General features: G+C 31.9%; 4 protein-coding genes and 1 non-coding gene across 7 annotated transcripts in view; 3 read left to right on the top strand and 2 right to left on the bottom strand.

Moving 5' to 3' along the window:
- Positions 1 to 8,319, bottom strand: part of LOC133681912 (bidirectional sugar transporter SWEET17) — a 9,070-nt gene extending 751 nt beyond the window's left edge. The window contains exons 1-5 of the mRNA XM_062105106.1: positions 8,102 to 8,319; positions 7,955 to 7,991; positions 7,651 to 7,861; positions 7,370 to 7,531; positions 1,039 to 1,158 (exon numbers count right to left, since the gene is read on the bottom strand). Of these exons, the coding sequence (XP_061961090.1) occupies positions 1,039 to 1,158; positions 7,370 to 7,531; positions 7,651 to 7,861; positions 7,955 to 7,991; positions 8,102 to 8,135 (564 nt within the window). The 5' untranslated portion in view covers positions 8,136 to 8,319. The remainder of the gene's footprint in view (positions 1 to 1,038; positions 1,159 to 7,369; positions 7,532 to 7,650; positions 7,862 to 7,954; positions 7,992 to 8,101) is intronic.
- A 16,558-nt stretch (positions 8,320 to 24,877) lies between these two features.
- LOC133682850 (glyoxysomal fatty acid beta-oxidation multifunctional protein MFP-a-like) lies at positions 24,878 to 31,734 on the bottom strand. Of its 2 annotated transcripts, XM_062106389.1 has the most exons (18): positions 31,366 to 31,733; positions 30,511 to 30,582; positions 30,330 to 30,395; positions 30,194 to 30,250; positions 30,024 to 30,091; positions 29,865 to 29,946; positions 28,784 to 28,839; positions 28,378 to 28,680; positions 28,213 to 28,299; positions 27,559 to 27,733; positions 27,311 to 27,432; positions 27,043 to 27,206; positions 26,707 to 26,961; positions 26,442 to 26,563; positions 26,152 to 26,273; positions 25,843 to 25,991; positions 25,625 to 25,763; positions 24,878 to 25,070 (listed from the first exon to the last, which is right to left on the bottom strand). In XM_062106389.1, exons 1-18 carry the CDS (start codon positions 31,469 to 31,471, stop codon positions 25,035 to 25,037), a joined length of 2,181 nt encoding a protein of 726 aa, XP_061962373.1. In that variant the 5' UTR covers positions 31,472 to 31,733; the 3' UTR covers positions 24,878 to 25,034. The 2 variants fall into 2 exon arrangements, with proteins under 2 accessions (XP_061962373.1, XP_061962374.1); XM_062106390.1 differs by lacking the exon at positions 30,024 to 30,091 and having other exon boundaries at positions 29,865 to 29,972; positions 31,366 to 31,734.
- Positions 31,735 to 37,799: 6,065 nt separating this feature from the next.
- Positions 37,800 to 44,673, top strand: LOC133681464 (TMV resistance protein N-like). Of its 2 annotated transcripts, XM_062104517.1 has the most exons (6): positions 37,800 to 38,306; positions 40,834 to 41,196; positions 41,355 to 42,462; positions 42,559 to 42,837; positions 42,925 to 43,827; positions 43,940 to 44,673. In XM_062104517.1, exons 2-6 carry the CDS (start codon positions 41,000 to 41,002, stop codon positions 44,531 to 44,533), a joined length of 3,081 nt encoding a protein of 1,026 aa, XP_061960501.1. In that variant the 5' UTR covers positions 37,800 to 38,306; positions 40,834 to 40,999; the 3' UTR covers positions 44,534 to 44,673. The 2 variants fall into 2 exon arrangements, with proteins under 2 accessions (XP_061960501.1, XP_061960500.1); XM_062104516.1 differs by lacking the exon at positions 37,800 to 38,306 and having other exon boundaries at positions 40,567 to 41,196.
- Positions 44,674 to 50,920: 6,247 nt separating this feature from the next.
- On the top strand, positions 50,921 to 52,752 carry LOC133682098 (heavy metal-associated isoprenylated plant protein 39-like). The gene is made up of 4 exons (XM_062105363.1): positions 50,921 to 51,120; positions 51,239 to 51,288; positions 51,910 to 51,967; positions 52,242 to 52,752. The coding sequence occupies exons 2-4, from the start codon at positions 51,283 to 51,285 to the stop codon at positions 52,547 to 52,549; spliced, it is 372 nt and encodes a 123-aa protein (XP_061961347.1). The 5' UTR covers positions 50,921 to 51,120; positions 51,239 to 51,282; the 3' UTR covers positions 52,550 to 52,752.
- Positions 52,753 to 66,264: 13,512 nt separating this feature from the next.
- On the top strand, positions 66,265 to 66,371 carry LOC133684362 (small nucleolar RNA R71). Its single transcript, XR_009837871.1, has one exon. It is a non-coding gene; the product is annotated as a small nucleolar RNA R71 (small nucleolar RNA).
- Positions 66,372 to 72,089: the final 5,718 nt, after the last annotated feature.

The raw sequence follows: 72,089 nt of genomic DNA, 5'->3' as shown, positions 1-72,089 counted from the left end.
TTAAAAAACAACAAGAGTGATCGACTTTCTTGATATTGATTATAATATTGATTAAATTGAAAAATAAAAAACATTTTACATCAAATGATTTGAAATGCAAATCCGAGCTCTAGTTCCCCTCCCATGTTAGAATAAAAGATGGTGGGATTATTAAGCATCTACACAAAGCATGTATGTGCTAGAAAAATATTCTTTTTATTAGCATTTAACCCATTTCGAGTCTTTGAAAATTTTAGTTGCAAGTTAATCTCAAGTTTAAATTCTAGAAACAAATTAGAAGATTATGAAATTGCAATGCTCTTTTCTTTGAAAATATTGGTGTCCAGAAATGGAAGTGGGGCGCTTGCTAATTAAACAACTGCCCTATGATTCTTCAAATGTTGAAATGCATCTTTAAGTGTATATCAGGGTAATTTTATTGGGTCACAAGCTAGAAATTGAGCCAACTAGCTATTTATTCACATCGAGGAGTATTTGGTCATGGTTTCTTGTATCTATTAATCATGGTTTTAAAAACCTAACTGGCTCGGTAGATCGACCATGAACAGGTTAGGTTAAGGAAAAATAGAAAAAATAATTTAATTGATCCAATTAAAAACTTGGGTTTATCCAATCAAAACATGATCATCAATTCATTATTTTAAAAAAAATTGGCTAAAAAATATTCTTTGATTTTTTAAAACCTATTAAGGAGTTACGTATGTGTTAGATTTAGGTACTACTGACCTAGGTTTGATCTAAAAAAATCAAAGAATATTTTTTAGCCAATTTTTAAGATCAAACTATTAAGGAGTTACGTATGTGTTAGATTTAGGTACTACTGACCTAAAAAAAGTAATTCACCGTTTGATTTTTTTGCACTTGACAATGTGTTGGAATGTTATAAATTAAGCATGGATGGAATCTCGTATATCCTAGATCATGCATGCTTCCTATCGACATGGGTTCAAGAAATTAAAGGTTTTTAATGCAGAAGATGGTGGGATTAATAATTATCATGATTATTTATGTTGATTTATAAGAGATGAGAGAACTTACCCCAAGAAAGTAATCTCGTGTAAGTATGGCATAGAAAGTCCAGATCCCTCCATTCAAAAAGAAGAAAAATGAGAGGAAGAATGGCATGTACTTCACACTCTTTGTTGTCACCACTGTTTTCTGAAATGTGGCAAAAAAAAAACTATGTTAATAGGAAAGAAATATGGTCATACAATATGTAGTAATATTATACAAACAAACAAATTATAAAAAAAAATTAGATCCACACTTCATTAGTTATCACATTCTGCACATTTGTTTGCATGAAGTTTTGATATAATTGTTTTTACAATGGATACGGTGGTTTTACTGCTAGTGTAGAGATGATAAAAGATATCCATGAATTAGGTTTTAGTACTATTTCTACTCATATTTAAATCCAAATTAATATTTATATGCTATCAATTATTCAATTATATGAATTTTGGATACACTACTAGAAATTGAAAAAAAAAAACAAAAATGTCGATAACTTTTTTTCATTGTTGTTTACCAACAAAAATTATGACAGAACATTTTTGTTAGAAATTTTCAATGAAAAAGGTGACTAAATGAAAACTAAAAAATAAAAAATTTTCATTGCCAATTTTATCTACCTTGCTAACATGTCAAATTGCTGAAAAAATGATTGATGAAAATTCTATTGAGAATTTTAAAATGAATTAAGACCTGACATTTCCTCTCCTCTCCCACTTCTTCTTCTTCTTCTTCTTCTATCATCTTCTTCATTTAACAAAACATAGCAACATTGCTCCCTCCTCACAAATCCGGCAACCAACCTCCTCTATTCATAAATCCAGCGTTGAAAGTACGTCTCCTTTATCCATCCTGGGTTTGATTTCTTATTCTTTTTAATTTAATAAACTTAGGGTTTGACATTGTTAAATCCTGAGTTAGGGTTAGGGTTTTTACCTAATTTAGAAGTGATTTTGTTAGGCCAAATTATATTCATATTGCTACATTTCTCAACTAAAAACTTGCACATGCTTTCATGCTAGTCTTTCTAAAGATGATTTACTAACTTGGATGATTCATAGTAATGATATTGTGAAGTTTTTGTTTAATGTATATTCATGATACCTCCTTGTTGTAATAATACCAATCAATGTGTTGTTATTATATTAATAGTTAAAATTCTATATAATTAATAATGTCACATTTATAAATCCAATAGATTGAAAAGTCTTGTTTGAAACTGGATTTTATATGTTGATTTCGGTTTGTTTGTAATGGTGGTATGTGTGAATCCTTTTAGCAAAATCTTTTTATGGTCATCGTCAAATTTCGGTTCATAATCCATGACTTCATTTAATATCTCTCAAATCATAGTTAAGACCATGTTCATATTGGTGGTAGAATTTATAGGTTCATTTTGGCGGTAGAATTTATAGGTCCATGATTTCATCCAATATCTTCTTAGTTATCATTAAATTCTTATTTGATTTCTAGGATTTACAAATCCTTAAAGTTCTTCTAATTATAGTCTTTGTTGTTGCAAATTTCTAGTAATGATTTGAAATTGTTTTTTGATTTGAGTCCTATTTAGTAACCTTAAAATATTGATTCATGTTATCTATAAAATTATAAAGTTCCTAACATCATTCAAATGTCAAATTCTGGTTTCTTTTAGCTATGGGGTCTGTAAATTTAGAAAGTTCATTCACTTATTTTTATTTATCCAATTAAAAAAGAAAAGTTACAACACAACTAAGAATGCGACAATGTGCCTTGACATGATATGAAGTGATCATATGATTAAGTAGTGGCAATACAACCTGAAAAACTACCTTAGTCAATTTTGTTCTAGGAAAGCTATCTTAGCAGTTGGAATTTCTTTCAAACTATGTGTATGGAAATATAAATTTTACCTTGATTCTTAGTTACTTGATTTTGATTCAATGAATGTCTAGAACTATCTGTCTTCTTCTATCTTATTGTTATTGTGTTAATTACTTCCTTTTAGGTAACATGTATTCAAGAAGAAACAAATTCAAGTCCAACAAAAGCATTATTACTTCATTAAGTAGTAGTGTTGGTGATTGTGTCTGAATTTAGGTGATGATTATGAAAAGACACATAATGTAAAAAATATCGTCTAATGTTTAACCAATGAGGACAATAGAGTAGGCATCCCTTATTTGATAGAGCCTATTTCAGGTAAAATTATAATAGAATGGAAGGGTAACCTATCTATGTAATTAACTTTTTTTTTTCACAGTTTTATTTATTTTTATTAAATTATTTTAAGTTTTACAATTACATGAAAACTCTTGCTTAAATTGATTTTCAGATTTACCAATATTAAAGTTGCATGTTCAATCACTTCTACAATAAAGTGATCGTTTGAAGAACCATTGCTTTAGTGGGTCGATTTCATGTTTATTCTGAATGAATGTATATGGTAGATGCTCAATGGAAAAAATTTAAGGTTAGATAAATAATTTCTTGTTTGAGTTACTAGGTTTTTTAAATTCAAAAAACTAATTAATGTATGAAATCAATCGAGAAAAAGCTTTGGTAGGACAAAGGCAATGAGACTTTGGTCAGGAGGGTGTGGAAAAACCGTGCAACTAGGTAAATTTAAATCAATTAATGTTATATTGTAAACTTGTATTCTTTTATTTCCTTACTTAATTTTTATTTAATTAATTTTTATATCAGGTTGTATGATTTTTGATATGATGCCTACAAACAAGCAATTAGGAAGGCCGGCTTGGATGACGTAAAGAAGTGGAAAGGCTATAAACTAAGGCATATCATAAAGTGTAATTGTTGTATAAAATATTTATGGCTTCAAAAAATTTTACAAAGCGCTCACGATTCGGTACACAAAATAGAAATTATTAAAAAAATGCATAGCTTGGTGAGCAAGCACATCGGAGGAGCGATTATATTTATCAATCATGCAAAATGCATAGTAAAAGCTCATAGTTATATGTTATGATTATTCTTGAAGTTATAAGAACGTGTTTATTTGTGAGACTTTTAACAAACTATTTAATGTACAGGAAAAATAGCTTGGATGAGAACCGACTCTGATGGAGTTATTGAGGAGCTCATATGAAGAAAGAGAGGTTTATGGTTTGCCTATGACATCGGCCCGAGAACTGACGATGAGTTGCATTGTTTCAACTATAGACACATCGTATTCTAGCCCAGGTTATACATCACAGGACATTGATGTGATTCTTTAAAAAAGAGTTTAGGAACAATTGTCTATTGAGATGCAAAATATGAGAGGAAAAAAAAAGTAGAACTCCTGACAAGAAAATAGAATGTATTGGGCTCAAATAATTGTAGCTATGAATATATATTTTCCTCCCCCTCATGGACCTTTTGGTTCATGATCTTTTCATCCCCTCCACCTCCATCATTTTAGTAATTTTAAAGTGTTGTTCATATTTATATTTGTTTACAAAATATTTTTGTATAATGTTCTTTTTATCTCATCATTATGAACTATTTAAATAAATTATAAAATTTATATAAGTAAATTTTTAGAGATGCATTTTTATTGTCGTTATGGTTTATTATGAACTATTGTTAAGGATTATAAATGAAAAAACAATCACAATCTTTAGTGAAATTGCCTTTCAGTTAACAATTTCATCGATATTTCAATTGAAAATATACAAAATGAGTAGCATTGTATCGATAAATAATCAATGAAAAATTCTATCGAGAGAATAAAGAGTGATGATATTATCAATAGAATAGAAAGCTCGATAAGATACTTTTTGACGATGATGTTCTATCATTTATTCAGTCAGTAGTTTTTAATTTCAATGTAATCTTCATTATATACTAATGAAATATTTCGTTGGTATTTTTTAATTTTTTGATAATAATACCTAACCAATCTAATTAAGTTTTGAATATTCATTTAAGTATTTAATACCCAAACACGAAGGTGTATATATCGTTTTAAAGAAGTACATGAAAGGATGTAAAACCACTACGTAGATGTACAATACCAATATGGAAATTTGTTTACAAGTTCTGAAGCACCATTATGCAAAACCACTACGTAGATGCAAAACAAAGCCAACAAGGTACAATTTCATAGATCATTATTCTTTTTACTTACAGAAGTGGAGAAGATTATGATGCTTTACAGTTTATATAAATAGTAACGCATCTCAATATTTTTTTGAATTTTTTTAAACTCTACTTTTTAATTATTTTTTTATAATTTCATCATTTGATATTTTACTAATTTTAAATTGCTCATCATAATTTTTTTATATGAGGTTATCGCAATCTTAAATAAATATATCAGTATTTTGTTGATACACACTTAAATTTTGCAAAAATTTATTTTTTATTATCATATTATTAAATAAAAAATAATTTTATTTTTTAAATTTAGTTGAAGGATTCAGGTTGTGGGTTTTACAAGTTAAGTTGCAAAGCTTAGATCGATTTAACATGTTACAATCTCAAAATTTAAAAAAATATTATCTTGAAGTTTTTTTAAACTAAATTATATTTTTATCAATTTTTCATGTTGTATTTAAATCCATTAAATCAGCCATATTACATCAAGGAAACTCAAACATAGGAACTCCCAGATGATTCATGTTTTTAAATAAATTTCAGGTGGGGGTATCAGTCAGATTTTGGATCAAGTAATGCAATATTTATTACCCAAACAACAACTATTCATAAAAATATTCAATTCATTTTAATCGGTTTGGGAGGGGGTATCTGTCGAGTTGCGGGTTTTGCAAGTTAAGCTGCAAAGCTCAGATTGATTTAATATCTCACAATCTCAAATTTTTTTTAAAAAATATCATTTTTAAGTTATTTTAAAAACTAAATCATAATTTTATCGATCATCCAAGTTATATTTAAATCCATTAAATCAATTATATTACATCATAGCAACTCAAACATATACATCAAAGCAACTCAAACATAGAAACTCCTGGATGATTCATGCTTTTTAAATAAATTTCAGGCGGGGGTATCAGTCGGGTTTTAGATCAAGTATGCAATATTTATTACCCAAACAACAACTATTCATAAAAATATTCAATTCATTTTAATCGGTTTGGGAGGGGGTATCTGTCGAGTTTACTATCCCTAAATGTAAGCATGTAATCTAACAATTTTAACATCCAAGAACATAGCTGTTGAACCAGTTTGGCTCGATGAATTTATCAAGAAAATTTAATATTTGTGGATTTGATTTGGATTGAGTTTTAAATAGGGTTGTATAATGAATTGGCCTGGTTAAACCTCTTTAATCTAACTAAACTAGTTAAAAACAGACGTGTCAAATATTGTCATCCAAAAAGAAAAAGAAAAAGAAAACTGTTTAGAGTATGATTTGAACCTTAAGAGTTTTCTTCTTCTTAATTAAAGATTTTCCCATCTCACCAAAATTAATATATTTAAAATTATTTCCTTATATATATATATATATAATTGTTGATAAGACAAATTAACCCATTTGTTCTGATCAGATCAAGTTTCATGCAAGATCTGACAACCATGAATAAAGTCTGCCTCCTGTCCTGAGTGTCATGAATTGCATATTTATATGGGAGGACATAAAGGGAAGGACCACCAAACCGAAGAAGAAAGTAGATTGTCGTTTTAATGCTGGTTAAAAAGAAATTTCCTTATATGTACATACATTATGCGTCACTTTGTGGCTATATATATATATATATATATATATATATATATATATATATATACTTACTTCCCGAATTGTCAATTGATATTTTAGTGCGTATAATTAAAAATTAAGAATTTGCTTGCAAATCATTTTCTTTCAAATATGAAAAATAATATAATTCATCATGATTCAATTAAAAATATATATCACAAATAATTCACTAATATAATTAGTGGATGCTTGACAACATGCAGAGTTTTTTTTTATTAATAAAAAAGATTTTGAGGTTTCTGTATCGTAATCAGTGAAAAATATCCTTCGTAAAATTTAAAAAATAGGTTTCAAAACCAATTAAAAGCTATAAAATAAAGTTTACGAGGATGTTATAATGAGAAATATTTTAACATCACATAGACATTTACAAAAAAAAAAAAAAAACTAACTACACCAAACGAATTTTTAGTTTTTTTAATTAATATGTAATACCATATACAGAATAACTTTAATAAAATAATACTTTTACTCGATTTCAACTTGAATTTAAAGCTTAAATAATATCGCAATTAATTAATAATTTTTTATAGCTCCAAATATATCAATTTATAAGGGTTTAATTTCACTTCAATTGAAAAGATAGTATATAATGGGATTTGGGATGTGAGATAAAAAAAAAAAACTTTTAAAACAGAAAAGAAACATACTTACCATGGCAGCTAGAGGTGAACCATACATAATAATGTTGAGGCCAGCACAGATGAACCCTATGGCATCGATCCGTACTTCTCCATGCAGTGCCAGCCGAGAAGCTAGAATTGCTGCCGCTAGAAACCCCACATCCAAGATCCCAGCAAGAATGGCAGTCTTATTCTGCACGAGCAGTAAAACTGACACTTAGCAATTAATTGATCAGTATTTAAGCACTGTAAGTGCTCATGCTAAGCACAAATTAATGGCATGCTTGATTCTGGTTTGAATTAATTAGCTACCCTCATCTTTACTGGTGCGTAAATAAGGAATAGAGATACATAGATGATTTCTACTACGATCCCAAAGCCATTGACAGTGGCAACAAGGTATGCTCCAGGCTTTATGATTCCATAGTAAGTCCACAAAGATGAGTTCAGCAACGTGCAAACGTAGGGAAGGCTCTCAAAGTCCTCAGTCGATCTGTGCTTTATGATTGTCCAGAAAGTCCCTCTGCAACATATATAGATATATAGCCGTCGTCAGTCGTGATCACCTGAATTAGCTTTAAAGAGGAAGAAAAGGCTTGAAATACAGCGTGCTTACACAGGGGACAGGAACATGAGCACAGAGATTACATTGCCTGAAACAAACAAGAGTAGAGAAAGAAAAAACATGAATAAGTAGTCTTCGAATCTTTTCAATATCGATCATACGCGCTTGGACCATATATCTGCATATACATTTCCTCACCTACGACTCCAATGTAGAAAATCAAGCTTTCCATGTTTTAGAGGGCTAGGGAGAGGGAGAGGTAGAGGGAGAGAGGGAGAGAGGTACTTGCTAAGGCTAGGAGCTTCGACTACCATACAATTGGAGAGAAACATCCAACATCATCATTGTAGAGAGCCCCTTGTTATTATTGTCCTTGGAGGTATTCATTGATAGTTTTGCCCAAAGTAGTGGACAGCGTATTGTTCCAAGAAAGTCTATGTTGTTTGGTAAATATCCCTTAAAGTCAAAGGATTTAACTTCAGGCCCGAGATTAATTGAGATAGGTTTGGATATTAATGTTAATAAAAAAAATCAAATTAAATCTATTTGAAACCTTCAGTATCTCCCAAATAATCTTCTATAACCTCTGCTATTCTGTTAGATTTTTTACATTTTAAAAATGTTTTTTTAATTATTTTTATTTTTATTTTTTTATTTGCTTCAAATTAATTATTTTAGTGTTTTCAGGTCGTTTTCATGTGATAATATCAAAAATAAATTTTAAAAAATAAAAAAATATATTATTTTGATATATTTTCAAGAGAAAAATACTTTCAAAAACAACTACTATTACAATACCAAACAAGCTCTATATTAGGTCATATTAATTAGTTAGTCAATGAGAACTCATTTTTTCCTTTTCCTTTAATTAAAAATAAATTTTAAAAAATAAAAAAATAATATTATCTTGATGTATTTTTAAGATAAAAATACTTTGAAAAGCAACTAAGCAACTGCTACTACAATACCAAACAAGCTCTATATTAGAACATATTAATTAGTTAGTCAATGAGAACTCATTTTTCCCTTTTCCTTTAATTAAAAAAATATTATATATCTAATACTTTACAAGAGTTATTTACTTTCTAAAAATATAACTTGAGTTCAAGACCTTCTTGTTTCATAAGCTTGTTTTAAAACCCAATCTGATTCGATAGGTTGACCCGTGTTCCAGATAACTCAAGACTTAGATTAGATCGAGTTTCAAAAAAATAAGAGGAAAATTGACTTGCACATGACCCGATCAAAAATTCAAGTTAACTCGCGACTCGATCAGCCCGAGAAAAACTCAATCAAAACCCGTTGAAGCTTTTCCTTTTTAATTTATGATTCAGGACTTGTCCCGTGTCGACTCTGAATCTAGTTTAAAAACTATTGTCTTTTAATTAAGTCATGCTTCTTAATACTTGTTTTTTTTTTTCGGTAGAAGTTTCTTAATGCTTGTGCTATATAACACAATTTCAATAAATAAATCAATTAATATTCGTGGGTTAGAGCCAACAATTAGGATGGAATTTATTAGCGGAGACTATAGAAGCACTCAATTAAGAATTTGCTGAACATTTGCGAGATATTCCACTTGAGACACAGAGTTGTCTGGGAACTCCATAAAGAATAACTCTAAAATTGGGGGACTTACTTGAGATTTTCCCTAATTAAACCTATTAATTATTAATTAAATCTCTTTTCATCGTTGATTTATTAACTTGTACCCTTTCTCTTCTCATATTTAATTATACTTTAATTGGGAGGTAATGTCTACGTGATATATATTGATCACGTATGAGACTGATGACAAGGTAATCATGGATCAGATGTTCTATAATTCTGGAATTGGCTAACATGGTGTAGGAGCATGTAAATAGGACTAAATCGTCTAAAAAAAAAGTTCAAGAATCAAATTGAAAAAATACAAAATTTCATAGAGTCCATCTACAGTAAAAAATACACAGTAAAAATCTCAAGTGGTTTCAGAATATAAGGTAATTATTGGCAATACACTCTTGAGTGTTTCTTCCCTTTCTTTCACATTTTTCTCAATCTGCATTCTTCACATGTCCAAATTATGCTTCAAAAAATCCCTGAGGCTATCATTCTCCACTTCTGTTTCACATGATATAGAAGAGCACCACCTCTACTTTTTCTTCTTTTTTTTTTTTTTATTTCTTGGTAGGTGACATCACACCAGACATGGCTAAAGAAATGGCCCTATTGATGGCAAAGTTATAAAAGAGGGTTCTTTTTAATTAAAAAAATAAAAAACAAAGTATTATAAAAAATTTAGAAAAATAATATGGGTTGAAAAAATACTCGTGAAATAACTTAGTTTGAAAACAACCATGTTTTCAAATATTAATTATGTACATATAATTACTATTCTCAATAGTAGCTGTTAAATTATATTTCAAAAATTTTAACAAGATAATTCTTACTGTACATTGAAAAACCACCAAGATAATAATAATAATAATAATAATAGTAAATCTAACTCTCTATTAGTATTGGTGTAGGTTGATCAACTCTCTGTGGGGCTCCTAGGGAGCCATCGTATAATTGCACATTCAGATCAACTTTGTCATCAGGGCTTCATCAGCTCACACAAGCTCAGCCATGGATAATTTCATTTCAACATTCGACTGTGGCGACAGATTAGAAAAATAACCGAGAAATTGTAGCGTGATTCGGTTCTGTTTACGGGTGAAATGATGCCAAGATCTCATTAGATAAATATTTACATCGCTATAGAAGTTCATTTCAACTTGATTTTTGTAAATGTCAGAATGTCTTGTTCATTAGCGAGTGGGGACTGGTGACTTTGATGCGTCAACAGCCAGAAAGCTCTTTAATGTGACTTTGCTTGCTAGCTAGGAAATTGATAGACGGGACACCCTGTATCCATTGCCAAGATCCAATTGTGCATCTTTTCTGGCAAACTATCACCTGCAACCAGAAAAAAAAGAGAGATCTGGTCAGCCTATAAGATCTATCGTGCCGTGCAAGTTGTTTTGCAGATGACATTGATTAGCAGATAATTATGGATCGATCATCCACACAAGGAGAGGTGTGTCATACGTTATTTTGCTTCTCAGCAGATAGATATAAAAATACTTTATGAATTCTGGATATATAATACTTCTAAGTTGCAGATATCTCCAAGTTTTCTATTATTTACTTCATAGTTCATTTCTCTTGCATGATAGTTAATTCCCAGCTAGGTTTAATTTGCACAAATATGTTTAGAAAAAATTATAAATTATAGTATTTTTTTAATAATATTTTAAGAGAATTTTTAGTGTTATCCATGCAAAATTATAATGTTTATTAATTAATAAATATTTTTATTAATCTTTTTGTAACATCAAAATCTATATAATCTTTTTGTAAACAAATCCGCGAATTTTCTAATGTATTTAGATTCTCTCTCTCTCATCACAATCTATTATATTTGATAAATACTAACATCTTAAATCAAATTAATGGCTAGGATCGTCAAACAACTTTCTTTCTATTTTAAAATTATGCTAGTTATTTGTAAGTGAGAGTATTAAACAGGAACAATTATTTTTTCAAACTTAAGACAAATGGTTGAAATAATTATTTTTGAGCAGGTTTTTTGGTTAAACTTACAAGACACGTGTTGAATCAAGGGGTTTATTTCCTTTAATATTTTTTAAATTATTTTCTGTAATCTGATTTCTACAAAACAAAAAATAAATATGCATATCAATATATAAAAGTAAAATAGCTTAAAATATTTGTTGAAACAAAATAAAATTGAAAAGGTAGATTGAGACGAGAATTAATCACTAACCTTAAAACTATTTATTACTTGACCTGTAGTGTTAATAGTATGATTGCAATATTATTTTTAGGCTTACTCAATTTCTTAATTTTAATAGCACAACCAAGAATAAATAATGAACAAAAAAATTTATATGTTACTCTCTATATAAAAAGGAGCAGAGGGATTTTGACAAAAAAAAAATATAATTAAAAGAGAAAGACTGGAGGTTTTCTAAATAATAAAATCCATGTTATAGTTGTCTTTTTTATGGTAATTTTTTACATTTAAATTAACATTACTTTTATTTAAAATAAATTGACATATCTTTTCAAGAATATGGTTAAATTAATATTACTTTGTTTTAGAAGATCACAACTTTTCATTCATGAGATGTAACTTTTCTTTCACCTTAACAATCCCCCACATGAATAAAAATTATTTGATTAGAAGAAAATACTAAGTAAACATAGGAATTTAAGAGTAACAACAAAAAATCTCTACATCAGGTGAGGTAACTTTTAGCCTTGAACCATGAAAAACTATCAGTTTCACCCGTTCTAGTTTCAAAGAGTGCTTTAGAAAATTTTAATTCTCATAAGAGTGACATCATTTCACACTCACATGGGTGATTCTTATTAAAAGTATCATGCAATACTCATCTTGAATTTCTCAAGCTATAAAAATCATTAAAAGCTTAACGTATCCTAGTTTTCATTTCAGGTAACACTCTTCATCATAGGAATGGGTTAGAGTGCCACTACTAAATTAATATATGATTCGGTTGTCCCTTTGAATTTATATCTTGAGATCTCCGATCAAATAGGCTTTAATCTCATCCCCATCAATGATTTATTGACTTACTCTCTTGTTAAGTCTTTTGTAAGCGAGTCCACAATGTTATCATTTGACTTTACATGGTCAATAAAGATAATCTTATTTGAGAACAATTGTCTTACAATGTTATGTTTTCGATGTATATGTCAAGACTTACCATTATATATACTATTTTGTGCCCTACCAATTGCATATTGATTATCACAATGTATACATATAGCTGGTACATATTTTGACCAACTTCAAATATCTTCTAAAAAGTTTTGAAGCCATTATGCTTTTTCACCAACTTTGTCTAAAGCTATAAACTTAGACTCTATAGTGGATTTTACTATGCAAGTTTGTTTAGAGGATTTTCGAGAGACTGTAGTTCCTCTAATAGTAAAGATAAACTCACTTGTGGATTTTGAGTCTTTAATATCAGATTTTTATTAGCATCACTATACCCTTCAAGTACAACTAGATATATTGTGTATTTTAACCCATATGTTAAGGTGTATCATAAATAGTTGAAAACCCTTATAGTGGCCTTCCAATGATCATTACCAGTATTGCTTGTATATCTACTTAGTTTGTTAACTGTGTATGTTACGTATGGTCTCGTGCAGTTTATAAGAAATATAAGACTTCTAATGATTCATGAATATTCTTTTTGAGATATTACATATCTACTCTCATTACCAGTATTATTTGTATATCTACTTAATTTGTTAACTGTGTATGTTATGTCTAGTCTAGTGCAGTTTATAAGAAATATAAGACTTCTAATGATTCATGAATATTCTTCTTGAGATATTGTATCATTGATATTTTTGGATAGATGTAGGTTTACATCAACTGATGTCTTGACTATACTATTCTCATTCTTTTCAAATTTATCAAGAATCTTCTCAATATAACAACACTAAGATAATATTAAGTTGTTATGTTTTTTGGAAATTCTCACTTTTAAAATAAAATCTATTATACCTAGGGGTGTTTAAAAAGATCGATCAACTGAGAAAACTGAAAAAACTGAAGAAAAATTAATCGAGAAAACCGAACCGAGATGAAAAACCGATTAAATAGATTTTCAAAACCATAAAATTTTGCTGGTTAGGTTTAGTTTCGGTTTTAAAATTGAAACCAATAAATCGAACCGAACCAACCAAAAAACAAGAGAAGTATAAATACTGCAGTTAACCTAACCGTAACATAACACAAAAAGCCACCGCCTAGAGACTATTTTTATCATTCTTCCTTTCCCTTTTATCTAATTTTGCCTTGCGTCTGTCTCCACTCTCCATCTTAGAACTTAAAAGCTAAGCCACCAACCCACAACAAGTCCCATATTATATAGCTGAACAAAAAACCACATCTCCATCTCCTTAGCTTCTCCATCTCAAAACACAAAAGCTAACCCAACAAGTCACGATCCTCCTCCTCTATACTTGCAGTAGAAGGAGAGGGCTCTTTCATTAGAGAAAAGACGGCAAGGTAAATTTTATCCCTATGTTAATTCTAACCTTCGTGTGCTTGTAACATCTGTTTCAAACTTTCATGCTTCTCTAGCCTTCCCATGCTTGTTTTATGGAAGGAAAATTGAACTTTATGGTGTTACAATGGTTCTACAAAAAGGGTATTTGTTAAAAAAATGCTAATCTCCTCTTATATTATATATGCTATTAGTCAAAATGACAAATACTTGTCTTAAAAAATTGCTTTGATTGTACCCAAGAAACACGTTGGCTTAAATGGGTTAACAATTTAAATTTCTACGTTTAAATAATTTTTTAACATAATTATGTACGTGAAGAAATAAAATAGAGAGATTATATGAATGATTGGAGCCCATTTATTGCCTGCATTTAGGGAGGAATTACCTTCAACGTCCATTTTTCTTTTCTTTTTATGGTTGTCCATTCTTGGTAATAAATTAGTTCAATGAAGGAAAGGAATTAATTCAGTAGTTTAAGCATCAGCAAACTTGAGATACAGCATGATTTGCCACAAAGTTTGTGTACCATCACGATGATTACATTTGCAATTTTGAGTCGATGATCATTTATATATGACATAGTAGTATTTGGTTCGTCACAAGAAAAATATAGTTGTCCTCTTGTTTTCTCATTTCTGTGTGCTGATTTATATAGCTGAGCTTGAAAATAATAAAATATTAATGTAGTTATCCCTTGTTAGATTGATCACACTATCATCTGAGTTAATTTTAGCTCTTGATTTGTTGTCCTTTTAGGATGGGCATGGTGTACTGGGCAGTGGGTATTAAATAGTAGCTTCATCAAAGTTTTGTTTTGGCTTTATTAAGAGCTCTGTTAGTGTTAAGTTGAGGTGTTTATTGTTGAGGTTTAACTATATTTTTGCAGTTTCTTTCAAATAATATTGTTTTTTTTTCTTCAAGAGTTTAAATTTCATGTTGTTGTTGTTGTTTTTTTAATTTCAGATGAATAATATAAAGATTCGATTCATGTTGTTGTTGTTGTTTTAATTTTAAATGGATAATCGGGAAGATCCTACACCAAATGAATCAAATCCTTCTAGTTTGAAACCTAATCTTTCGCCTATTCCAGTTCTAGTTCCAGTTACTACCTCTAATATAAATAGCAACACTGAAGGTAATCCACCTTCTAGATGTAATAAAAGAAAAACACCATAAATTTGAGATCACTTTAAAAAATTAGATGGTAATCCTAAAACTTCTAGGGCTGCATGAAAAAGACTATACATGTCATACTATATTTAATGGGACTAGTACCATGTGGAGTCATTTTGGTGTATGCAAAAAATTTCCTTTTGTGATTGACCGAAAACAAAAAACTTTAATTTTAGAACGTAAGCCTATAATATAGGGGGTGATAATAGAGATGAAAATCAAGTGACTATTAGGGCAGTGAGTTATAATTATGAATAGTGTACGAAAGCCCTAGGAAAAATGATTATACTTGATGAGTTACCTTTTAACTTTCTAAAAAACCAAGGATTTAAATCACTTTGTCAAGTAATGCAATCTAGATTTAATGTTCCTTCTCGTTTGGTGATTTGGAGAGATTGTTTGAAAATTTATATAGACGAGAAAGACAAATTAAAAAAAGCTCTTAAGGGTCAACGTTTATATTTAACTACTGATACTTGGACATCAATCCAAAATATTAATTATATGTGTTTGACTGCCTATTAGATTGATGAAGGTTGGAACTTGAAAAAAAAAATTCTAAATTTTTGTCAAGTTTCTAATCATAAAGGTGAAACAATTGGCCAAGTGATTGAGAGTTGTTTGTTGTAATGGGAAATTGATAACATTTGAACAGTTACAATAAACAATACAAGTTCAAATAATTTCACAATAAAATATCTTAAGAGAGTAACAAGTGGTTGAACAACTAATATATTGTTAAATGACTTCATGCATGTTAGATGTTGTGCATATATTGTTAATCTTATTGTATGTGCGAGATTAAAAGATATTGATGATTCAGTGGTTAAGATTAGGAATACAGTAAGGTTTGTTAGATTCTCTCCTTCGAGACAACTTGTTTTTAACCAATGTGTATAGAGGTTGAAAATTGGGAGTAAAAAATATGTTTACTTAGATGTTGTAACTAGATGAAACTCTACATATATGATGCTAGATGCTACTGCTAAATTTGATGTGGTTTTTATGAGGTTAGAAAAAACCGGTCCTAGGTATTTGAGTTACTTTGAGGTTGATTCAAAAGGGAAATAAAAAAAAACTTATGTCCTCCTGTTTTAGAAGATTGGGAAAAAGCTAGATTTTTTGTGAAGTTCTTGAAACTATTTTACATGGTTACATTGAAATTTTCTGACTCCTTGTTTGTGACATCTAATTCTTTCTTCCATGAATTGATTTCCATGCATACAAGCATATCTAAATTTTATAAAAGTGAAGATGTTTATGCAAGTAAAATGGCCAAGAATATGATGACAAAGTATAAAAAATATTTGGGGGACCAAAATACACAAAACTTTCTGTTGTATGTGGTTATTGTGTTAGATCCATGTTTCAAATTGAAGTATATGAGATTTTGTTTTGGGAGATTGTATAATGTTGAAAAGGCTAAAAATTTTACAATAAAGGTTAAAAATACTTTGCTAAGGTTATTTGAGAATTATATGAATGTTGATGAGGATGTTGAGGTTGTTTATAGTGTTGGAACTAGTATAAATAAAGATGTTAATGTTGATTTAATGGTGGTTGATTATATACTACATGACTTAGCTTCTCAATTTAAAAAAACATTTAAAGGAAGAAGGTGGTGTAAAAAGAAAAAATAAGGTTAGGAGGTATTTGAGTGATAATTATAAGGATCATAATGACTTTAAATTAGATATTTTGAGTTGGTAAAAGCGTAATGCCATAAAATACAAGATTCTTTCTAAGGTGGCACAACACATGTTAGTTATCCTGGTATTGATGGTTGTTTCTGAAGCAACCTTCAGTACTAGCGGTTGTATATTAGATCCATTTCAAAGTTCTTTATCTCCATCGATAGTGTGAGCACTTGTTTGTTGTTAAAATTGGTTTTGTTTAGCACCAATTCCAATTAACATTAGAACCTTCATGGATTATATTGAAAATTCCAAGATGATTGAGTCAGGTGATTTCTCTTACAACTTTAAATGTAGTTACTTTATAATATCTTTTATTTTTTTATTTTTAATCTAATATTTTAATTTATGATTTTGTAGAATTTGGTGAAAGTTTGAAAATCACAACTGATTGTCAAGAGTATTGATGATGCTGGTGCAATCCTCGAATATAATTGTTTTGGGTAATTGATATACTTTACCTTGTTAATTCCTTTTAAAAGTATGCATTGTTAATTCTTTTAATAGTCGAAATCTAATATGTTGCTAATTTGCTATTATTTCTTTATAGCATTATCCTTACTGGATCTTTTAGCTTATGTTGTTGTTGGAAGTTTTGGATGTTGTCGTTGCTGGATTTTTTTTCTTCAAACTATGTCGGATGTTTAGGATAATTTATTATTGGTTAATGTATCTGTTTGCTAATGTTAACTTTTCTAGTGTGAACACCTCTTTTAATTTGAGGTGCTCAAATTTGATCATGCATTTTGCATATTGTATTGATTTGGATTTTCATAACCTTCATCTGACAAAAATTTCTTTGTATATCAAAGATAGCAAGATGTGAAGCATTTCAAATTCATTGTTACTGATATATATTTAAGATTAATAAGGAAAATTAAAATTAAAAAAAATATTAATCTACTAATATGATTAAAAAGCCTTATATCAAACTAAACCAAATAAGAAAATTTTAAAGAGTTTTGATTAAAAAGCCTATAAACTTAACCCAACAAGAAAATTTAAAAGCCCAATGTAATGTAAGCCTATTTAAAAAAATCCCAAAAATCCCATTAATGATAGGATTAGGTTTTCTAGTTTTATGGCAAAAAAAATTGAATTTCACCCAATCGAACCAATTCTGTTTGAACCAAATTTCGGTCCAGTTTGGTTTGAATTTCTCAAAATTTGAGTTACTCGATTTGATTAGTTTTTGCAGTCCAAACCGAACTGTGAACAAGCCTACTTATACCCATATTTTTCATGTCAAATTTACTGATAAATATTTGCTTAGTGGTCTTAATGATATTGTTATCACAATAGCAGGATTAACTTCACAAATATTTATCACACAAGAACAATTTATGTGCACATAATTGTATTTTATAAATAAACTTACTTAACAAATGAGTTATTACAAGAACTGGCCTTGGAGTGTGTGTGCATGCATGTGTGCATGCACAGGGCTTTGTAGAAGGCATAATAAGACAAAACAATAGATTAATATACGTGTATGTACACATGGCAAATATAGTTCACACATATATAATTAATGATAGACTTTAGCAATTAGTATCAACCTTCATTAATGACCAACATAGCCCGACACATAGTTATACAGATACATAAGGGTGTTTGAGAGTGTAGTAGTGGTTGCTTTTCAAAGTGCTTTTCATTCCAAAACACATTAAAATAATGTTTTTTTAAATTATTTTTGACAACAACATATCAAAATGATCTGAAAACATCAAAAACATATTAATTTGAAGCAAAAAAATAAAAACATTTTAAATTTTTTTTAAGCGCTTCCGAAACGCAATACCAAACACTGCCACTTGTCATGTAACCACCAATACCTTCACTTGTATAATATCTTTGACCTCTAGTTGCTGAAGCAAAATGCTTCGATACCGCATTGTGCTATTGAATGGGTGTAGGTTAATATATATATTTGCAAATACATTATATTAATTAATTGTGGTACTGGTTTAGCTTTTAACAAAATATATATATATATATATATATATATATATATATATATATATATATATATATATATATATATTGTAGTGGATAAGCAGCAAAAAAATAATTATTTATTGGGTTGTACCATTAATCCTATTCATAAAATTCAAGAGCACATTAATTATATGTATCATTAGATGAGTAGACTAGCTATGAGTAGTATTTACAAGTTCTACATGGAACATCAAATATTTAATCGTTCTCAATTCTCTACTTGAGGAATGGATGTCAGTGCGACTATCATTGGAATATAGGCTGGAATCCTTAGATTTCAACAATCTCGCTGATGAAATGCTGCTTGAGAGGGAATATTAGTACACCGAAAAGGGTATACGTCGCACTAGAAGAAGCGCAGGTCGTTTGAATACTGTTATAAAATTCATTCCATGGTTTGAGTATAATGAACTTAGAAGAGATGACTTTGATGAAGTAGATGATGTAATTGGAGGCCCTAATTATGTACCTGCAATATAAAATAATTCTGAAATTTATTATTTTTATTATTTCACTATTATTATTTTTTATTGAACTGTATATTTGTAATTTAAGTTTTAATTATATTATATGCATGTATATGAAAATATTTACAATTGGATCAGTGAAAGTTGTTAGTTGAAACTAATAACTATAATTTTTGCACTTATTTCAATTTCTAATAATAATTAGACCATATAAATAGAAATTGATTAATTGTTTAACATTATTTTTATTTTTATTGTATGTGTTAGATTATTATTTGTTTAATTTAGAATGGAGTGATAATAAATATCATTTAAATTGTATTAGATACTAATATTTGTAACTGGTGTCAATAGCGCTTGATATGGCTGCATCTAAGACTATTACCATTGATTTGAACCATAGAGACAAACTAAATGAAAAGAATTATAATGTATGGCATCGTAAGATTGGGTATCTCTTGGAAGAGCAAGAAATGATGGAAACAATAACACAATCGACAACTGAACCTAAGCAAGAGAACATTGCTCACCACAAGCTTGATATGGAAGCATATCAAACCTATAAGCACAAGGATCGTGTAGCTCGCATTCTGATGTTGAGTAGCATGAGAAATGATATAATGTTGTGTTTTGAAAGGCATCATTCAGCCCAAGCAGTTTAGGACGCAATGAAGATTCATTATAGGAGAACCTCCACTACTAAACTTCATTAGTTAACTCTCAAATTTGATGGTTACAAGAAACACCAAAATCAGACGATAATGCAACATCTTATAGTCATGTCTAACATGATCAGTGAATTAAAGGGTGTTGGGCATGAGATGACTGATGAACAAGTACAAGTTGTGATCCACTATTTGCCAAGCAATTAGGAACACATGCGTGTTAACCTTACCCATAATGATAACATCAAGACATTTGATGATGTTGCTTGTCATGTTGAGCTTGAAAAAGATTGACTTCTCGCTGAGAAACCAGTAGTGAGACTTTTATATCTGAGACTAAGATACGAGGAACATATGACTCTAAACATAAAAAAAAATAAAAATAAAGGTAAGGGTCCCAAATATGAAAAGAGAGGAATAGAAACAAGTGGTAGTGGATATAAGCGTAAGTGTGGGAAACGCGACGATAAGAAAGATAAGAATATGAATTGTTTCAGTTGTGGTAAACCTAGTCACTTTGCTCATGATTGCACTAAGCCAAATATAATGTTTAACCACAATCATCCGTCTAACATATATATTAGCAGTTGTTTAATGCTTGCTTAATCTGTTTTATTTTTTACTATAAACTCAAGAGCAATCGACCACATAGTAAGGGATCAAACAACCTTTGTGGAATTTTGTTGAATTTCAAAGGGAAGTAGATACATATACATGGCAAATAATGATTCTGCTATTGTGTTTGGGATCGGTACATGCAAACTAGATTTACGAGGCGATCACACACTTAATCTTCATAATGTACTCTACACTCGAGAAGTTTGACGAAATCTTGTGTCTGTTATTGCTTTACTATAATTGGGCTTTTATATTATGTTTGTTGGTTGTTGTGTGAAAATATATATGGATAATATTTTTTATGATTCTAGTTTTGTATTAAATGGTTTTATGGTGTTAAACACCGTTAATGTATCTATTAAGGATGATGCTTCTATTTATATTGTTCAAAGTTCTAGCACTACTAATAATAGTGATATCATGTTATTCATTATTTGTCTTATGGAATATATTGTGAGTATTATATAGTATAATTTGTTAAAGTATGTCGATAAACTTAGATTAGCTCATTCATATGAGCAATCACCTCTAGCGCTTGTAAGGTGAGTAGAGATGAGATTATTTGAGTTTTAATGTTCAATAAGCAACTTGGGTGTAGTGGGAGCAATTTTAACTCAAAGTAATTATTAAATAGTCACCTTGATGGGACTAAGATGAGGTTTTTTTAAAAAAAAAACAGCATGAATGAATTCTTACCATTCATATGTCTATTATGATTGAAGTCAAGTATGAAATTATTCATTTGCCACTAATGATAGTGAGCAAGTGAGAATTTTTTATTTGAAGTCTATGTTTTTTTTTTGCGACAAGACTAAGAATCGTATTGTGTATTTCCTCTAACAAAAAGAGCAATGATATATACACTCCTTGTCTTCATATAAGAAAAGAGTAAGCTCCACTATAGCATGTATTTCATACTACATGTGCTGACGACCATTATAGGAATAAAGAATGGATGACTACTTCTTCATTATGTAAGTCCTAAAGATGTAAAAGATTTCAATATCTTACCCTTTATGACTTTTGATTGTATCATGAAGTGATGTGTAAATGATCGCTACTTTAGGAGTATATCATATGGTCATGGAATTATTCGACTTAAAGGAATACTCCTAAAAAAGCGAGTCAATTCAAATCTTATTGATATAAGAGTGAAAGAAAAAGTAATTTTAATTCTACACATATTACTTGTATTCACCGACCGGGATCATATTACTCGAATAAATTTGATATGATTTAGAATACCTGTAATTGTAAGGATGAATTGAGTATGGAATTCTTAAGGGATTAAATTATATTCAGTCATGTGTAACTAAAAATGCTTGAGGTATTGTAGTATACTTTAAGGAGTAACTAATTATAAGGTTGATGTCTCCTATATGACTTGTATTAAGTTTCTATATTGGAGCTCTTTTTACTGTGTATTTCAGGTCACACAGTCTGTTTGCCTAGTATGAAATTCTTGTGCAAGTTTGAAATATAATGTATTCCATAGATCCAATCCTTCATGGGTGAGTGGAAAATGTTGGTTATTGGGTAAGGCCTAGTCCGTCCATGAGAGATGAGCCTAGTCCAAATGTTTAGAGCTTCTTCTTCTTCTTCTTCTTCTTCTTCTCCTCTCTCTCTCTCTCTCTCTCTCTCTCTCTCTCTCTCTCTCTCTCTCTCTCTCTCTCTCTCTCTCTCTCTCTCTCTCTCTCTCTCTCTCTCTCTCTATATATATATATATATATATATATATATATATATATATATATATATATATTACTTTGAAAGATATTGGCTCTCTCTTTTTCTTCTCCCATCTTTAACTCTTTAAATTAACTTAATAAGATTTACAAAAATATTTGTACTGTGAAATTCTGAAAAGCAATGGATTGCAACAAGAATAGAAATTTGACACCAATTACAAATCTAAAAACATAGGAACCTAATTTTAGGATTTTTCCTCTCTTCTTGCAGTTTTAAATCTATATAAAAAGTATTTATAAAAGAGGATAAAAGTAAAAGTAAAAATAAATATTTATATTTTAAGTAAAACTAATTATGAATTAAATCTAACAACTAATTGTTGATTATCATATTGTTTTGATTTTTTTAATTGAAAAAAAAAGAAAAGAAAAACAAGAACCATTATCACAATTTTTAAAAACAACTTTGCTTGTTTATAAAAAAAAAAACTTGATAACCAATTGTTGAGTTGATACTTTTTTTAAAAAAATAGAAATAAAATAAAAAGCAAAAAAAAATTGTTTTTATTTTCAAATATGTTTTTTTAATAGATTTATCAAAACAACTAAAAGGATCGAGGTCGGTTTAACTGTTTATATAAATAATAAACTAAGTTAATATATTTTTTAAATTGTTTAATAAAAAATTTGTGTCGTAACTTAGTTGAGATGCATGTGTCAGTGGCTAAAGGTTACGGATTCAATTCCTACTGGCAATATTATTTTCTTCCAAGGGATAGACAATCTGTCGTCTATCTTTCTAAAAAAGAATGAATGACAAAAAATACTGGCCTAGGCCTTACACCCACACTCCTAAGCTTTGTTGAAACAGACCCTTTGGGTTTTTTATTGGCTATTTGGGGTTTTTTTTTTTTTGCTTTTTTTATGTTTTGTTTTTTTTTTCAATTTCATTTTTTAATACAAGATTTTTATTTAATTTTATTCTTCAATATTAATTTAATGGTAAATTATTTTTTTTTGTATTTTTATCATATAATAAGAAAAAAATTATTTCGATCTAATGAAGTCCATATATAATCTGGGTCATTCATGGGTTTAGTGGTTTAACTAGGATTAACCCGACTTCTTTTTTTTTTTTTAGATTTGCCCAGTAAACAAGATTATGTATAGACAACTCATACATATAATTTAGTTTAAAACTCGAGATAAGCAAAAAGTTAAGTTTAGAGTTTTCAAGTTTGAATTATTGTACCGAGTTTAATGATAATGTAAAAAAAAAATTATATGGTCTAGATATTATTATTTTTTTATTTTAAAAGATTTTGATCCAAGTTGCAAGAATAACACAATAGATAAACTAGTTATCTAATTGAGGGGATATTTAGTAACGTTTTTGTTATTATTATTTTTTTTGGTTTTTATAAAACAAAAAAAATTTATTTATAGTTTTTTAAAAAAAAATATTTATTTTTTCAACAAAGGCATGTGAAAGAAAACTTTTATGCAGTATTTATTTAATTTAAGAAATATAAAAATATATTATTGATTAAAATATAAAACTTATAATATGACACATTTAATTAATTATGATAGTGAACTAATAGCATTGTGGTGGTGTACTAATGGCTTATAAGATATTAATAATGAAGAATATAATGTTTATAAATTTTACATAGCTTATGGTTGTGGTAGTTTCAATGGGGTTAGTCTGTATTTGGGTTTGGTTTAAATGAAAGTTAGCTAAATTTTAATTTTTTTAAAAAAAATTAATTTTATCTTTCAGATTGTTTTGATTTCCTGATATCAAAAAATAAATTTTTAAAAATAAAAAAAATTATTTAAATGTATATTCCAGCAAAAAACAATCGCTATCATATTTTTAAATATCCTTTCAATAATAATGTTAAAAATATTAAATAGGGGTTGGTACCAAAGAAATTACCATAAAAATAATAATGGTATGATAATATGCATGGTGATATTACGAAGGATGGTGGTGGCTATGATTATGAAATCATAGTGATAGGGTGGTAATTTGGTGTTTTTAAATTGTGAACAGAAAAGGAAAAAAAATTAAATAATTATCTCTTTTATTTTTCTATTTAAAATGAAGAAGAAATGAAAGAGAAAAAAGAATTTGCTAACTCAAACTCAAATTAGAAAAGATTTTATTGTAGCCATTATAGTAATAAGAAAAACTGAGTAATACAATGATTTTAATTTAATTTATATTACAAGTCTAGATTGAAATGAAGTACAATCTTTCTAATTTACTTAAACTCTGTTTCCCTAACCACATTTTCACTTCCCTTCTCTTAATTTATTTCGTTAATTTCAAGCAAATTTACTTGAAGCTTGGTTCTAGTTTTGAGTTTTGCTATCCATTTTCATTCTTTCTTTTCGCTAGCTGCATTTGAATTAGAAAAAAACAAAAAAAGAAGCCTTCAACAGAGATGATTGATGCATTGAATTAAAAATAAAAAAACACCCTTGCCGCCTGAGATTCACCACACTGCCTACTGTTTATGTTTTGACATCTCCGAAGATCAATAATGGACAATCATACGATAATAATCTTCACCTTAAGAATTTAATTTATTTTTATTCACCTGTTTATAAATATTATTGTCTATGCTCTCATTTCTCATCAGCAAAAAATACTGAGCACATGAGGGAATAAGATCAGGAAACATTTACTTCCAACAGTTGGTGATGCATCAGGCAAGTTAAATCTTACAGCCGAGACTTGGCTTGCTCCACCGGAGAACTCTGTAACAAAACAGAACAAATATCATTCGCTATCCAAGATTAATCTGCAAGAACAGCTAAACAATCAGCTAATATGTTGTAATTGGTAAACAAATAGGCACTTGCTTCATTGAGACACTCAGTAGCCACTATACATGTTTTAAACACAATCCAAAGTACATGCAGCTACGTATCCTCAAGTAAACGATCCGTCCAGAATACAGACATGTTACATGGTTTTTATCTGTTTGAGCTGTTAAAAACAAGTCTGCTTTTGAAGGGGCGGATATGATTCAGGAAATGTTGGAGACAAATACGTTGAAACCATAGTTAGAACTCGTTAATTTACTGGCTACGAAGTTTTGCGTCTTAAATATATGTTATTGGTATTCTATGCACAGTGCTGCTACCACCTGCCATCTACAGGGCAAGGGTCTCAGTGACCGAGTCCTACGCAATCTTAAGGACAGCACTGATGATAAAGCGATGCGTGATATGTTATAACTCATCTACTCACTCATGCACTCGTACTTCTAATCATGTGATAAGCATATTCAGAAATTCAGGTCTCTCACCAGAGGAGCACCCTTGGCACCTCGTTCAGCCAAGAAGGCACATGGTTCAAAGAATTCTCCATACGTCTTTGACCATTCCTCCAATCTTGAGTAAATGTATTTGGATCCAAAAGAATCAGCCCAAAACATAATGCCCCCCCTGGTCCAAATAAAACAAATTGATCAGAGCAAGACCCTAAACTAAGGAAAGAAACCCTTTCACTCTGTAAAAACCAAACCTGTAAGGTGGAAAACCCATTCCCATAAGAGATGCAATGTCAAGGTCAGCAGCTTTGACTGCAATGCCTTCGGCAAAGACTCGGCAAGCCTCATTCACTACTGGGAAGAATATCATCTCCAGAATGTCCTTTTCTGGTAATTTGGCAAGCTGTAACAAACATTAATGACCCAGAATGAGCAAGAGAGAGGGAGAGAAGATTCACTAGAAGATACACTTTTTGTTATTTGAGGTCAGGATCCATATTAGGTAGGATGAAAACAACACCTAGAACTACAAAAGCAGTAAGTGAGAAAAAGAGAGTGAATACCTTGGGATCAACGGCAACACCAGAAATGCTTCTTGCTTTCTCAATGTATTTCCTTAATTCAGGATCTGGCTTAGCTTTGCGCCTATCATCATACAAATAGAATCCTTTGCAAGTAGTTTCACCTGAGATTTACATGGTGAATAAGGAATGCTTCAGAGAGAAACATGGTTATTAAGATGGATCCCATTAAAGAGTTGATGCAGTCTTTCAAGCTTTTGCAACTAAAGTTTTACTTTCTATTCATGTTTCATCAGGAGGAAATTAATAGATTAACCAGAGAAGAAAAATACCTCCTCTCTTATCCTCTTGCATTAGTGGGAGAAGCATAGATTTATAGGTTCGCTCTGGGAAATTCTCAACAAATTGCATGCCAGTTGCAATTGCGACGCCAAACCCAACCAGGTCAGCCAACCTGCATGAAAAGTGAAAAATTGTTGTCATTCAAGGTGAGAAATCATATATTTTATAAAGTGATACCAAGATGAACTGAAATGTATTTTCTCCAGGAAAAAAAAAGGGGAAAATGGTTACATTTTTTCCCAATGAATTAGGTACCTGAATGGGCCCATTGGCATTCCAAATTTGTTGATCACCCTGTCAATTTGATAAAGATCCACACCATGTTCAACAAGTAAAATAGCAGCTTGGGTGTAAGGAAAGAACATCCTGTTGACAGCAAAGCCTGTGCAATTTCCAACCACGACTGGAGTCTTCCTTATTTTCTTCCCAACATCTAATAAATCCACAATAACTTGAGGAGATGTCTGCTTGGTACGGACAATTTCCAAAAGTGGCATAACATGAGCCGGACTGCATCAGAAGCGCAAATGATTCTTTAAGCCAAAAACAAAAGGTGAAAACACAAAGTTCTTTCTCTACACCAGATATTACCTAAAGAAATGGGCTCCAATAATCCTATCTTGCGACTTGGTGTGCTTTCCAATTAAGTTCAAGTCGATTGTGGAAGTGTTGCTGGCAAGTATGCAATGTGGTGGGCAATATTTTTCTAGATCAGAAAAAATTTGTTGCTTCAAAGAAACATTTTCAATCACAGCCTGTTTCAAGCATCAAGAACAAATAATGAGAATAGAGTTGTTTAATTTCAGGATAGAAAATTCAAAAGTACCAAAAGAAAGTTAAATCAGATGAACATGCAGACCTCTATGACCATGTCCACGTCTTTAAAACTTTCATAATCAAGAGAACCCTTGAGAAGAGACATGGTTTTTTCAAACTTTTCTTGTGTCATTTTTCCTTTCTTGACACGACTTTGGAGATTGGCTGAATTAAAAAAAAAAAAGAGAATATTTACTCACAACAGTAGAACCTCATTATGTAAACCAAATGAAAATTGAGTTACAAGATGATAAATTAAAAGATGATCTCAAGACAAGGCACTGGCTCTACCTCTGACTCTACCAATACCAGCCTGCAAGAATTGGTCATTTACTTCTTTCAGGATCACTGGATAATTACTGAGAATTAATGCAGTTGCTATTCCCGAACCCATTAATCCTCCACCAAGCACAGCAACCTTCTTCACTCGTCTAGGTACCAAGCCCAGATCAGTAATTCCTGGAACCTGTTCAAAATCAAGAGCTGATCAAGGTTTTGAAATAAAAGTATGTGGAGTGTCAAGTGCCAGACCAATCTTGAACAAGTAGACAAATATCTTCCACAAATTCAGATTCCAGATAGCCATTACATGTATTGATGACTCTGGAAATTCAATTGCATCAATTTATTTTCAATTCAATTCTTGAGAAAACTAAGTTGGCGCACACTAAAAGAACAAACCTACTAACAAGAAACCAATCTCTGCAATCGAAACTCCTGACTCAATCAGAATGAGTGAACCTACTTGTTGAATTCTAGGATTAAAAGGAGTATCCACAAAACAGTTAAGAAGACGACAAATCAGCAAACTTGACCAAATATATCTTGCAGGAATATTAATGGTTGCAAAACATATTAATATGGCTGACAGAAAGCATATTATAAGATCTACTAAAAACTGCAGATGAATAGCCAACAATTCCATGAGTAAAATTGCACTAGAACCTTGGTTGTTCCACGCAGAGCAAAGAAGATGTGGACCAAGCTCTTGCTGATGTCAGAACGCACAAGTTCTTGGAAACTTTCAAACTCCTGCCAACATCAGACAACTTATAAAACAGTTGAATTGGCTACAATTTGAGGATAAAGAAAAAAAATTCAGGCAAGGACCTTGTAGAGTCCAGCACGTGGACCAGAAACTATGCCATGTTCAACAACGTTGATGCAAACTATAGGATGTAAAAGATTAGGGGCTCGTTTCTGGGCTTGTGCTCTAGCAAACTTGAATATTTCCCTTGCCTCGCCAAGGGAATCTAAGTTTTCAGTCTTGTAAAGGCTAGCAATCCATGGTCTCCTACACTCGAAGATATCAAGGGCCCACTGACGTGCAGTACTTACCAACTCATTTGGTGAAACAACAGCATCCACAAGGCCCAGGGCATGAGCTTCCTCACCCTTTACTGGTTTTGATGTCTAAATGCAGGGAGGGGAGATGGAGATTGATTAATTATTATACAGCTGTGCAACTAAAGAAACACATGGATCAAGAAACTGGAAGACCTAGCTACAAACATACCAGCATCATTTCAAGGGCCTTTGTGATACCCACAAGACGTGGAAGTCTCTGTGTTCCTGAGACAATCGAAGTAAGAAAAGAAAACCCTTTTTTAAGGAAAATGAGCCTGATAGATAACCATTTGTCAAGTCCGAGATGTATACTGTAACTTTGTTGAAGGAAGAATTGACAGCTTATGGGCAAACATGACAACAATAACAGTAAACACCAAAGGAGAAAGTAAGCATCACTCCTATCACCTTAACTGAAGAATCTGAGGAGTTTCATCCTTCCATTTTATGTGTAAGAATGTTAATCGGCAGGTTCTCTAACAGATTTTACTCACTTAAAATGATAAAAGATGTGCTAAATGAGTAACTCATACAAAAGCCTTTTTGTGCATGTTTAACCACAAAATATAAATGACAAGTCTATGATTTAAGAGCAACAAAATTTCTGATTTAGTTTCTGTAAATAGGATCATTAGGCTCTCATAGCAAGATGAAAACAAACCCTTTCCCTTCCAATGAGCATACCATATGTGGAGTCACATGTTCTAGATTTCATGGCTATGATATCATGTCTTGACACACCAAATCATCTTAACTGACTTTCACCTTGTCCTCCATCAAAACTATCTCTCACTTCCTATATCATCATTGATTTATCATTCTTTGCCTAGAAAGTAAATGGTTTTAACATTCTTATTTCACTAGACGTGTTGTCTTAAACACCTACCATCAGATTTTACAAGAATGCACATCCTTATGCTGGAATTTATTATTAACTTTTGAAAATTGCCAAGGTGTCATGCCTTGCAGATTCGACAACTCCTAAAGCAATTACTCACTCTATATACTCATCAATTCTGATTTAGTGAGCACTATGCCTTACTATACCCCTCCACCTGATTTCTTTTTTATGCAAGAAAACAATAATGGTCATCTATTGATTTTCCTTGACATCTTGATCGAAATAACTAAAATGCAAACCATTGAACATTACAAGAAAGTGTAAAATACAATGCAAAAGTTTTTATTTTGTTGAACTTACAAAAAAAGTAGGCATTCAAAACAAAAGTGTAAAGATCCCACTGACATACCTCCAAAACCAGGAATTAGTCCAAGTTGAAGTTCAGGTAGGCTTAATTGAGCAGTAGGGGTTGAGATACGAGCATGGCAAGCCTGGCATAGCAAGCACATCAGATCATCTGAAGAAATCAATTGTAAAATGATAAATCAGTATATATAGAAAGGCATACCATTGCAACCTCTAGTCCTCCACCTAAGGCAAGGCCATCAATTGCAGCAACTGAAGGTTTTTTTGCAGCTGGAAAGCAAAACAACTATTCAAATAGCTGAAATATGTTGGCGAAACTTCTTTTGAGGATATTTAAGCCATGAAGAATGAAGAAGAATAAACCAAGAGTACCTTCTAAAGTGTCACCGAGAACCTCAGAGAATATAAAATCAGGTTTTGGTTCATTCACTGAGAAAACATAAAGGAGATTCTATTGGAGTTACAAGAAAGAATATCTTGAGCACAAGACAAAAAATACTGAACATACCTTTTGCCTCTTGAACTTCCTCAAAAGAAGAAATGTCAGCACCACCAGAGAACTTTCCCTTCGCACCTGCATCATTAAAATGACATCTTAGCTTGACATCTCACATTCTCGTTCAGTTCTGATGCTTGGAAATGTCCTACAAACTCCTTGAAATTTTTACGAATAATTTCTTAATAGATACCTGTTATAACAATTGCCTTCACATCATCTCTTCTTAAAGCTTGCTCATAACTGTCCTTCAAGCTGTTCAACACTGGGATGAGAGCAACATAAATAAGTTCCAAATCTTATCAGCGTCATTGAAAAACATCATGTAACTGAAGACAAATAAGTAACCGCGACATCAAGCAAGTCTTGGAAGATGCCAATTGCTTTCGCAAACAGATTTGAGGAGAATAAGAATACACGGGAACCCAAAAGGTGATTCCAAATGCTATCAGTCATCGGCTTAAACCAGAAACATTAATTATTCCAAGTTAGCCTTATACAACTGGAGAATAAATTTTCCAGAGTGAGAAAATAAACCTCGAAGATGGTCTCCGAATTCCTTGAACAACTAATCATATAACACCGAGAATACGAGGATAGAGGCCCTTTACCCCCTAAATAATTGCAGCATGGCATCCACCATTTTGTTAGAAATTATCTGTTACTTGTCTTGCTAAACAGAAGTTGAAATGTGAAATTATAAATTAAATTGACAATCCTGATCCTAGAAAAAAAAGAGCAATTTTAAATTTAATTCCTCCATGCCTGTAGAGACTACGTTACTGAAAAAAGGGTAAGAGAAAATCACCACCAATAATGACCCCTTTGAATCTGTTAATTTATAGCCAGTTGTCTTTTTTCCTCAACCAATTGCCATTCATGAACTTGAAAAATTAAAAAATTTCATAATCCAACAAACACACTGAAATTAGACCGCCAGCCAACCAAAAAAACAAGAAATCAAGTTCACATATCAAAAGGGTCCACATAGAATGAACTAAACATACAAGATCCAACTTAATTCAGAGAAAAGAAAGTGTGACAATACCATCAGAAGAGAGTGCATTGACAGGAGGATAGATGAGGGTGATTAAAGCCACCCCATCAGCTCCGACTTCAATAGTGGTTGTTCCCTTGGTCCTGCTTCCTTTCATTCTCCCTTCCTAGGTTCTGAGACGTCAATTTTGTCTTCCTAGTCTATAACTTGTTTTTATACCAATGAGGGTCGGTGTCGTGTGCTAGCAGAAGAAGTGACGTTGCAGAGGTTTGTGAAGAAACTAGAGTAAGAGAAACACACATTTAAAGCATGCGGCAACAGCAACGGCGACCCTTGTTCTATGGTCGTGTATTCCATATCCGTCGTTTTCGTTCTTGGATTGGATGGTCGTGCTCCTGCTTTCAATGGAGAGTGACCGTACCTGTCCATTTATTTTCTTATATCCGTATCAGTCGGTTCGCAAATGTCTTGTATCAATAATTTTATAAAAATAATATTATTTTGTTTTTTTCTTAAAAGAAAAACGCCATTGCGTGGACCTTGGCCAGGCCGGGACAAGTGTTTTTTTTTTTTTTCAAATTAAAATACATCTTATATTTTTTTAATTTATATGCCTTTTTTATGTTTTTGGATTCTTAAAATAATATATATAAAAAAACCAAACTTAAGAAAATAGAAAAAATCAACTGTAAATAAATAATAGATTGGAGATTTCAAGTATTTTTTTTTTTGGATTTTTAATTAATTTCTTTTTTAAAAAACAAAAAAAATACTTTTTTTCTTTTTTTTTATTATCGTGGGGTGTCCGGGCGAGCTTGCGCGCACCACGACTATTCTCCACGGCCCACTGAGCATCCTGCAAGCCCAGTAAGCAGGTAAGGCACCACGAGGATGACAGGCATGCATATAGAGGATCGAACTCGGAACGGGAACGGAACAAGTCACACAGTTGACCACTGAGCCAAACCCTCAAAATGATTATAAAGGGGCTTTTAGTATCATTAAGAATCAAATAAATAATGGATTAAAGGAATTAAAAACGTGAATTTACTAAAAATTACTGTTGGAGGCACATCAATTGCTTAAACACTTGAGATCGAAGTGCTGGAAATAAATAAAGATATTAGATGACATTGCTGGAAGTCATGATGACCTTATGAGAGCATGAACGTGCGTCGTCTGCAGCAAGAATCGTGGATTCGACTGGTTTAGCATGAAAAAATTAAATTAAATAATAAAAAATAAAGCAAAACACGTACCAGACGAGAAAATACCTGATTTTTTAATTGAAGTGGTTGGAAATCATCAATCCTAACCACCACTAAGTTGCATATTAAATGAAGTGGTTGGAAATGATATGAGAGATGCGTAAATAATTTCTTTAATTTTTTTTAGGATTTTAAAATACATTTGAGGTTTATTTGGCAAAGACATAAAAAAAAATATTTTTAAAAAATAAGTAGTGTGTATTTGTCAAACATGTCCTTCACTAAAAATCAGAGACTTAAAAAATACCTTAAAACTATGTTTGGCAAATACAACATAAGGACAAAATATTGTGTTTTTTATTTTGAAAATTTTAAACCATCCAAACACTGTCTTATTAAAGATGAACTCATCCCAGACACGTGGGTTGGGTTTCCTAACCCAAATTCCTAATTCGCAAACATGACCCAAGATCAAAAAAGAAAGAACAAAAATCAAAAGAGGAAAAACATTTAAATTTACTTAATAACACTTGAAAAAGCCCAAAAAACATAGATTCAAAACCATAATAAATCACGTTATATAAGGCACACAAGCATGAAAAAACAACACTCAAACAAGATTTTGGAGTTGGATTGACACAATAAACAACCTAATGTCACGATTATTTGATTATTTGTGAAAAATAAAATGAAAAAAACCATAAATCAAATGCATGATTTTGGTGTTTTTAAACCCATGGGATCCTGAATTAATGATTAATAAGCTAAAACGTATGTGTAAGAGCTAATAAACAATCAAAAAGACATGGAAAACAAGTACGTATGGCAATGTTCAACATATGAACATCAATCCAAAAAAGCAATGCAAACCTAGAAAAAGACAGTAGAGACTTTAAACCCATAAAATGCCTAAAACTTAAAAACAAAAACTATAGCTTAAGCATGCTCAACACAACTTATTTAAACCATAAAAAAAAAACTACAAACAAAAAATTAAAAGCATAACAACAAGTGAAGTTCATAATAGTAGTAATCAAAAATAGCATTCTCTTAGGCAAAAACATTATTTAATTGATGATTTTCATTGTTTCTAAACTCAATCTTTATGCTTGCAACTTCAAACAAATCGAGCAAGCCACTTAAAACAGCCTAATCCAACAACAATATTAATACTTAACATAACTTACGATGACTTCAAAATTGATTAACTAATCATTAAAACATGTTAAAATGTATTTCAAGTTTTGTAGTATGAGAATATGTGTTTTCTAGGTTTCTCCTCCCCTTTCTTTATGGTCTTTGGCATAGGTTTTTAAAGGGTAATGAGGATCATCAAAAGCCATGAGTTGAACATTTCTCATCATTTGATATCGAAGAATAGATCCTAGCCATCCATTGAGGTCAAGGATCAACCTTTTCAATGTTTGAGAGCTGACAAGTGGAGTACACCAGTTGTTTTTGTTATTTTATGGTAGACATAACTGGTGGGGGCGTAGGTTTTGACTCATTATAGCAACGCCTTCAAGATTGCAAAAGAGTCTTTGTTTTGTCTAGGTAAGAGTACAAAAGATAAGGTACAAGGGGGGATGTTTTTTATTCTAGGTGGGGGAGAGATGAGGGAGGTTTCAGGCTTGGAAGGTAGCAGCAGAACTAGGCTTTTTGGGAGGAAGAAGATTAACAGTGACCAGGCAAAAAGTCATTTAGCTCTTTCTTTATATTTCTTTTGTCTAGGATTAAATAAAATGCCATCATTTTAAACCAAAATAAATTGTTTTGATCAAAATGCACCGTTTATTTTAATAAAATGACGTTGTTTTGGTAACTCTAGATTAATTAGGGTTTTAATTTTCCTTTTTTAATTTCAGCTTTCAGTATTTTTAATTTGTTCAATTAAACCCTCGATTGATTCTAGTTTTATGAATTAATTCAATTTTACCCCTACGAGGTTTCAAAAGGATCCTATGATTTTAGCGTTTTTTCAACATGGTCTATGGATTTGGATATTTTCAAGTTTGTCCTCAATTAACTTTCAAACCTTTAATTTCTTCAAATCTACCCTTATTTTTAACCAAATTTAGTCCCTAAACACGCGCATCTTTTGCAGAGATGTCTTTAGTCTTGAATGTTTTTAATTTGACCCTTAATTAATCCCCTAAACTTTAATTTCCTAGTTTCATCCGATTAAAGTTGAAAAAGCTAAATTTAGTCCTTTAAAATTTCAATCTTCTCAATTAAGCTAAAATTAGATTTTTAAATTTCATTTTTCATTAATTAAGTCCTTAATAAAATTAATTTAACCTATTAAAAGTCTAATTAAGTCTTTACACTTAATTAATTCTTTTAATTTTGGCTTAAACTAATTCTTAAACTTAATTAAATCTTTAATTAGGCTCATGCTTAAATCAAATTAGCTAATTAAAAGTCTAATTAAGTCCTCAAACTTAATTTTTATACAAATTTATCAAATATTCACTTAACTTAACCTTGAATCTACATTGTCCTTTACATCTAGGTCCTTCAAGGATGCGATTGAATTTTCAATTTCATTAAAGATCCAATTTGGTTTCTTCATCTCTTATTTATGTATTTAAATGCCTTTTCAATCTGTTTTTACCAACCAAGTTGATTTCTTAATAAAGAAAAAAAATGATAATTTTGAAGGAATTTAAAATTAAATTATGACAGTTGCCCCCTTATTACAATGCTTATGGCAGAAACTCTCATAAAAAGCTTTAGATAGTAAGCTTGTAAAAAATGAAAGATAAAAGGATGTGGATTTACCAAATCAAGAAGTGGTTAATCCTTCTCAAAGGTACACTCGGGAGAAAATAATGCCATTGATATTGTCTAAAAATGAGTGGCTTAAAAGCGCACCTAAAATGATATGCTTCAAAGTTATATACATATAACCTTAAAGATATCTCATGATCTCATATTTTGAAAATTGGGTTTTCTTTGTCCTTATATCGGTAGAAATTAAAACCTTGAATAGTTTTTCTTTGCTGGAAATATTCGAATCTATCAAAGATTTTTTCCTTGAGCTATCTGCAAGGATTAATATGTAATGCTTTGGGGTTAATATACATGATTTTTTACCTAAGAAACATAGATCCCTTTTCTTTATAAACTTCATCTTTCAAAGCTTCAATCTTTGTAACAAGTTTACATTGCTTCTTTACATTGCTTTTTTGTTTTGGCCTACTCTAATTACAACTTGTGGACTTGATCTCTGGGAAAGGGATACTCATTTAATAAGCTTAGATTATTTTTGTCTATCCCATCATCTAGGCATTTTTATCTAATTTATTATGACATTTCAAGGCACTCATATTTATCATTGTATTTATATGTGTACCACTACTAGGATGTCATGACCACCACTCAGTATTCACCGTATGTTCTCTATGATAGCTTTCCTAGTTAATATTCTAAGTTCTAAAAAAACATTAAAAGATTTAAGCAACTTGCTTTCAATTTTTTTTCTTCTTAAAAAAGGAATTATACAGCCATCCCTATTGGGTTTCTTGAATTACCCCCGGCCCGATTATTCCCCCAAGTACTTTATCTTGCTTGGGTTTTTTTAAGGACGATATTTTACAAAAGATGTTTGGTTTTTATAAAAGATCGATATCACATAATTTTTTTTGGAATTTCAAAGTTATTTTCAAATACAAAAATCATTTTGATGAAAGTTTAAAGCAATTTTTTTTAGAAAAAAATTCAAGCAATTTCTATGGACAGAGTTTCATGAAAGTAATTAAGAACAATGTTTTGCAGAAGATTTTTGGTTTTTAGAAAATATCGATATCACAAAAAAATATTTGAAATTTCAAAGCTATTTCCAAATGCAAAAACCATTTCGATGCAAGTTTAAAGCAAATTTATTTTTGAAAAAAATCAAGCAATTCTCATGGGCATGGTTTCATAAAGGTTGATTTTTAGATTTTGGTGTAGCTTTTTCTCTTATTAAGAATATAAGATGACCTTTTATTTTCATGATTTATTGGTCAAAGGGATCGAGAACTCAAGAGTTTCAGTGAAAAGAAATCTTTAAAGCATTTATTTTACTTATATAAATAATAAAGCATATCCGTAATCTTTTGAAGATCTCATTTTGTATGGGAAAGCATTGCTTATCAACCCAGATTGCTTGTCTTTGATTAGAAAATACTTTATTAGGCACGTAATGTGGGCTTAGATTACTTGTCTTTGTTTTTCTCATTTGATTTTGAATATCATCATCATACTCGTTATCATAATCTCATTTAGGTTTCCCTCAAAATCATCATTTTTTTTTAAATAAAGAAACAAAAATACAAAAATGAAAAATGAAAGAGGACTAGTAACTTGATTGGCAAAGATAGACTAAAGATGAATTTAAGTGCAAATCTGGAAGCTCAATTGCACCTTTAAAGGACCTGAATGTGAAGAACAATGCAGATTCAAGGTTAACTTGAGTAAATATCAGAATAATTCGTTTAAAAATTAAGTTTGAAGACTTAATTTGATTGGTCAAATTAAAGGTATAATTAAGTTGAAGAATTAATTTGGGTCAAGATTAAAAGAATTAATTAAATGCAATGAGTTAATTAGACTTTTAATAAGTCCAATTAATTTTATTAAGGATTTAATTGGTGAAAAATTAAATTTGAAAGCCTAATTTTGGTTTAATTGAGAAGATTAAAATTTTAAAGGACTAGATTTAGTTTTTATAAACTCAATTAGATGAAATTAGGGTCAAAACTGCAAGAAAATCAAAGTTTGGGGGTTAATTAAGGTCAAAGCGAAGAAATTAAAGACCAAGAACCTTTTTGCAAAAGCCACGCTTATTCGAGGACCGAATTCGGCTAGAATAAAGGTGAAATGGAATAAATTATAAGTCAATTTAGGATAAAATTAAAAATATATATGACCAATGACCAAGTTGAAAACGCGCGTCTTTTTAAAATTTTACAGGGGTAAAATTGAATTAATTCTTAAAATCAAAACTTAATTGAGGATCTAATTGAATAAATTTAAAAATTAAGGGATGAAATCAAAAGAAGAGTTTATGAACTAGTTTAGTATTAATAAAACAACGTACGTTATTTTTGCCAACTCCAATCAAAAGGCGTTGTGCAGTGTTTTTGACTTGAAAGTACGGATAGCTTTTTTGTATGTAACCCATATAAAAAGTGTATATATATATATATATATATATATATTTATTTATTTATTTTTATGAGGTGTACTTTATATTTTAAAAGTTAAAAGAATCAATTATACCTCCAAGTCAAACATAGACTTGATTCTTTCTCGCATCTCAGGTAAGAAAAAAGGCATGCTCCCCTGCAACCTTGATATCGTACTATGCCTCAGCATGGTTCTTGCTGAGTGGTTGCTCTTATGGCCGCTACAACTCCGGTCCAAAGTTAGTGCCTCGACGAGCTTTTGACAACCTTTCCGGGAGAATCAAAGTACCAAGTCGTTGGCTTGTTATCAATAATTAAGATCCTTTCCGGGAGAATCAAAGTACAAGATTCAAGCCTGCGAGGGATCCCAAAATGAAATAAATACAGGAGAAGTTCATGTGAAAGAGGAGGGAGAAAAACAAGGAAGAAAAAAGGGAAGAAAACCGAAGGAAAAGATAGAGAGAAAAAGAAAGAAAAAGCCACGCTAGCAACCAACATCCACCGTTGTTTTTCTTCCTTCTCCAGTCGCTGCAGTGGATCACCAGCAGCTCCACCGTGGACCACCATCCTCACGACAGACCAGCAACAGCAGCAAGCACCTCCCCCAGGCCAGGTAGCTTCTTCTCTTCTTGCTTTTCCACGCAAATCATGCATGAATACTGTAAAAAATAATAAAACCTGCAGCATACAGGAGTAATTAATTACCTGTTGCTGGCAATCTTCTTTGCCAAAGGAAATAGCCATTTGGTTAATTATTAATTTCTAATAATTATTAACAATTGGTTACCTATATTTGGTGCTCCATTTCTCCCTTTTGCAATTGGGCTCAATCTGAGATCATTTAATTCCACTAATTAGTCTCCAAGTGGATTTTCATAAGCTCTGCCGATGCAAAAAGCCTGCTTGAAGTTGAGTTTTTGTTTGTTCATATTTTTTAAGAGTTTATGATGTGTAGAGTTTTCACAAATTTGGTGATCACTTTCAAGTTAGACTAAGGTGTAAAGTTCTGGTAAACCGTGTTTAGTAGCATGGTTTTAGCTCTAGAATTCTCGTGATGGAGTTTGAATGGCAAGCAAGGTGTAACAAGCTTAATTTGTAGTACTCATGACTATGAAATTCTTTGGCGCCTAGAAGAATAGTATCAACATGGTCTTGGATGTCATGTTTTTAGACTCTCAACTACTCCAGGATCTCTACCCTCACTGCTTTAGAATTAAAACTCCAGATTTGACTGTGGCATTCTCACAAGCTGATATTTTTAATACTATATTCAAGATGACAACTCAAGAAGATAGGCTTTTGATTGAAAATGAACTGAATGTTTGATAAGTTCTTATTGAGGGAATTGGGTAGCTTGTCAATCTGGTGGGGGGTTATACCTTATCTTGAGGTCCTATTACTAGATAAATGCTGCCCTTTACCAATATCTCATGGTTGTTTCTTTTTTGTAATTTGGTACATACATGTGCTCTTCCTTTTTTCCCATTTCATGAAATTTTTTGTAACTTTTAGTGGTCCAATAGTTTATTTTTTTGTTTTTTAAAGTGTTTTTTATTTTTTTATTTTTCAAAAATTATTTTTGATATCAGCACATCAAAATAATCTAAAAATATCAAAAACATATTAATTTAAAATAAAAAAATAAAAAAAAATTAAATTTTTTCAAAAGCATTTCTGTACATCTTCGAGCCTCTTGCTGCTAGGTGTTTGACCAGAAGGCTCACAAGTCAATCAATAGTTGTGCTTTGTCATCTGTCTCATGTTTGCTTTCGAGTTACAATATCCTTACACTAAAATAAATCAATAGTTTCATGAGATTGTTGGAGAAAGATTTGAGAACCTAACAATTTTTCAGCACTTTTTTTCCGTAATTAGCTTTTAATCCCTGGAAAGGGTTGGTAGTCTTGGTGGTTTATTTAAGGCGACAGCTCCTCATTTCTTTGATATTTTTTGTTTGAAGGTTTCAGTGTGCCGGACCTGGGAAGAAACAATAGATTTTAGAGTTTTTGCCTCTTATGAGAATAAGGATATATATATATATTTGTGTTTATCTTTTGGGAATTGTTACCTCGATTTTAGTGTCAAATGCTGAATTAGATCCTAGGCTATTTCTGAGACCTTTTTTCTGGACTCAAATTTGTAAACTTGAGAGTTGTTATTTAGTTTAGTGGATTTTCTTTCAACTTGGATCTCAATTATTAGGGTCCCTTGCCATTCTTTTGTGAAGTAGTACTAGCTAATTGAGCTGAAATCAGCTCTGTTGTTTTTCCGCATGGGGACTGCATCTCCTGTATTCTGCAGTGACCATGCATGTAGCAAGACAAAGCTTCTGTTGCAATGATCACGTAAACTTCGGGGGAGATCTCATGTAGTGAACTAAACTCAAATAGAAAACACATGATTGAATAGTGGATGACAATTAAAAATAGAGCTGTGACATTAACTTCCTTTCATCGGCGTTCGTTGGATTGTTAGGAAGTCATTTGTCTGATCATTGGACCTTGTGGTTGGAAAGGTAATTAATCTTTAAGGAATGACATGTTTGGCTCTAGAATCTGATCATATTCTGAACGTTTGTTGGGTGAGATAGAGAATTACTGCTACTGCTAAGCTTTGTACTTGCTTCCTTGTTATGAAACTGGAAGAAATATTTTTGACATTTTAACGCAGCTATTATTGAATTGTGGGTGTGTACTGGCGTGCTTTATTTAATAATTGTAAACACTAGCATTAGTTTCTTGGAAACCCTGCGGGGAAATAACCAGGAGGTTTGTCAACTACTATAAATTATTTGAGCGCAGACTTTGTCGCTTTTTCGCCTGTCCTAAAGTCAACATTACCACACACTTCCGAAATTTACTCCATGGAATTTTCTTCATAAATAGAATTTCCAAGATGGTGCTCTTTGCGTTAAAATATCCTCGATTTTGTGGCCGTAGCTTCTCTCTGGCTTTGTTAAAACAGATAACAGAGAGCGATCTAGCCTACCAAATTTAGATCGAACAATTCTTTGAGGTTTTCATGGCTGCTTCTTATTCACGTACTACCACTCGGTGGAAATATGATGTCTTCCTCAGTTTCAGAGGTGAAGACACCCGGAAGAGTTTTACTGACCATCTTTATACTGCCTTGTGTCACAGAGGAGTCATCACTTTTAGAGATGATCAAGAACTTGAGAGAGGGAATGAAATTTCCCGTGAACTTCTTCAAGCAATACAAGATTCAAGGTTTTCAGTGATAGTTTTCTCAAGAAACTATACTTCTTCCACATGGTGCTTGAACGAACTAGTAAAAATTGTGGAATGCATGAAACAAGGTAGACAAACAGTTATTCCAGTTTTCTATGATGTTGATCCTTCTGAAGTAAGGAATCAGACAGGGAGACTTCAACAGGCCTTTGCTGATCATGAAGAGGTTTTCAAAGACAACATTGAGAAGGTGCAGACCTGGAGGATTGCGATGAAACTAGTGGCCAATCTTTCTGGATGGGATTTGCAGGATAGGTAACCAAAACACATCTTCTTTTTCTCATGTTTTGTGTTTGTGTAATTGAGGAAAACCCCTTTAATATGTTGTCTGAAATTTATACCTCAGCATGCAAGTTGTTGATCTGTGCCAATTTGACTCCTGTTTGGTAACCTTGTGAGTATTTCGTCTGCAGGCACGAGTCAGAGTTTATTCAAGGCATTGTTGAAGAGATAGTATGCAAGTTGAGAAAATCAAGTTACAGCATGTCATGGGTAACCGAGAACTTAGTTGGAATGGATTGGCGTTTGGAGGAAATGAGTTTATATTTAGGAGTAGAGCAGCTGAATGATGTTCGCGTTATAGGGATCTGTGGGATGGGTGGAATAGGTAAGACGACCATTGCTAGAGCTGTCTATGAGAAGATGCTGGGTCATTTTGAAGGCAGCAGCTTTCTTGCAAATGTTAGAGAAGTTGAGGAGAAACATGGTTTAGTTTGCTTACAGGAACAACTTCTTTCAGACACGTTGATGGAAAGAAGGACCAAAATCTCTGATGTTCATAGAGGAATGAATGAAATAAGGGTTAGGCTGCGTTCTAGAATGGTTCTTGTTGTTCTTGATGATGTTGATCAATTGGTCCAATTAGAATCTTTAGTTGGAGATCGTAATTGGTTTGACAATGGAAGTAGAGTCATAATAACCACAAGAGATGAACTTCTTCTGAAACAATTTGGAGTTGATAAAATATATAGAGTTGCAAGTTTAAATAACATTGAAGCCGTTCAACTCTTTTGCCTGAAAGCCTTCAGAAGTTATTGTCCCCCGGAAGATTATGTGCTTCAGACCATCCAAGTTGTAAAGTATGCAGATGGCCTTCCGTTAGCTCTCCATGTTTTGGGTTCATTTTTTTCTGGGATCAGATCTGTAGAATTGTGGAACCATTCATTGAATAGACTGAAAGATATCCCAGATAAAGGAATTCTAGATAAACTTAAAATAAGTTTTGATGGACTTAACGAAGTAGAGAAGAAAATATTTCTAGATATTGCTTGTTTTTTCAACGGGTGGGAAGAAGATTGTGTGACAAAATTAATGGAAAGTTCTGGTTTCTATCCACAGATTGGAATAAGGATTCTCGTAGAAAAATTTCTCATAAATATTTCAGATAACAGAGTATGGATGCATGACTTGCTTCAAGAAATGGGTCGACAAATTGTCAAGAGAGAGTCTCAAGAAGAACCTGGAAAACGCACTAGGTTGTGGCTCTGTGAGGATGTCATTCACGTTTTGCTAAATAATACGGTAAATAACTTACTGTTACAACCACAATTCTATGTATCAGATTTTGAGTTTCCTTTTTCCTGTTCATCATTCCTATTTATTAACCTTACTGTTCAGGGAACCGACAAAGTTGAAGGCATAGTCCTGAATTCAAATGACGAAGTAGATGGACTACAGTTAAGTGCTGAATCAATTATGAAGATGAAAAGGTTAAGAATTCTCAAACTCCAAAATATAAACCTTTCCCAGAAGATTAAATATCTCTCCAATGAGTTGAGATATCTTGAATGGTGCGGATATCCTTTCAAATCATTGCCATCAACTTTTCAACCGGATAAACTTGTTGAGCTCCACATGCGTCATAGCAGCATTAAACAATTATGGGAGGGAGTGAGAGTACGCCTACTTCTATTTTGTTACTTCAAATTCAGTAATGTATTTAGAGTCTCATCATTCTGATTTTCTTTCTATATCTTTTGACAGCCTTTAAAGTTGCTTAGAGCTATTGATCTCAGACACTCCCGAAACTTAATAAAGACTCCAGACTTCAGACAAGTTCCAAATCTTGAGAAGCTGAATCTTGAGGGTTGCAGAAAACTGGTTAAGATTGACGACTCTATCGGAATTCTGAAAGGGCTTGTTTTCTTGAATTTGAAGGACTGCGTAAAGCTTGCATGTCTTCCAACAAACATATGTGAGTTGAAGACCCTCAGAATTCTTAACTTGTATGGATGCTTCAAACTTGAAAAATTGCCTGAGATGTTGGGAAATGTAATAAATCTGGAGGAGCTTGATGTAGGCAGAACTGCTATAACACAACTACCATCAACCTTTGGTCTCTGGAAAAAACTTAAGGTGCTATCTTTGGATGGATGCAAGGGAACAGCACCTAAATCATGGTATTCTCTCTTCTCCTTCCGGTCACTTCCAAGAAATCCTTGTCCAATTACTTTGATGCTGTCCTCTCTGTCAGCGCTATACTCTTTGACAAAGCTAAATCTAAGCAACAGCAATCTCATGGAAGGAGAACTTCCTGATGATATGGGCTGCTTCCCATCATTGGAAGAATTAGACCTTAGCGGAAATAACTTTGTGAGAATACCTTCAAGCATCAGCCGGCTCTCTAAACTTAAAAGCCTCAGGTTAGGCAATTGCAAGAAGCTTCAGTCACTTCCGGATCTTCCATCAAGGCTTGAATATCTTGGGGTGGACGGTTGCGCTTCCTTGGGAACTCTTCCAAATCTATTTGAAGAATGTGCCCGCTCAAAGTTTTTGTCCTTGATTTTTATGAACTGCTCCGAGTTGACTGATTATCAAGGGAATATCAGCATGGGTTTGACATGGCTTAAATATTACCTCCATTTCTTGTTGGAAAGCGGCCATCAGGTCTCTATCTCTCTCCCCCTCTCACTTCACAGACCACGCTTTTTCTATATTTTTCTTCTCTGTGTTAAAATTTTTGTGTTGTGTATTGAAATAGGTTATGATTTTGGTGCAGGGTCATCCAGCCTCTTGGTTTTTTACCTGTTTTCCAGGAAGTGAAATTCCTAGTTGGTTTCACCATAAGAGCGTGGGTCATTCTTTAACAATACGGCTACTTCCTTATGAGCATTGGTCCAGCAGTAAGTGGATGGGATTAGCTGTTTGTGCATTCTTTGAAGAGCTTGATTGTGGTGATTCATGTCTTATTACATTGAACTTCGATATCAAAGGCTTCAAATCTAGGAGCTACTATCTAGAGTACCCTGAAGGTTCAACATTTACGTCAAATCAGGTTTTCTTTATCTTCTTTCCCAGAGGCAAGTTTCCGGAACCACTTGCTGTGTCTAATACTACTTCTCAGCCCATTGAGGTGGAGTTCCGGTCATCTATTCAAGAAAGAAACACCAACAATGAGTTTCAGGTTCTTTCTGCCCGAGTCATGAATTGGGGGTTCCGCATGGTGTACGAGGAAGACACAGTGCAGCTCAACGAACCGAATACAAGTGTCGACTCTATCAATGGATTGCATTCTGAAGAGTTGAGGATATTGGATGAGAACAACTCCATCATCCCATGCAAAAATATTGAGGGCAAATGCCTCCCAGAATAAACAGTGAAAGTAATGCCATGCCACCTGATGTTCCCTGCCCTTCAGATCCAATTCTTTCAGGGTTCTGATAGAACTTGATCCCTGACAAAAATATTGTATATATTTTTTCTTCTTCTATAGATTTCTAGTATTTATCTTAATTCTTGTGTTGATACCTAGGATCACTTTAGTATTTTTCTTAACAATTTAATAACCACATGTACTTTTTTATATTTCTTTTCAACTAAAACACTATCTACGTTGTGTTTTATAAGAAGTTTCACACTAAATTGTTTTTTTAATTCCTCTTTAATATCATCAACACAATTAAAAAAAACTTGGGTAGAAACCTGTTCATATGAATAGCCACCACCTTTCTTTTTTATTGGATCATTTTGCTTCCTATTTAATAATTGTAGTTTGGTATTTTACATCTTGTTCAAAATTTTTTTTAATTCATATCTTTTTTTTAATTGATCCATTTGCTTAGTTTGGTTTTAAAAAATTAACGCTAATAATATGAAATGAAAAAAAAATATTAAAAGAAATGATGGAAATACAACATGTGTCAAACTTTTTTATTCATTAGCATCCTTCGTTTTTGCCTTTTATTTTTTATTGGGTCCTTCTTCTTTGTAGTTTTGCAAGTTTAATGCTTGATAAACCATGAAATAATGTTTAAAACCATGAACACGAGAAATAATGTATAATTAAAGAAATATTAAAAACAAATGACATAAATGCAAACAGGAAAAATACAAAAATCTAATATCTATAGATTGCAATAGTTACCCACATTATTATTTTTTCTTTTTTCTTAATTTTCTTTTTCACTTGATTTGTTTTTATTCCTAATTTAATATTTTCACATTAAATTTATTTGAGATTGGATTTGATGTTTGTTTTGGTTGGCTTTAAATACAATTATTGCAAAGTTAAGAATAAGTTTTGATGCAAAGTTAATGTTCAATTTAGAAAAATAAAATTCAATTTTATCGATTCAAACCAATTAAAACTTAAAAGATTCTATTTGAAACTTAAATAAATATTTAATATCTTTTTTTAAAAAAATAACTGCTAAATAATACATTTATCTTGTTCTATTTATTAAGGGTAGAATAATAATTTTAGCTTAACTTATATATAAGTTCTTTGTATTCATATTAAACAATGTACTTTTTACAAATCAATTAAGGAGAATTCTAGCCTCCTTCTCTTTCATGTTCGTATTTATTTTGTGTTAATTGAATTGTTTCAACATGGTATCAGAGCTGGTTTTATGGAATGAGGCTTAATTTTTTTTTGAAGTGATATTTTGTCTTCCACTTCTACAAAATCTGGTATTTTGTGTTTCCTTCATCTTCTGTAATTTGAAATTACGTTATGTTTCTGTAATTATTCTGGTATTTCGTCTTCCCTTCAGTTTCTCCAATTTGGTATTTGCGTTCAATTTCTGCGAATTCATTTTGTGTTTTGGCGTAATCGTATAACTTCGAGAAGATATTTGTTTAGTTTCTATGATTTCTATTCAATTTTTGCAATTTGGTTTTTGTTTTCTGCTGCTTTTGCATTCTGGTTCTCTGTAATTGTTGATTATGGCTACTGAAAGATATGATTCACTTCAGTCTGTGAGTGTGAAGTTGGATGGGAAGAACTATTCGTATTGGAGTTATGTAATGAGAAATTTTCTGAAGGGTAAAAAGATGTGGGGATATGTCAATGGAACTTATGTGGCACCAAAGAATACTGAAGAAGGGGATGTTGCTTTCTAGATGCACATGAAGCAAATAATGCAAAGATTATTTCTTAGATTAACAATTCTGTTGAGCATTCTATAGGTACGCAGTTGGCAAAGTATGAGACAACAAAGGAGGTTTGAGATCATCTGCAAAGATTATTCACATAATCAAATTTTGCAAAGTAGTATCAATTAGAGAATTATATAGGAGCTCTTCATCAGAAGAATATGAATATTTAGGAGTTTTATTCTGCTATGACAGATCTCTAGGATTAATTGGCTTTTACAGAATGAGTAAAACTAAAGGATGTGGTGTTTATATTGAGCGTAGAGAGCAATAATGATTGATATAGTTTTTAACAACACTTCGTAGTAATTTTGAAGGACTTAGAGGTTCAATCCTGCATCGTTCTCCATTGCTTTCTGTTGACTATGTTGTCAATGAGTTATTGGCTGAAGAAATACGTCTTCAATCCTATTCTGAAAAGAGAATTCTTTATGTTTTGAATCTTTTTGTACTAGCTGTATCCTCTAAGTTATTCTTTAATCATCAAAATAAGCCTTACACAAGGGTTGACTTCGACGAGTGTAGTTTCTGTAAGCAGAAAGGTTATTGGAAGGCTCAGTGTTCCAAATTGAGACAATAGAATCAATCTTGGAAACCTGACAACTAGTCACAATCTAATGCTCATAAACCACCTTGGGGTTATAAATCACCACACCACAATACAACAATAGTAGCTTTATCGGGCTCTATCACCAATTCTACTATTCTAGCTTTATAATTTCAGAAATTTCTCTAATTACAGCCATAAGCAATGTCCGCTTCTCCTTCTATAGGTCAGTTGCCTCATAGTTCCTCAGGTATGTCACATTTTGAATGGATCTTGGATTTTTATGCTTCACATTATATGTTTTTAGATTCTTCATCTTTTACCTCTATATCCCCTTCGTCCTCCATTCCTGTTATGAATGCTGATAACACTCTTATGCCCTCAGTAAGTGTTGGTTATGTTGTCACACCTCACTTGTCTCTCTCTAATATTTATCTTATTTCAAAACTCAAATTGAATCTTGCTTCTGTTGGTCGAATATGTGATCCTAGTGATTATTTAGTCATGTTTTCTGGTTCTTTTTGTTGTGTACAAGATTTGTAGTCTCAGAAGCTGTTTGGGATAGGCCGTAAGAAGAATGAACAATATATTTTGGATGAGTTAAAAGTGCTAGTTGCCGCCGCTGCTGCTACTATTACTACTACTACTACTACTGTTGATTTGTCTTTTTTTTGTTTGAGTCCTTCAACTTCTAGTTTTTTTTTATGGCATTCTCGTCTAAGTTATGTTTCATCTTCTTGTTTAAGTTTTTTGGCATCCACATAAGCCTTAGAAAATTTGAACACTTACAATATTTCTGATTGTAGTGAATGTAAATTGATAAAATTTTCTGTTTTACCTTTTAATCAAAATATTTTTGTTTCTTCTTCACCTTTTGATTTGATTCATTCTGATGTATGGGGACCTTTTTCTATTGTCATAAAATGAGGGTTATGATATTATGTTTTATTTATTGATGATCATACTCGTTATTGTTGAGTTTATTTAATGAAACAACATTCTGAATTCTATGAGATATATACAACCTTTTAAGTTCTTGTGAAAACTAAATATTCTGCTAGAATCAAATGCTTTGGGTGTGATTTAGGTGGGGAATACACTTCTAATAACTTTTATCAATTGCTTGTCTTATATGAAACCATTCACCAAACTTCATGTATAGATACTCCTGAGCAAAATGGTGTTGCTGAAAGAAAACATAGGTATATTATCAAAACTACTCATTCTTTCTTGTTGTCTGCTTCTATTCCTAATGAGTTTTGGGAAGAAGTTGTCTTTACTACTGTAAGATTGATTAATATAATCTCATCTTCTTATAATTCAGGTTTTTCTCATTTTGAAAAGTTATATGGGTATGTTCCTGATTATTCCACCTTTAGAGTTTTTAGTTGTACTTGTTTCGTTCTTCTTCCCCATGCAAAACACAGTAAGTTGACCTCTCAATCTGTTATTTGTGTCTTTCTAGGTTATGTAGGTAAAAAGGAGTATCGTTGTTTTGATCCAATAACTTAGAAACTTTATGTGTCTCGTCATGTTGTTTTTCTCGAGCATATACCTTTCTTTTCTATTCCATCTACTACTCATAACTTGATTAAACCTGATATTATTTGTATAGATCCCTTCTCTAAGGATTCTAATAGTTTATCATCTCAGGTTCCTAGTACCTTAGAGAGCATATAACTCATGTTTGACCAATTTGAACTCATCATTATGTAGGTACTGACACTTTACTCTCCGGCACACCTAAAGCTCTATTTTCATTTATAGCCCCTCAAGCTTTTTCTTAGATTGTGGATCCACCTCTACTTCAATCCACACGCAATTGTAAGTCCACAAAACTACTAGATTTTGTCTATTCTTGTTATTCTTCATCTTTTACTTCCTTTTTAGCTTCTATTTATTGTCTCTCTAAGCCCTCTTCCTATAAAGAGACAATTCTTAATCATCTTTGGCAACAAGCTATGGATGAAGAACTTTCTGCTTTGCGTAAGATAGATATATGAGATTTGGTTCCTTTACCTCCTGGTAAGAGTGTTGTTGATTGTCATTGGGTGTACAAGATCAAGACTAATTTTGGTGGGTCTATTAAGCAATATAAAGCTAGGTTGGTTGCAAAAGGATACTCTCAATAGTATGGTATAGATTGTGCGGAGACATTTGCCCCTGTTGTAAAAATGACTACTATTTGTACTCTTATTATTGTAACTTCAGTTCGTCAATGACATATCTCACAACTTGATGTTAAAAATGCCTTTTTGAATGGAGATCTTTAAGAAGAAGTTTATATGACGCCTCCTCCTAGTGTTTCACATGACTTTGGTTGTGTATGTAAGCTCAAGAAAGCGTTATATGGTCTCAAATAAGCACCCTGTGCTTGGTTTGAGAAATTTTCTGTTTTGATCTCATCTCTTGGATTTGTTTCTAGTAGTCATGACTTTACTCTTTTTATTAAGTGCATTAATGCAGGTCGTATCATTTTGTCCTTATATGTTGATGACATGATTATTATTGGTAATGACATTGATGACATCTTAGTTTTGAAGACAAAGCTAGCTAGACAGTTTGAAATGAAGGATTTGGGTTCTCTTCGATATTTCATGGGTATTGAGGTAGCTTACTCACTTAGAGGTTACCTTCTTTCTTAGTCAAAATATATTGCATATATTCTTAAACGGGTTAGACTTACTGATAACAAGATTGTAGACACTCCCATTGAAGTTAACGCAATGTATTCTTCTTTTGATGGTTTACCTTTGATAGATCCTATTTTATATCCTACTATTGTTGGGAGCTTGGTATACCTTACCATTACTCTTCCAGATATTGCATATGTTATTCATATTGTTAGTCAGTGTATTGCTTCTCCTACTATTGTTCACTGGGCAGCTGTTCTTTGTATTTTGCGATGATATCTTTGGGGTACAGTCTTTCAAAGTCTTTTACTTTCATCCACCTCATTCTTGGAGCTGCGTGCATACTCTGATGTTGATCATGACAATGATCCCACAGATCGCAAATCAGTTATTGGTTTCTGTATCTTTCTAGGTGATTCTCTTATTTCTTAGAAGATCAAGAAATAATTTATTGTTTCTCAATCCTCAATCGAAGCAGAATATCGTGCTATGACATCTACTATTAAAAAAATTATTTGGTTACATTGGTTACTTACGGATATGAGAGTTTCATTCTCTTATCCTACTTCTATATATTGTGACAACAAGAGTTCTATTCAAATTGCTTACAACTCAGTTTTTCATGAACGAACTAAGCACATTGAGATTGATTGTCATCTTACTCGTCATCATCTCAAGCATGCCACCATTACTTTGCCTTTTGTTTTTTCTTCCTTGCAGATTTCTTTACCAAATTGCATTTCATTTCTCATTTTTGTTTTCTAGGTGACAAACTCTCGATGCTTGTAGTTACCGCAATGTAAGTTTGAGGAGAGATATTAAATAATACATTTATCTTGTTTTATTTATTAAATGTATAATAATATTTTTAACTTAACCTATATATAAACTATTTGTATTCAGGTTAAATAATGTGCTTTTTACAAATCAATTAAAGAGAATTCTAGTCTTCTTCTCTTTCATGTTCGTATTTATTTTGTGTTAATTGAATTGTTTCAACAATAAGATCTTTATTTTAACTTCTGATTCAATCTTTGGTTGAAATTCACATATTTATTATAATTTATTTATACATATAGTTCTTAATTTAATTTTTTAAACACACATATAAACTTTTTAAATTTATAATTAAATCTTTTTATGGTAAAAACATCACTTTTTTTTGGCATTGAAAAATAATAATAAAAAAAACTCCATTCCACCGCGTAGCGCAGAAAATGAAACCAGTGAAATAATATTGTATTTTAATTGTAATTGCAAAAGAGTGAATTTTAACTTTATGAATATATCTTGAATCAACTTTTTAAATATAATATCTGAATCTATTAAAATAAAATCCATTACATATATTCAGATTTGAAGGTAATATAAAATAATTTGGATAAAGGAAGAAAATGATGTGGTTGGAGGACACATTCGTATTAACAAGTTGATGAAAGCACGAAAGTGCTAAAGCTCGTTTTCAATACATGTAAAGAAAGACTCAAAGCAAAGTCAACGAAAGAAGGCAAACTATATACAGAAACCCTATGCTAAGGAACCTCAGTTGGACGGACGGCTTATAAGTTCCAAGTCTACGACTTCAATCGGCTTCCAGATCGAATTTTTCGTAGTATTGTTCAGGTAAATCTGTTTGTTTGACTTGCACAATTGCTCCCTATGAAAAAGCCTCACCTCCTCAACTGAGCGTGCGTGTTTCTTAACTTATCGTTTTCATTGACTCGTTCTGATTAACTGACAGCTTTCGATTCAAGTCAAGGTCACAGCTTCCATACCCAAGTGAGAATGAAGGTGAGTTTTCCCTCTAGTATCTGTTTCTTGGAAAAACTTGGCCATTACCACGCTTTGTATCTGTTTCTTGGAAAAACTTGGCCATTACCACGCTTTCATTTGACTAATTTCTTGGTTCTTGTATATAAAAGAAACATCGATCTCATCTTGTGATTTTTTGGGACTCGTCGGCTCAGAGTGTCAATTTATGCTGTGGAATTTATATATAATATGGTTCTGCTATATATTTTCTGTAAATATTTTAGAGAAACTCTGTGATGTGGTCTAGGCACACGTTAATAATCATGGGAAAAGTTTCAAAATTAATTTATAAGTTTCTTTACACCCCAAACTCGAAGGGAGCTTCAGAACACATACCTAAGGAGAAAGACTAGACTAACTCTTATTTTAATACCACCCCTGTATATGTATGGCCGAGGAAATCAAGCATCTTGTCGAGCTTTCTTGATTTCTTAGCTTATGTAACTTTGTAGCTGCGTATAATTTCTTTGAAAGAAGTGTGATTGGACTTTTCACATTGCTTTTCGGAAAACTAGGTCCTTGTCTGCAGTTGAAGAAGTGTGATTTTTTTCATGGAAAATCAGGATGTTTCCTGTTTGTAACCTTTACTTTCTTTTGCAGAACGTGCACGTTGAGGAGGGAAAGCAGAAGGCCGTGAAACGGGTTTCGAGCTTTTCAGGTGATCAGAAAATTGTAGAAATTTAGGAGGTTTTAGGAAGATCAAAAGGCCGTGAAACTAATCTATGTCCATGTTGCTTGATGATGGCAAATAAGATATGTAATTCTCAATAAGATCATAGCTATAAGACCCAAACCCAGCCTACCTGGCCATGACTCGACCTACGGCTCAGGTTATGGTTTGAGTGAGTTAACCACGTCAATGCAAGACAGAATCATTTTAAGATTTTAAAAAAAAGTCGAACCGTATCTCACGCCCAATATTGCATATGCAGGTACCGACTCCATTTCCATGGACATGACGGTAAATGGTGATGCTGATCCTGTTGCTGTTGTAAATGAACTAAGGAAAGATTGGAACGTGGATATTTTGACTATCGTGCCAGAAAAAGAGGAGGAGAAAGAGAATGGCAAGAAAGAAGAGCCTGCTTACACAGATGATGAAAGACAGAAAGCAGAGCTCGATGAACAAAAAAAGAAAGCTGAGATTAAGAAGCTTCTTTACGAAAGCGAAGATGATTCTATATATCGTCATATGGCAAGTACCTCTGAGGAGAGGCCAAATTCTTGTGTCATATGTTGATTGTCAGGATGGGATTTTCAGGGTAAAATACAACTTTGAAGCTCATTAATTTACTGATGACAAACCAATAAAAGGTTCTCTTGTTTTGTGTGCTTCGTGTAGTCCGAAGAACATGATGAATATACCACAAACAAAATAAATGATTCATTTCATAATTGTTTACATAAAATTTCAAGTATAAAAAGTTTTCACAGCTTTAGCTAGCTAAGATCGTTTACTTTGTTCTCTTAATTATTTTTACATTCATGTTACATTCCTGATAACTCTCTTGAAACCCCTGCCCCATTTCCTTATCAGCAGCACATAATAAATATGTTGATGATATATTAGTTAAACAAGTTATTTTTATTAGAAATGATGAGGCTCAATGATTACTTATTTATGGGGAAGGATGATCTAATTGAAATTATACTTAAATTACTAGAGATACATTACAACAGATTAATCTTGATCTCTAAAATTACAATTAAAGCTATCTGAAGTTACACTCAATAAGGTTGAGTTTCTTTAACCTCAAAAGAGATGATAGGGGAGAGCTCAACTAGCCACTTTTTATTTAGGGAATTGAGCATATTTATGCCCATGATATTGGACTTAATTTGAGTTAATTGCTAGGTATAATTTATGTTTTTTTATATAGATATTTTATCTAGTGGGTTTTAAGTCTAATTATAAGTTGTAATTTGGATTTTATACATTATTTAATAGTTTTTGGGTTAAGTTGAAATAAAAAGTTATTGAGTTTTTGTTTTATCTTCCCCTTCTCCTACACGTACCTTTCTTCTCTCTCTTTTTCTTCTTTGTTCTTCTTAAGTTTTTTCCTCTTCATCTTCCTCTCTTTTCTGCCTTCTTTTTCTATTAATTTTTTTATTCCTCACCATCTTTCTTTTTTAAGCCTATAAGGTAGCTTTGAATTCCGTATTATTCACTTCTTATAGAAATCTTTTCTAACTCTACTCAAATGACATATTACAAAATAGCTATATTCAAATAAAAATAAAGTAGAGGTTCAACTTTACTTAAATTAATTTTTCTATTATATTGAACAAAATTGATGAATTTAGATTTGAGTTCATTGAAACATATTAAATATCATGATTTTAGATAAGCTTTGAGCACTTATGTTTGGAAGATATATCTGTCTTTTTTTTTCTAAATTAGTATTTATCTCAGTTTTTGTGTTGTCACTTATACATATACTTATTTATATTTTATTTCAACTAAATACTATTTACATTTTTTGTTTTATATGAAAAGTCATACTAAATTGTTTTTTAAATCATATTTAATATAAAGTTATATTGTATTTTAATTGTATTCATAAAAAAGTTTGGAAGTAGATCTTTGAAGTGAATTTTGATTTTAAAGATGTAATCTAAAATCTTAATAGTTGTATATTTTTAAATTAGCTATTTTATATATAGTAAGATATCAATGAAATATCTGAATCAAAAGAAATGTTGTATTAAAATAACATGTTATGTTTATCCTTTTATATAATTCACGAGTCCATATTTTGTATGCTATGTGAAAGAGCCGAAACGGATAACAGAGTGATACCCCAACCAAATATGGATCTGGCAAGTTGTGAAACCTAATATACTTAAGCTCAGCATAACTTGAGCTCATCATATAGCTGAGTCCAAGACAACATAGATCTGATCAATTGTTGAACCTGATATATTTGGGCTTAGCCATATATTGAGCTTAAGTTAACGTGGGCTCACAAGTTGCTAGACCCAATATATTTAGATTTAGACATGTGCTAAGCTCGAGGTGACGTGAGCCTGGCAAGTTGCTAGAACTAATGTACTTGGGTTCAATCATGTATTAAGCATGAGGTAACATGAGTCTAGTAAATTGCTAAACTTATCTCCCCTAGATCTGGCTACATGTCAAGCCTAAGTGGTCTAGAGATCGTTAAAGATCCATATTAGAATCATAAAGTTTCGTCTTAAAATTATTAACATGAATTATTCATGTCATAAATAATTATCTCCTTACATCTATAGATGTATAAAAGGTCTCTCAGGAGCTTACCATATTTTCATTTTATTAATGATTTATAAAGGATATTTGTCTCTTATTAATGAAATGGAAGAGATTTTTATCTCTAATTAATGCCTTAAGGAGAAAATGACTCTCAAGTCCCTCAACTCCTTCAAAACGACAAGCATTCATATCTTAACCACCTAGGTAAAGGGTTCGCATTTCTCTCTAAGCATTCATATATTAACTCTTAGAACATTTATCATACCAAAATAAGAATAAACATTCTAGTTCTTGAAATTTAAAGCTCTTTCTTTTATTTATTCAATCCACTATTTAAAGTCACTGACTTTATAATTGGAAGGTCTCTAAACCCCATAAAAAAAAATTACAAGCGTCAAAACTTCTACCATCAATCATACACTTCATAGGTTATGGAGAAGGAAATATTGATATAAACACGTGATTAACCACTATCCAAATACTAAATAACCTCATTCATGAGCATACAGGATTTTAGGACATCATCAATAATAATATCCATTATATAGTCAAATTTGATGATAAAATAATACGATTTGGATCAATAAAAAAAATTATTTGGCCTAGGTGGTTGGAAGACACAAATACACATTCATATAAACAACTCAATGAAATAAAATAGAAAAATCATGAACCATCAAAGTGCTAAAAGTCTAAGAATCTGAACCTAACCATGTTCTTGTATTTTACATTCAATGCATGTAGAAAAAAACTCTAGTCAAGTCAATGAAGTATACATGAAAGAAGGCAAACTATATTAGGTATTAGGAGAACCTATGGACTATAGATGGATGTTAAGGAAGCTCAGTTGGATGACTTATAATGTAAACCCCATGTTAAATAGCATATTTTTCAACAAAAAAATAATAAATTTGGAGAATTTTTTTTTATGACTAGGAATGAAAATCCCTAGTAAATTAGCACAAAACCTCACACAAAATAAAAATAAATAAATATGTACGTAAAAAATACTAATGGTCAAAGATTTGATAGAAATAATATGTGGGACATTTAGTGAGTGGCAATGTTGTAAATTATAAACCCTGTGTTTAATAATGTAAATTCTAACAAGAAAAATTAAAAGAAAAACAAAACAAATACCTATAGTCGAGGGTCTAACAAAAAAACAAGTTTTAGTAACATGAGAACAAGAGTAAATTAGTAAATTAATAAAACAAATTGCACTATAAAAATCAATCAGTTAAAGAAAAAAAGTGGACAGGAAGATTGAAATTGCTTTGCTTGTCTATTGTTCTTTTAAAAAGGGATTGTAAGAGTAGTTAGGGGGTGTGATTATTAAGCAAAATCAAATAAAAAAGCTTGTAAGACTAGTATGAAACAAGAAATTGTAAATAATTAGAGAGGGAAAGTTGGAAAGTGGGGTAGTTATTGAGTGTGTTAACATTGGAGGAATAAGGGTGAACTTCTTCATCAAAAACTCATTTATTTGAGTGAATTACAAGTGGTAAGAGGTGTATTTTCAATTGATTTCATACTTTTTTTTTTAAATTAAAGATAGAATGAAAAACCTTAATTTGAGGATTTCTAGGGTTAGTTGATTATGAGAATGTTGGTTTGAGTAATTTTTAGTGATTATGTGTAGAAATAACATGATTGAGAAAGTGAATTGAAGAAATTAAGGCCAACTATAACATGTTTAAATTTGTCAAAAGAACATTAACGAAAAAGTGATGGAATGACATAATGGGACAATATCGAAATCGATAACACTGATGAGATCAGCAAGTCGACAGAATTGACAACAGGGGCTGACGATAAGTCTGGATGATGGATAGTCCAAGACTTGACGAAAACATTACTAACAAGAATGGAAACATGTATCAGCAGTGGTAGCATGCATGGGCAGATTCAACAATAGAGTATGTTTAGCGATTCGACAACATTGGTTTATTGGCACAATGGGTTAAGGAGTGTGGGAACTTAGATAACAAACAGTCCAAGGCATGCAAACACCTATTCTGGGAGCATGTTAGTAGGCAGAAGGGACAACTAGTTTGCTAGGTGGCAGGCCAGGGAAGAAGCAATTATTAGGGGTAGTTTTCTATAGTTTTCAGAGGCAAAACTGACTAAACATGTTTCAAGTCTTAATGGATGGTTTTTTTTGTAATCTTCCATGTTATTTCCCTTTTAATAGGTTGTATATGAGTGAGTAGCATGTAATGTTCTAAGGGAAAAACAATTATACATAGCACATACACAAACGGACTTGTGTATATCCTTCTAAGTTAATAAAAGGTTGGGATTGGTTCCCATAATAACTTGTGTGCTTATTTCTGTTCATATACATTTGTGTATTTCTCTTGTTTACAACATTGAAAGAGTATGGGTAACCTCTTGGGTTTGTGGAACAAACTAGTTCTAGGCAAACACAAGTGAATCGGTGAGTAAAAGGGCTAAGTTTAATGGGACTAAACTGCCGTATAAGAGCTGAAAATTTTAATGAGAACTTAACCTTATGACAAGTGAAATCAAAACGCAATTATGTTCTTGGTAGTACAATGATACTTTTCTATGAACAAATCGAAGGACTGATTTGGGTTAGTATGAGAAACTAGTGGTTGAACTTCATATGCCTAACGCTATGAAAGTAATTCGGGAAAGGTTGACATGTCTTGAGGGCTTGATAGGTCAGATTCCTGAAGATGAAGATTTTTCATTTCATGACAGGTTAGAGTTGGCAATGGATATCACTGAAAATGTTACTGGATAGTTTGTCAAACTCACAGCAGAAATAGATCATAAGTGGCAAGCTATCGAGGAAGAGTTATCTGTCTTGAGGAAGGCAGTTGCAAACATTGTTGGAGGTGTTGGATCCTCTAATCCAAAGGTTCTAGAACCAAAACCATTTATTGGTACAAGGAGTTCTAAGGATGTGGAGAACATTTTGGGGGACATGGAATATTTTTTCAGTGTGGTCAAGATTTATATGGACGGTCAAATGGACATTGCGATGATGTATTTAATAGGTTGTTCAAAGTTATGGTGCTGAATAAAGATAAAAAAGAACTTGAATGATAGACGACTCAAAGTGGATACATTGGAGAATCTTAAACATGAATTGAAGGTACAATTTATGCCTAACAACACGTCCTAGATTGCTAGGGAAGACTTGAAAAGGTTAAGGTGAGAAGGGTCTGTGAGAGAAGATATGAAGGGATATAGTTCCTTAATTTTGGACATTGACAACATGTCAGAGGAAGACATGTTGTTTAATTTTCTATATAGACTCTAGTCATGGGCGCAAATGGAGTTGAAGAGGCTGAAGGTTTCAGATTTGTTGTCTGTCATTGTTGCGATATCGTGGTCACACAAATTAATTATCCTAAGCGATATCGTGGTCACACAAATTAATTATCCTAACTTAAATACATAAAATAGTATAAAGCAAGCAAAGGGTTGATCCTATAATAAAGGTTTAGTTCATATTTTTATATTATATGATATGAAATGGGGGGGTTTTGAGGTTATCTAGACTATAACATAATAAAACACTCAAGCTAAACTAAATAAATCAGAAAACTATCAAGAGAAAAAATATTAGTTTCAAGTATACGTCCACCTACAAAAATCAAAACCAATCATTTAAACGAAATATCAATTTATATTTTGAATCTTTATCTTTTTTTAACATTGGTCAGTTAACAAATCCGCCGTATAACTAACCTTAACCATCAAACAATCACAATGTCTGTACTAGTAATTTAATTCAATGGCAACCTTAAGAACTAGATAAATTGATTAACCTGGATAACATAACTGTCCACCGTTCATATTTGATTTGATCGAATATTTTTCCTAAGATTAATAACATAGATACACTACGATTATTAAACTCAGTTGCTTCACAAGTTTATATACCACAACTCCGGTTTTGATATCAAATAGCAATAGATTGTTCACAATAATAACTTAGAATCCGCTTTAACAATTAAAATTAACAATCATAGGAAATAAGCATAAGAAAATAAATATATTTATTAATCATATAAACTGAAAAGAAAATGGTAAAATAAATCTCACTGTTTTTGAAATCCAAAGGTCTTTGTGTCCTTGCAACCAAGAAAAAGACTTTAGCCTTGCATGACTATTGAATAAGTAATCAAAAAGGAAGAAGAACGCATGATTTCAGAGTTTTTTTATATAGAAAAGTGTGTTTTTATTCTCTTCTAGTCGCCCCTCTCTTCCTTTCTCTTTTTCTTTTTATTTGATAGGAAACTCTAATTCCTTTTTCCAACAGCATAATCCTTACATCCTAAGGATTTGACTCTAGACTTAGAAGATTTAAATTATTGAAAGAAAAACTTGGATGTCGGTTTTGATGCTTTGGGAAGTAATTTGGACTTGTTTCTTCACAAAACCTATCTACTCGCAGAATTCATGTGTCATCTTATAAAAATCATATATTTCTCATGTAAGCTTCTTTTATTCTAATATTTGGTAGGCTAATAGCACTTTGAGTCAGAAATCTAACAAAATTGATTTTGCATAAAATGGACTTTTTTAGCTCAAGATATTTAAGTCAGAATGGTTAAAGGTCAACACTGGCAGAATGCAAAACTTATCTTTGAAGGTTGCGATCTCCATGCTCTTTCTCTTTTCATTTTTCTTGACATATATTTATAGAAAGGTATGGATGTTAGCTTTCTAATTCCACTGGAATTACTTCATTTCGACCTCTAGAGCTCAAGCTATGCACAAAATATCGATCGAAGGTCAAATCTGTCAATTATCTTCAATTTACTTCTTTTTAAATCTTACATCCAAAAGTGCCTTTAAAATATAAAACAAAGAATATCAAGATATTTTATTTATAAAACATAGGCAAAATACTAGGTAAATTTGGGTAAAATTATCAAATAATATGGTTGTATCAAATACCCCCATACTTAGCTCTTGCTCGTCCTCGAGAAAGGAAAGATAAAATCAAATTTAAATTAATTAATTAAAATAAATATGATTAATCTCTTAATCTCCCATCAATGTCCAAGAGTACATGCATTATAAACAAGAATACAATCGAGAAGGATAAAAAAAACATAAATTTTCATGAATTTATTTACATGCAAACTTCAAAACTCAATTAATCATTGGAATTTTAAATGAAATATATGGCATGCCAAAGTAATAGGTCCTATAATTGGTATACACTTCAACACTCATGTGTTTAGGGCTTGTGTGTTTAAATCTCTTAAATTCAATCAATGAATATGTTCTACCATAAGCTTGCTTTTCAATCTCATCTTTATTACTAAAATATTACAAGCAATGAATGAATCAAAAGGTCTTAATTTTTTGTTGTAATAGGGTTAAGGTTAAGGTGAGGTAAAAGAAGGGAAAAGAAAAGGCTAAAACCAAAGAAAATAGAACATTTTATAAAAAATAATTTTTTTCGTTGAAACAAGATATCTCATCAAGGCACACAAATTTTCCATCTTTAAGTGCACCAATACTTAACTTCTTTTTATTTCAAGCTCCATCAACATAAAATTTTAAGAACACAATGGAACTCTTTTCTTTTCTTTTCTTTTCTTTTCTTTCTCTTTTCTCTTTTTTTTTTTGGTTTTTTTTCTTTCACCTTTGGAAACTTTGCCCATCTTTTCATCAAACATCACTTTTTTGTTTTTTTTTCATATAATTTCCAACCATAATCCCATAAGATATCAACAAATATATGCTCTATTAATCCTTGGCCTATGGAAAAGAAAAACATATAAAACATTAAGGTTTACACATGGGTAAAGCAAATAAAAGTTAAACAAGCTCAAAAGGGCACACTAAGAATAATATGTTTTAGGTTGGCTTTTTGGCTCAAATGGTTAAAATTCCTAATGTCTTTATCATCTTCATGCATGCATGTAATGTGAATATAACCTCAACAAGATATGAAGTAAGTTCTAGAGATACATATGATTGAAAAAATACACAATCAAAGAATATAATGTTGAAAGCTCAAAAGCTTACATTGGTACAACACTATAAAGTCAACACAACATATTTTCAAAGTCAATCCCTAAACTAATTAAACTTTTAAAATCTGCATGCATACTCATTCATTCGATTTATATTTTCATTTATCTCAACTAATTCTCATACATAATACTCATATGCTCATAAACTAATAGGAGTTCAAAAGATAAAAGATGTTCTTTTTCTTTTTCTTTTTCTTTTTTTTAATGAAAAAAATCCAAAATCCTCCTGATACCCCCACACTTTAAACAAAACATTGTCCTCAATGTTGAAATAAAAAAAATGGAATATAAGAGAATGACAAAAATAAAGTAAAATATGAAAATAAAAGATAAGGGAAAAAAATGCAAATCTAATATTTTTTGTGTGTTGGGTTACCTCCCAGTAAGAGCTTTTGTTTTATATCATTAGTTCGACACATCACATGCTCATGCTTCATAGATTGGTTTAGCTAACTCTACGTAAGTGGTGAATTCTATTGTCCAACCTTCATAAAAAGATTTCAAGCGAAGCCCATTGACCTTAAGCATTTTGTTTGTTTCTAAATTTGTAATTTCAACTGCACCATAAGAAAAAACATTAGAAAAAACAAATGGTTCAATCAAACGATAGCGCAACTTTTTAGGAAAAAGTTTCAAACGTGAATGATAAAGAAGGACTTTGTCTTCAACATAAAACTCTTTTCTTGTAATCATTTAGTCATGAAGACTCTTGGTCTTTTCTTTATAAGTCCTTGCATTCTCATAGGCATCATTTCATATCTCTTCCAACTCTTACAATTGCAACTTCCTTGCAATCCTAGCAGCACCATAATCCATGTTACATTATTTAATGGTCCAAAATGCTTTGTGTTCAAGCTCCACCAGTAGATGACATGTTTTCTCGTAAATTATCCTATAAGGTGACATTCTTATAGGTGATTTATAAACAGTTCGATAAGCACAAAGTGCAACACTAAATCGCAAAATCCAATCTTACTAGTTAGGTTGTACTGTCTTCTCTAAAATGGACTTGATTTCTCAATTTGAAATATCACCTTGGCCATTTGGATGAGAGTGGTAGGTTGTGGAAGTCCAATGAGTCACATGGTATTGCAGAGTAATGCTTCCATTGAGCGATTGCAAAAATAAGTGTTACGATCACTAATGATAGCTTTAGGAGTTTCAAACCTGTCAAATATATAAGTCCTGACAAAATCTAAAACAACATTAGCATCATTAGTTCGTGTGACTTTCGTCACAATTCATTTGGACACATAATCAATAGCAAGAAAGATATAAAGATTATCAAAAAAAGAAAAAGGAATGGACCTATAAGATCAATACCTTAAACATAAAAAATTTCATTTACAAGAATATTCATTAAAGGCATTTGATTCTTATGAATGATATTACCTGTTCTTTGGTATTTTTCACATGATTTGTAAAAGTGATATGCATCATTAAAAATAAAAGGCCAATAGAGACTACTTTCAAGTACCTTGTGAGTCGTTCTTTTTTTTTTTCCAAAATGCCCACCACAAGAATTATAATGACAAAAAATGAGAATGGAATGAAATTTATTTTGGGGTACACATCTCCTAATTACTTGATCCACATAAAATTTCCACAGATAAAGAATATCTCAAAAATAATATTTAACATCAGCTCATAACTTGTCCTTTTGGGATGTAGACAAACCTGGAGGGAATTCTTTAGTGATTAAATAGTTCACTGAATTAGTATACCATACAACTACTCATCGGGAAATTTCTCTCTTATTGTTTCGGTTTGTATATCCCCAATCCTCAATCGAATCAAGTGATCAGCCATATGGTTTTCAGCACCTTTTTTTATCTTTGATCTCAAAATCAAATTCTTGTAAAAGCAAGATCCACTTAATTAATCTTGATTTAAACTCTTTTTTCTTCAAAAGATACATTGAAGCTACATAGTCAATAAAAACAACTTTTGTACCATATAAATATGACTGAATTTTTTAGAGCAAATACCACTGTAAAAAGTTCTTTTCTAGTTGTATGATATTTTCATTGTGCTACATCCAACATGCGGGAAGCATAGGCAATAACATGCAAATTCTTCTCTGTTTTTTGCGCAAGTACAACCCTTGCCATGTAGTCACTAGCATCGCACATTATCTCGAAAGCTTTATCCTAATTTGGTGGTTATATGATAGGGGCAGATGTGACACGCCTCTTAAGCTCATCATGAGCATCTTTACATGCTTAATCAAACACAAAATCCATTTCTTTGGCTAATAATTTGCACAAGAGTGCTATAATCTTTGAGAAATCTTTGATAAATGGTCGATAAAAACCTGCATGGCCAAGAAAAGAACGAACTTCCCTCATGCATGAGGGGTAAGGCAATGATGAAATAACATCTATATAGCTTTATTAACCTCTAATTCATGTGAAGACACAACATGCCTAAGAACTATTTCTTGTTATACCATAAAATAACACTTTTTATAGTTCAATACAAGGTTAGTTTCAATGCATCTTTTCAAGACCAAAAATATATTTTATAAACACTAATCAAAAGAATCACCATATACTGTGAAATCATCCATGAAAACCTCAATTATTCTTTCAACATAGTCAGAAAAAGTACTCATCATGCATCTTTGAAAAGTTACAGGTGCATTACAGAGACCATAGGGCATTATCCTATATGCATATATACCAAATAGACATGAAAATGTAGTCTTTTCTTGATTTCCAAGATTAATAATAATCTAATTATATCCACTATATCGATAAAAAAAAAAGCAATAAAATACTTACGTGTCAAACATTCAAGCATTTGGTCCATAAATGGTAATGGGAAATGATCTTTGCATGTAGAAAGAGTAAGCTTTCTATATAATCAATACACATTCTCCAACCACATGAGATACGAGGAGGAATAAGTTCATTCTTTCTGTTCTTTACCAACATAATTCTGGTCTTTTTAGGCACCACATAGATTGGCGCCACCCATTTACTGTCCGTGATGGGGTAAATGACTCCTGTATCTAATAGTTTCAAAATTTTAGCTTTCACTACCTCTATTATAGATGCATTCAACCTCCTTTGCATTTCCCTTACTGGTTTCGTATTATCCTCTAATAGTATGTGATGTAACACATCGAGGGACTAATGCCTTTAATGCCGGCTAAAGTTCATCCAATGGTTGTTTTGTGATCGCGCAACTTCACGAGTTTTTCCTCTTGCGCACTTGCTAAACCTTTTGTTATGATAACGAGAAGTGTATTGTAGTCGTCAATGAATACATACTTCAAATTGGGCAAAGGTTTCAATTCTAACTCGGGGCATATAAAAAAAATGGCAAAAGCTTTTTATATGAAAGTATTAAATCAACAAAGACATTACCATGGGGTACGGTTTACAAAGCTTGCAAAGCCAATGTTGATTCATGCATGTTTTGGGGAACACATATATGCCTCTCCATCTCTTTTATCTCGGTAAAATCATAGTCGTAGCTCAAAGCCACGTTTAATCCATCCTCACAATTCAAATAAAAAACGTGCTACATACACTTATAAACTTGGTCATAACATGTGATAAAATAAACATTGATGTAAGGATATTTCATTGCATCATGAAAATTAAATTATTTTTTTCATTTCCTACCTCCATGGATAAAGTATCATTACCATAATCAATTTTCGTATTGACAGTTTTCAAGAATGGTCTCCTAAATAATATAAGAGTGTTGTTTCATTAATCACAAGAATCGCATTTCATATCAAGAATATAAAAGTCGCATGGAATAATCAAACTATCAATCTTGACTAGGACATCTTCAATCACACCAAGTGCATCATGAAAATTAAATTATTTTTTTCATTTCCTACCTCCATGGATAAAGTATCATTACCATAATCAATTTTCGTATTGACAGTTTTCAAGAATGGTCTCCTAAATAATATAAGAGTGTTGTTTCATTAATCACAAGAATCGCATTTCATATCAAGAATATAAAAGTCGCATGGAATAATCAAACTATCAATCTTGACTAGGACATCTTCAATCACACCAAGTGGATGAACAAAACTACGATCCACAAGTTGTATTACAATGCTAGTTTTAATCAAAGGCTTGAGACTAAAAGAATCATAAACATGTTTAGGCATAACCATAGTTTTGAAACTCGGCCCGGCCTGGCGGGTTGACCCGGGGCTGGAACTGGGCCAGGTTGATGAAAAAATAGGAAAATTCATGACCCGATATGACCCGACCAACCTGGCGGGTTAACCCGGTGACTCGGTTGACCCTGCAAAACCCAGTCAAAAACTCGGTTGCAGCCCGTTGACTTTTGTTTTTTTACTAAAACAACGTCATTTTGAATTTTTTAAAAAATAGGGATTGACCCGACCAAAACCCAGAACTCGGGCCTTGGGCTGGGCTGGGTTTAAAAACTATGGGCATAACACTAATGGATGCACCTAAATCGCATAAGGCCCTAAAACTAGCATAACCAATAACACATAGGATAGTAAACGCGTCTCGGTCTTTTTGTTGTAAATGCAAATTCTTTTGAACAACAATAGATACAACTTCACCTATACTTACCATTTTATAACCTTTTAGCTTGTAAGCTCTCTTGGTACAACTTTTTTAAAAATTTAGCATATTTAGGAATTTGCTTGATAGAATCAATTAAAGGAATGTTGAGTTTTACTTTTTTCAAAAACTCTAAAATCTCTTTTTTTTATCCTCTTTCTTAAACCTAGAAGAACTCATAGGAAACGGGGGAATTGTCTTAAAAATAGAATTCATTGAGTTAGGACTTACCTTTGGAGTATTGGTCATTGTTTCAGTTTGTGGAGGAGGACGATGTTTCTTCTTTATACTTAATTCAGTTTTTATCTCATCTTCTTCCTCCATCTCAATTTGTTTCGACCATTGCTTTTCAAGTTCTTTCCCACTTTGCAGTGTGATCACACTAACACTCTCTTTTGGATTTAATGCTTGGGAGGGCAACTTTCCATTCATTTGTGCCTCCAATTTCCCTACACTTGAAGTTACTTGCCCCATTTGCTTCTCTAAATTATGAATACTTGACCTTGTTTCCTGTTGAAAAGATATGATATTTTTTTGCAAGGTCACTATGTTAGAAGCCAAAGTTTTCATCATCTCACGAAAATCATCACTCGATGACCCCATAACATTGGAGTTTGTAAATGCATTGGGTTATCTCGCTTGATAATTCTAGTAGGACTAAAATCCATGGGGGTGGAACTATCAGCCTTAATTGCCTTGTTGAGGCGGGTTCCCATAGCATAAGTTTGGATGATCACTCCATCTGGGATTATACATATTGGAAAATGGACCATACTTACGCTGAGGTTATCCATTGAATGCTCCATCAACTTCATTAACTTGTTCAATGTAATCTTCTTGCATTGTTGGCGCATATCTAAAGCATGTACTTGTAATGAGCATATGCTACAAACTTTCACCCGTTGTACATTTCCACAAGTCAAAGAATGCACAAGAGAAGTAAGATCATTAACTTTATTTTCAATGTTAGCAATACTTACCTCATTTACTTGTTTGCTTGGAAGGTCTCCAAGCGTGCCAAATAATCAGTGTTTTATCTATCAATGCCCCTCCACTTGCCGCATCAATGATACTACAGTCAGTAGGCCTCAGCCATTCATAAAAATATTGAAAGAGTAGTTGATCAGGTATCTGATGATGAGGGCATTGAATGCACAATTGCTCAAATCTTTCCCAATACTCAAAGAGTGTCTCCCCATGAGACTGTCAAATCCCACATATTTCTTTTCTTATATTGGCAACTAGAGAGGCTAGGAAATCTTTTTCATGCCATTCCAAGTTCCAATGGAACCGGGAAGAATAGAGAAAAGTCATGTCTTTGCTGCCCCTTTTAAAAAGAAAAGGAAAGCTTTCAACTTAACATGTTCTTCATCAACTCCATATAGTTTCATGCCAACACAAACCATGTCAAACTCTTTGAGATGAGTATGAGGATCTTTTCTGGTAAGTTCATTAAATATTAGAAGTACATGTATAAAACCATACTTGATTTTGAAGTTGGCATTGTTGTCAATTGTTGTGATGTCGCAGTCACACAAATTAATTACCCTAGCTTCAATCACAACACACAAGATAATATAGAGCAAGCAAGGGGTCGATCCCACGAGGAAGATTCAAGTCAGATTTTTATGCTAGATGATATGCAATTTGGGGGGGTTTGGACGTTATCTAGGCTAAAGCAAAAGAAAACAGAAAACTATCAAACGAAATTTAATAAAATCAGAAAATTATCAAAAGAACAAACCTTAGTCACAAGCACACATCCACCTACAAAAATCAGAACTGATCATGGAAACGAAACATCAATTTATATTCTGAATATTTATCTCTTCTTAACATTGGTTAGTTAACGGATCCGCCGTATAACTAACTCTAACCATCAAACAACCACAGTGTCCGCACTAGTAATTTAATTCAATGACAGCCTTAAGAACTAGATAAGTTGATTAATCAAGAAAACATAACTGTCCGCAGTCTATGTTTGATTTGATTGAATGTTCTCCCTAAGATTAATAATGTAGATCCGCCACAATTATTAAACTCAATTGCTTCACAAGTTCATATACCACAACTCCAGTTTTGATATCAAACTTAGCAATAGATTGTCTAAAATAATAACTTAGAGTCAGCTCTAGCAATTAAAATAAACAATCATAGGAAAAATAAGCATAGGAGAACAAACATATTCATCATATAAACTGAAAAGAAAAAGTAAAATAAATCTCACAGTTCTTGAAATCCGAAGGTTTCCGTGTCCTTGCAACCAAGAAAAAGTGTTTAGCCTTGCATGTTTGTTGAACAACTAATCAAAAAGAAGGAAGAATGCATAATTTAGGGTTTCTTAGAGGAAGGGGGCGTTTTTCTCCTCTTGGCTGGCTGCCCCCCTTCTCTTCTCTCATTCTTTTTATATCCTAGGAAACCCTAGGTCTCTATTTTACAAAATAGTCCTCCATTAAGTAGACTGTTTACATTTAAGTACTTCAATAACTATTTTCCTAAAAAAAAAGAAATAGCCTTGCATGAAATCTTCAAGCTTTGACTTAGAGGAGCTAAATTGCTGAAATAAAAACTTGGATATCGGTTTAGATGCTTTGGAACGTAATTTGGACTCGTTTCTTCACGAAACTTATTTGCTGGCAGAATTCAGATGTCATCTTTGAAAAATCATATCTCCCTTATAAGACATCGTTTTATGCCGACATTTGGAGCATTGATAGATATTTGCGTCCTGAATCCAAAACAATTGAGTTTGCATCAATTGGACTTCTGTAGCTCCAGATATTCAAGTTGGAATGGTCGAAGGTCAACACTAGCAGATTGTGAGATTTGACTTTGAAGGCTGCGATTTCCATGCTCTTCTTTATTTTATTTTCTTGCCTTAGATTTCCAAAAAGGTATGGATATTAGCTTTTTAATGCCACTGGAATCACTTCATTTCAACATCTAGTGCTCACGCTCTGCACAAAACATCGACCGAAGATCAAATCTGCCAATTATCTCCAATTTACTCCTTTTTGCATCTTTCATCCAAAAGTGCCTTCAAAACATAAAACAAAGAATATCAAGGCATTTTATATATAAAACATAGGCAAAACACTAGTTAAATATGGGTGAAACTATTAAATAATATGGTTGCATCATCAATGTTTATGCACAATGGTTGATTCTCCACATTAGAAAAAGCAAGTTCCTTAAATATTTGTTGTCCTGGTGTTGATACGAGCTTTATTTTGTACCTGCGTAAAGTATTTTCTATTTCATGATCTACCTATACTTGTTTTTGGTTAGTGGATTGGGGTACAAGCATAAATTATCAATAAAACTCAAAAAGAAATCAACCACATAAGAGATTTAAAGTAATGCAACTTGAATGAAAATCCAACACTAAAACACAAAAATTGCCTAAAAACCCTAAAAATAACAGAATTTGGCCTCGATAAGGTAGGTCCAGTCACCAAAGGCCACTAGTCATGTTCAGAACATCTTTTCCTTCATGAAATAAAAGGTTGAGGTCTAATTCCACCACAAAATCCATTTTGAACAATACTTGTACAATACTGCCACAAGCAACACAATTTCTAAGTTTTTTCAACAAAATAAATAACAATCACAACAAATAAAAATCACAGCACAAGAATCAAGTAGAATCATTTTCCCGACAACAGTGTCAAAATTTATTGCAATGTCGCGGTCATATAAATTAATTACCCTATCTTAAATACACAAGATAGTATAGGGCAAGTAAGGGGTCGATCCCACAAGGAAGATTTAGTTCAGATTTTTATGTTATACGATAGGAAACAGGGTTTTGAGATTATCTAAACTATAGCATAATAAAACACTCAAGCTCAATTAAATAAATAAAAAAACTATCAAGAGAAAAAACCTTGGTTTCAAGTAGACATCCACCTACAGAAATCAGAACCGATCATTGAAATAAATATTAATTTATATTCTGAATCTTTATCTTTTCTTAACATTGGTTAGTTAACATATCTTGCATGACGTGGTGACAGAGTATGATGACATTGTGTTTGGTTTTCAATCCGATAAGTAGAAGTTTCCTGGTTTTGGTTTGCCCACAATTGGGGCAAAGAATTTTCTAAGAGCTTTCTTATTGGAAAACCAATCTTCTCTGTCATAACCTTGATGTCATGCATATTGAAAAAAATATGTTTGAAAATATTTTCAACGCAGTTATGGACATGAAATGAAAAAAAAAAAGACAACATCAAGACTAGAATGGATATGTCTTTGTTTTGTCACCGTAAAAATATGGAGTTGGTTTATGATGGGTTATGGGTCGCAAACCCCAAACTAGCTTCGCCTTAGATATGAATGTACAGTTACTTATCTACCATTAACTTAAGAGTCTTTGTTTTTCTAATGGACATGCTTCAAATATATCAAGGTTGGTGAATTTGAACGATTACAAATTATATGAAATGAAGAGTCATAACTACCACATATTTATGCAAATACTCATTTCACTAGCTTATCAGGATTTATTGCTAAGGGTGATATAAAATGCACTCATGAAGATTAGTCACTTCTTTAGAGATATATGCTCCAAAAAGTTATAGACACAACACATGGAGAGACTTGAAATGAATATCGTTCAAATAATTTTCAAACTTGAGATGATATTTCCTTCATTATTCTTCGACTCAATTGAGCATCTAGCCATACAATTATCATTTGAGGCAAAATTTGAAGGTCTAATCCATTATAGATGAATGTATCAATTCGAGATATTAAGGATTGCACATGCATCATAATTAAAAAAATTTCGCCTTTTTTTAAATTCAAAACATTTATTTAGTTTCATATAGATACTTGTTCAACTATAAGAGAAAAGTAAAAAAAACAAGGTGCATGTTGAGACTTTAATATGCAAGGCATCTATTATTGAAGAGATCTCAACATTTATCTCATATTATTTCAAGCCTCACTTAATAACAAGAATCAACTACATTACAAGGCATGACGACGGTGGGAAAGTGTCTTTGAGTGGGAACTTATCAATATTCTTTCATCCTTGATGACTCATACCAAAAAAATATTATGAGGGGCAGATATTTAACAGAAATAGAATTCAGACAAGCATATATGTAAACCCTCGGTTATAATTTTTCTGGGTATTTAAAAGATGAGAAATTTAACCAATAGTAAAATGAGTTAAATTAAATTAAAGAAACCTAAATCAAGATAAAAATAGTGAAATTAATGAAATGAAAAGTGAATATAGTACTAAATCATTGAAAAGAAAAATATTTGTGAGGACAAAATGAATACGTAAGATCAAAAGAGGTCAATATTTAAATAACAGAAGGTTGGGAGTTTATGTATAAATGATAAAAGGGGTAGGGATAAATATGTAATTAACAAGATGTTAGAACTATAAATATCATTCTATTTTCTCTCTTGGAGAGACTGGCAAGAGTAAGAGAGAGTTTAGAGAGAGGCTAGAGAGAAGATATATTGATGGTAAATCAACCGACAACTATAACTCCACCTTCCACCGTTGGATCAGCACGATATTCAGGTATGTTGTTCTCATCCATGTCATGTACATTTTCACCGTAGGGATTTTCTATATTAGTCCCCGTTTGAGAGTTACCGAGGGAGGAAAATATCTGGGAAAATACACTTCTGGACAGTCTACTTTGTTGTCTGTTTTCTCCTTCGAATACCGTTGGATTAGGCTATAACTTGGATATGTTGTTCTTCCTGATTTGTTCTAGATTCTGAACGGTGGAGATCTGAAACAAACATTCAGTATAGAAGTTGTGTATCTCGCACAGTAGGTCTGCAAGTTTGAGGTCAGTTTGGTTAAACCCATATTTTTGAAAATTTCACCATTTGATGAAGTTAATATTTGGATATGGTATACTCATAATAATACATTATAACTTGACAGTATAGATTGTTTGGAATATTATTTGTTTGTTATTTATGGTTGATAGAAACTGTGTCAAGGATTATGTTTAGAAGAATATTGTTCGGAAAGTTTGTAAAATCAACAAGAATGTTTTATTTTGACGTTAAGAGGGAAGATTGAAATAAATAAGATAAATTGGCTCTTATAAAGATATTATTTTTTTTTAAGTCTTAAACGATATGTGATATGGCCAGGGGTTGAGATGATAGAGAAAAAAGTTAAATTGTGGATGTTGTGTGTAAATGGAAAGGTTGATGAATCTGGAGAGATTCGTCTCCTAACTTTTGAAGAGAATTCGAGTAGAAGGATGAGAGAATTAGGATCAAGTTTCTTCATAGTAATTGTAGTTTTGGATGTTAGCTAACTAAGAAATTGGTCTTGCTCAATATGGAGCTGTAGAACCCCAGCTATGGGTCATCAACCGAGATTGGGTCTTGACAGACCCTATAGGGTAGTGTTTGTTGATGAGCAATTTTGACCATCTCAAAGGCAGAACTGGGTTCTCCTTCCTTCAAAGAACTTGTAGCCTCGTGTATTAGCTTTCCAACGAGACTAATCTCGCTTGAAACAGAGTTCTATAAGTCTAGATATAGTTAAAAATCTAATAAGTGTTCAGACAGTAACAGTTCAATGTTTAGACAGTAACAGTTCAATGTGTAGACAGTAACAATTCAAATGTCTAGACAGTAACAGTTAGATAGTAACAGTTCAATGTATAGACAGTAACAGTTCAAATGTCTAGAAAGTAACAGTTCAAAGTGTAGACAGTAACAGTTCAAAGTCAAACACAGTTGGAAAAGTCAAACAGTAACAGTTCAAAGTCAAACAGTAACAGTTGGAAAAGTCAAACAGTAGCGATTCAAAGTCAAACAGTAACAGTTAGAAAAGTCAAACATTAACAATTCAAAGTCAGACAGTAACAATTGGAAAAGTCAAACAGTAACAGTTCAAAGTCAAACAGTAACAGTTGGAAATTGGACAGTAACAGTTCAAAGTTAGACAGTAACAGTAGA

Source organism: Populus nigra, chromosome 2 (genome assembly GCF_951802175.1).
Source record: "Populus nigra chromosome 2, ddPopNigr1.1, whole genome shotgun sequence".
Lineage (NCBI taxonomy): Eukaryota > Viridiplantae > Streptophyta > Magnoliopsida > Malpighiales > Salicaceae > Populus > Populus nigra.
Note: the sequence above shows the minus strand (reverse complement) of the source record. Positions and strands in the feature narration are given on the sequence as shown.

Coding starts and splice junctions, on each gene's coding strand:
- LOC133682850 (XM_062106389.1), bottom strand. CDS start 31,471: ATGAAAGGAAGCAGGACCAAGGGAACAACCACTATTGAAGTCGGAGCT. Junction 26,564..26,706: donor ATGCCAATGGGCCCATTCAG/GTACCTAATTCA, acceptor CTTTTCATGCAG/GTTGGCTGACCTGGTTGGGT. Junction 25,071..25,624: donor GTGCCAAGGGTGCTCCTCTG/GTGAGAGACCTG, acceptor GTTTTGTTACAG/AGTTCTCCGGTGGAGCAAGC.
- LOC133681464 (XM_062104516.1), top strand. CDS start 40,715: ATGGCTGCTTCTTATTCACGTACTACCACTCGGTGGAAATATGATGTC. Junction 41,197..41,354: donor GGATGGGATTTGCAGGATAG/GTAACCAAAACA, acceptor TTTCGTCTGCAG/GCACGAGTCAGAGTTTATTC. Junction 42,838..42,924: donor AATTATGGGAGGGAGTGAGA/GTACGCCTACTT, acceptor ATCTTTTGACAG/CCTTTAAAGTTGCTTAGAGC.
- LOC133682098 (XM_062105363.1), top strand. Junction 51,968..52,241: donor ACGGGTTTCGAGCTTTTCAG/GTGATCAGAAAA, acceptor TTGCATATGCAG/GTACCGACTCCATTTCCATG.